Source organism: Catharus ustulatus, chromosome 4 (assembly GCF_009819885.2).
Source record: "Catharus ustulatus isolate bCatUst1 chromosome 4, bCatUst1.pri.v2, whole genome shotgun sequence".
NCBI classification, from domain to species: domain Eukaryota; kingdom Metazoa; phylum Chordata; class Aves; order Passeriformes; family Turdidae; genus Catharus; species Catharus ustulatus.
In genome coordinates this window covers 33323583-33395671 of record NC_046224.1, presented here as the reverse complement: position 1 = coordinate 33395671, position 72089 = coordinate 33323583, and the positions used below count along the sequence as shown (strand labels likewise).

Genomic DNA, 72089 nt, shown 5'->3' with positions numbered 1-72089 from the left:
ACACAAAGCCAACAGTTTTTATTTAATCATATGACTTGAGCACCTGGGAACTTAAGGAAGAGCAACAAGGAAAACAAATGTCACAATGAGGCTGGTAGCAATGTGTCTGACACAAAGACCCTTCTCGTGACTTTGGGATCAGTGTAGCACGGTAATAACCAGATTAGTGATAAAGATCATTGCATTCTGTATTTCCTTTCTCTTGACAGCTTTCGTATCTGATGCACTAAGGTGCTTACTGAGTCCAGGGGTGTTCAGCCACTGTACAACTGGAGTAAAACAGCCATGAATCATGCCCTCAAAGTGCTCTTTACCGCAGCCGCTAACACTTTATAATGTTGTGTAGAAATCCAAAAGAATGATTTAGTCAAACCAAGGCTTCTATTTCATTTTTATTAAACCTGGCTCTCTGCCTAAACTCTTGGCATTTTGAACAGTAAATATATTGCTTTATCCATAACATTTGTAACCTTCATTGATCCGCTCAGGTAAAAGCACCAAGTAAAAGTCCTTTATTATTGATGTGGAAAATATTACTTCTCCATTGCTTTTTGTCCACAAACATCTGTCACTTTCCCTGACAAATCTCCTCAGGTTATCTTTGTTCTGGGCCTAGAAATCCCATCCATGGTTATTTTGTGGGATGCAGTTGTTTTGCCGTATAAATCATAGCACACTTTGGTTTGAAAGGGACTGTTCAAGGTCATCTGGTCTCACCCTGAGCAGGGACATCTCCAGGTTCAATCTGGCCTTTAATGTTTCCCAGGATGGGACACCTATCACCTCTCTGGGCAACCTGTGCCAGTGCTAATTGAACTTCAAATGGTTGAATTAACAGTGGTTCACAGCACTTTATCCACACCTCAGCTTTGAGTGCAACAATTTTGCATAAACACAGCTTACTGTGGTCACTCATCTTCTCAGAACAAAGTGGTCTTTTCCTACAGCTTTGGGGACCCCTTGCCAGGGACTGCTTTGCATTCACTGCAGCAGCACTACCCCAGGGCAAGCATCCTTCTTGAGTGCACAGCAGGTCTGCAGCCTGCTCCTCCCAGTGTGGGCATATTTTCCAGAGGAAAGCAAATTGTCAGCACAGCTTGTTGAACAGGGCTTTGTTTTCTGATTTTATCACCCCTGTTTTTAGTGCCCCCTGCCCCTCCTCTCCTGGTGCCACAGGAGCTGAGCTGCCCCCAGCAGTGGGGAGCCTAACACCCGCACCCGCCCCAGAAGCTGTAGGTGTAATATCATGGCTAATGATTTTTTGATTTTTTCTTTTTCCTGCATAATGTCTCTAGTCCCTGCATCTGACAGTTCCAGCGGTGTAAGCAATAATTTTCCTACCTGTCACAAGCCCCATGACCCAGCTGCAGCTGGGGAAGGTTGCTCTGTCCCTCTGCCCTGCCAGGGCTGCTATTCCAGCACCCTTTTTGCTCTTATGGCTTCTGAGGCAGAATAAGCCTCCCAAGGTTTTCGGTCAGTGCATGGCTGTCATATTTCATTTTGCCTAATACACATCAAAGTGATACATTTGACAAGTGCATTTTCCTATACCATTTGTTGATTCCTCCTCTATAATTCCACTTTCTGGGACCCAAAGTGTCACCGCATCAGTTACCAGGGCACAGAAAATTTCACTGGCTGTCTCTGTGTACAATTGGGGATTTTTTACTGATTAGTATTTAAAATTATTATAACTTATTATTTGTGTCTTTGGTGTGTATGAGTATGCAGTCACCATTTTTATTATTTGTTCATTCTCATCTGGGCCACATGTTAACTTTGTTGGTTTGCATATCGAGGGTGATATAATTCATGCCTGTAGAAGCACGGTGTGTGGGTCTGTGTGCATGCAAGCAGCTTACTGTGTTCATCTCTTCATGTATGTGCAGCATGTTCCTGTCTGTGTTACAAAAAGATGAGCCAAAGCTGTGGTTTGTTCTGCACACAGCACATCTCTGTCTGCATGTTAATATTTCTCTGCACCTTGATGATTTAATCATGTATTAAGTGAGGTAGTCAGCACAGTTTCCCAGTGGAGAATATTTATTTTAGGTTTCCATTTTCAGAAATTATTTCAGAATGATGTTCCACCATTACAAAGGGGAAAAAATTAGTCCACTTGACTAAGTTATTTACTCATTTTGGGAGCAGTATCATGCTCCTACTGTACTAAAGAAAATCTCTGGATCCAGTGGGGGTGGATTCACCTGTTGATGGCCATTGCAAAGTCAGGCTAGTCCAAGCTCATCGTCATGGCTCATTCTGTAGTCAGTGAAAAAACAATGCAAATGTATAGACTCCCTCTGTAGACAATCCATCCTTTGACAGAAGTTTAAAGCAGTGAGAAGACCACTGCCTAGGGACAGGAGCTTGTAGTAGCCTGTCAAAACTTGATGGGGTTTGCATTGCTTATGTAGGAGGAGAGCTTTACTTGCATCTTTGTCTGATGAGGTGAATCCTGGAACTCCAGAAAAGCAAAGCTAGCTGAACTGAATGTGTCGTTTTTTCTCTTTATATGTTTCATGACCACAGTTTTTCTAGCAAGCAGGTTTTTCAAGTCTAGACATGACCACACTTTAAGGCATTAAAGGGAGTGGACTAGAATATGTCACCTATAAACAGCAAAGGCATTTAATAGCATAGATTCTGGAGGGAAGTTTCAGCAGAGGAACTGTGGATCAAGAATAACTCCAAAGCCAATGAAAACCAAAACCCTTGAATTTATGAGCTGGAATATCATTCCACAGGTGAATGATGATTATCTTGCAAATGTAAAAATCATCTGAATTTTAGTGAAGGGCAAGACCAACACCTAATGTTGGTATTACAGTGTAACTGCTGGTCAAATAAGTCATCAGTACTACAGCCTGGCATGAAATGTATAGTAGCTATCCCCAAAGAAGCTTGAAGATGCTGAGTAAAAACAGTACAATCCAGGCAATGATGAATTAATACCCAGTTTTGGATGACTTCTCCCAGAGGACTGGGGAAAGATAAAAAACCCAGGTGAAACCTGCTGCATGTTGCAGCTATTAAAACATAAAAGAGACATAAAAACTATGAGATGTCTGTTATGCAGTGGAGCTGAAACATCAAAAAGGTCTTGGAAGTCTAATAACATACTCAAATTTAAACAAAAGGGGAAGATATGAGCTTTCTCCTTTTTGGTTTGATACTTGAGACAATCAGTAATTTGATGGATCTAGGGAAGCATACATTTATAGAACTGAAAGGGGTTTTATGAGTATCAGGTTGCTGATATACATAAAAATTTACAGAAGTGGGCTTCTATGTTCCAAACCTCTCCTTTTAAGTGGGTTTTAAAAATCTGTAATCAGTTTACAACTTATCTTTGTGCAGGGTCCCAGAATTATACAATTTGAGGAAAAATAACTACCAACACCTAATTTAAAGGGCTGACAATTTATTAATATTTTTCTTTTTTTTTAATGTCACTGGACTTGAGTGGAGCTGAATCCGACTGTTTTAATAAGACTGTATTGGATTTCAGTGGTTTTGCTATCATAAATGTAGAAATGCTTCAGATTATTACTTTTTTCAAGGGCAGAAATGGTTGATTGGTGTTAGGCATGCCTTTTAGCTGCAGCTTTTCATTATGTTCTTTGTTCTTCCCCTCCTCCAACATCCCATGACCCATGATTCCACAGTATCCCTGTCTTCAGAGAGCAACAGCACTGTATTTCTTTCCTACCAAGCAGCATGTTCTTTTTCTCTTAGATTTGAGCCCGAGAGTGTAAAACGAAGTGAAGAAACATAACCTAACAATTCTCTCTCTTCTGTTCTTCGGTGTCAGCAGTACCTCTGCTCTCTCTTCTATATCTTATCTTTAATGCTGTCAGGCCTCACTAAGAGGGCTTGACTCATGGGTTGGACACTACTGCTTTTGGTGATGACTTGTTACTTTTTTTTTTTCTTCTGTTTATCATGTCTGAGTGAACGCGACAGCATTCAGTCACTGCCAGATTGTCAACACTGGACCCAGACATTCTCTGTGTTCAGAATAAATGTGGTCATATCGTTCCAAGTACAGCATCTAAAAGCCTACTTCTCTCTGCTTCTTTCCTCTCCACACCAAATATGCCAGAGGTTTTTCCTGGAGAGATGACATTGGCACTGGGGAGGGGGGATTTGGCTTCTTTACTTGCTGTGCTGCCTTTCAGTTGAGATGCCAGCCGGGGAGTTTGCAGTGATGCTGGTGTTGGGATGTGGCTTACAGCAGAACTGGAATGGCTGTTTCCCATCTGGTTCAGAGCAGCTGTCAGAGACAACGAATGCCAGTATCTGACAGCAGGAGCCTGTTTTTGTTGTGTGTATGTGTTTGTCATGTGCACGTGTAATTTCTGAACTGCTGCTGGGAAGCAGCTCTTCTCTTTGTTAATACATGCTCATGTAAAGGTACATATAACCCTGAGCTGTGATCTGCAAGCCATAGTTTGCATTGCTGTGGCTCACAAGCTAAAAAACCAAGTTAATGTGTAAGTCTCAAAGTAATTTAATAAACTATTAACTGGAAATACACGTTATTTATATTTTGAAAAGGGATCTGGGAGAGAAGGCAACTTGACATCTTAACTAAGAATCAAAAAGGACTGTGATAAGTCCTTGGTTTAACATGTAACATGACCCAATGGCTAAAACATGATGTCAATAGATGGTGTTTACATAGGAAGCATGCAAAGGAAGCAGGCTGCCTGCAGGGTAGTCTTTCTGCAAGGATACCATGTTTTCAAGAGTTGGAGAAATATTCTAAGGCCTGCAGCAAACCCACAAAAATGGAAACAGGTTTAAAGCTTTCCCAAACAGAATACTTTCAAATAAAAAAGTGTATGTATTCTGCCGGCAGCAGTCAGTTTGGATCCCTGCCTAAGGAAAAGTGAGGACTATTTCCAAACTGATTATAGGGGAGCAAAAAACCTAAATAGGTAGGTCATGTTAAAAACTAGCACTGCTTGTTGGGAATTCTGGACAAGTCTTCCGTGAAGTTTTAGTTACTTCAAGTATGGACTGGATAACAGGTCCAGCCTTCCAGCAGTTGCTCTTGCCCATCTGGCTGAGGCACTTTGTGCTTGGCCAGAACCTGAAAGCTTTTAGGACTGCTGGTGTGTGGCATTTGACCAAGGGGAGCAGCTGCTCCTTGTTGGAGAGCCAAGATCTTGCCCAGTCCCCAAGTGAGAGCTTGTCATATAACGTAGCCCCATAATGGAGATAATAATGCTTGCCCTTCTTTAGAAATTACTTTGAGAACTGCCAAAGAAAAAGGCCTATTCAAATGCAAAGCCTGATGCTTTTATTTATTAATAGATAGTGTGCCAGAGTCACCAATCTGCTCCTGGTGCCTAGTGTGGCTTTGAAAGCAGAGGATCTGCTTGCTTGATTGAACCCAGCTGGTGAGTTGAGGCCTACGGCTTTTTGTGATATTGGAAGGAGAATGAAACAGCCAGATGTTAACCAGCAACTACTCAAGTTTAGTGTTTTCCTGCCTGTTATTCCTCTAAAACTAGAGCATAGGAGTGCCTAAACTCACCCACCTGCTTCTGATGCAGAGGACCAGGTTCTCAGAACACTGTTGTTTCCTTAAAGGATCTCACATGCTTGCAAAAAATAGCAGTTACAGGTAAAACCATTATCCCCGCTGGGAAATACATTTTATCTACTGCACAGGATGCCATAAGAATCCTGTGCTGCAGCAGGCTCCTGGCAAGACCTGTGGCCCTGTGGAGAGAGAAGCCCATGCTAGAGAAGGGAAAGAGTGTGAGGAGTCATCTCAGCAGAGGAGGAAGGAGTGGCAGGGACAACCTGACCACAGCTCTCGTTCCCCATTTGCCTGTGCTGCTTGGAATAGGAGTTAGAGAATTCAGGAATTAAGTTGTGCCCAAGAATAGGAAGGGGTGGGAGGAATGTGTTATAAAAATTAGTTTTATTTTTTATGTTCCTGATTTGATTTGACTGGTAAGAAATGCAATTAATTTCTCCAAGCTGACTTTGTTTTGCCCATGACAGTAATGGGTGCTCTCTCCCTGTCTTTATCCTGACCCATGAGCCTTTTGTTGAATTTGTCCCGCACAGGACAAATACAAGTAGAGAGGCTTTGGTGGGTACCTGACATCCAGCCAGGGTTAAACCCCTCTAGACTCAGAAGTGCAGCACAGTATTTATTAAAGGGTTCACTTGATGCATTGTCTTTACTACAGCATTACCTGGCATCCCTCGAGCCTCTAGCTCAGTTCAATTGCAACAAAGGTTTTCAGGAAAGGCAGAAAAATAAAAATCAACTTTCAGTCTTGCTTTATCACTCTGCTGTGAATGATTAAAAGGTGGGAGGCCTGCTTGTCTAAATTTGTGCCTTCCCTATTTTGTTTTTGGCTGCACTTTCCTGGTGTGGAAAGCCTGGTACTGATTTCACTCAAGCCATGGTTCACACCACTCAATTCATTTTTGCTATCCTCGAGGGAGTCTTTCCTATAGAATCACAGAACTGAGTTGGAAGAGATGTTAAAGATAATATAGTTCCAGCTCCCCTGCCATGGGAAGGGGCAACTTGCATTAGACAAGGTTGCTCAAAGGCTTATCCAATGAACACTTCCAGGGATGGGACATCCACAACCTCTCTGGGCAACCGGCCTCAGTGTCTTACCACCCTCACAGTAAAGATTTCTTCCTATTGTCTAATCTAAACCTCCCCTCTTTCACTTGAAAGCCATTCCCTTTGTCCTGTCACTACATGACCTTGTAAAAAGTCCCTCTCCAGCTCCTTTGCAGGTCTCTTTTGTGTATGGGAAGGCTGCCCTAAGGTCTCCATGGAGCCTTCTCTTCTCAGGACAGAACATCTGTGAATCTCTTGGCCTTCATAGGAGAGGGGCTCCAGCCCTCTGATGTCTTCATGGCCCTCCTCAGGATGTGCATCAAAAGGTCCATGTGTTTCTTATGTCGGGGTTTTTTTCAATTACTTTCCCCTCTACACCTGCAGTAACAGATGACTTTTGGAAACAGTCCTGTTAAAATGAAAGCAGAGGGTATGTTTCAACCCACAAAGTGGTTGACAAACTTTATTGTATCAGATGAAATATAAATGGAAGTAACTTCGCTAATGTGCTTTTACCAAGCTGTCTCCTTATGCTGATACATTGCAGTCCGTTTATTTTGATTTCTCATATTCAGAATTGATTTCTCACGTTAGGATTTTTCCTGTAGCCACTGCAGCATTTTTATATCTCCGATGTATTATAAAGCGATGTATAGTTTTAAACACTCCCTTACCCCCTCGTAAGTTGGAGACAGCACAGTAGGGCACTGCCGCTGGATGCTGTACAATGTGTTTAGAAATATAAGATAAATAAGATAAATGCGGTGATTTCTGGCGGCGCTGCGGGCAGGGCCGGGAGGTGGCAGCCTCGGCTCGGCAGAGCCGCCTCGGCCCGGGGGAGTGGACGTGCCCCCTCCTTAGACACAAAAATAAAACACTGCGTTGCCATGGATTTAAAGGCAAACCGAAGGGGCATTGTCAGGGAAAGGGCTCGCCTTGCTGCCCTGGCAGGGCGGTCCCTGTGAAAGCGGGGGGACGGCGAGGGGCCGCGATGGGAAGCGGGGAGCCGGGGCTGGCTTCCCTCGGGGGCACGTCGTGTCATTCACAAATGCAACAAGAGGGGCACTGGAGCGAACCAGGGAGCCAAAGAGCAAGAGTTACCATCAGTCCTGTTTGCTCTCTGATTGCTAGCACCTTTTCATGGTGTTCTCTCTCGCTATGGGGTGGATTTTCATTGGCTTACTTCACTTTCCATTGAAGTAACTCGGAAAATTCCAACGCCTCTGGTGGAAACAAATTCCCATAATCTGGGATTCTCTGAAGCGTCCTTCCTTTCCAAGAAATAAAACCCTTCTGCGATAGAGAGAGCTGTATCATCTGCAGAACCTTAATGCATCACTTTTAATGCTGAAAATGTACTGCATCAGAAATGCCCAGTGCATTATTATATTATATTATACATCGAGCTCCCTACTCAGATTAAATTGCACAACATTTTAAATATCTTGCATCATTATTATTATTTGGTCCCTAATTCCATTTCTTTGCCTGATATTTGAAATGTATTGAACAGTCCAAGTTACACTCAATTTAATTCACTCTCTTCAATGAGTTGACATATATAGTGATTTTGGTTGTCTGTCTTTAAACAGAGATTTCCACTTCTTATTAGCAAATTCCTGGAGCTGTAAATTCTTTTCTTGATTTTCATACCTCCAGAGTGCTGCTGTGAATTGATAGAATCACTCAGAAAGCAAAGCTATTTTCTGGTGTCTCCCTTGTCCACAAGGAAAAATGTTCCCCTTGCAAAAGAAAACTGTTTCTCTTCTGCATGAGTCATGACTCTGCTTGTATGCACAGAGCAAAAGATTTCCAGCTTCTCAGGCCTCACTGGCATTCAGGGTAGGATTCAGCCAGCCAAGATTCACATGTGGAAACTAAATATGGTCATAGGGTTACACTCCCATTTTTTGCCCATTACTCAGGCTTCTGCATGGTGTATTTCAGTGCCTACTCCCTTTCTGCCTCTGTGTACCTCCCTCTGCAGCAATAGTTTACTCTGTGGATACTGCTACTAAAATCTTAGACAGCACCAGGTACAAATAAGTGGTGTATTTCATCTGCTTGGAGTGCTACATAAAGAGAACCCGCAGTAATCCTGAGAGGAAAGCTAAAAGCTCAATACCTTTTTAAAACTTCAGGCTAGAGGGTGTAATCTTAAGTCTTACTTGAGCTTTCAGCTGAAATAATCACCACAGTTTTCATGGTAGAAAATACCAAAAATAGACAAACAAGAGGGAAGGAACATGTTGTTTTCTTGAAAACAAAATAGCCCATGTATTTTCAGCAACAAGAAGTCAGAGAGACATTTTTATAATTATATACAATATCAGAAGGGTTCTGATGTCATGGAAGTCAGGAAAATACATCCTAAATTCTACCACTTTTCACTGTGGAGGTTAATCAGTGTGACAATGCCATTTTTAGGTTCCAGAAAGGTTGCTCAGCCCCTGCATGGGACTGGTCAGCACATGTGGCTGCAGAGGTGCAGTGAGCACAAGTTACTGGGGTCTCTGAGCTGTGCACTGCTCTGACCCAGACACAGCTCTCAGCAAAGCACGGGCTCCCTTCCCATCAGCTCCCCCTGGGCCCTCACACCCACCCCACAGGGGCTTTGTAGATTCGTGTGGGAGGAGCAAGGGGTTTGATCTTAGACTCTGGGCTCAGTTTTGACTTCCTTAAGAGCTCTATGTCCTCTTATCATCTTCTAAGCTGTTCTGTGCTGCCTGGAGACACAAACAGCAATGCATCCACACTGGAGAGCTGGTGTCTGTATAGGTCCCACTTTCCACCTTCACTATCCATTCAGAATTCAGTACAGAATAGTAACAGCACCAGGACCAAAGATTTCTATGAATTAGGCCTGCTTCCAGCAAAGCTTTTACATAGTGTCAAATTTATAAATTTTCCCAGGAAATTACATGAGACCAGGCTTGATTAAAACAGAATTATGGTCAGGCTGGATTACATTTGGTCAGGAGATATTTTGTTACCTGATGAATTACACATACTGTGTATAACCTATACGGGTCTTCGTGGCTTGCTGCAGTATTTCTGCTAGAAACAAAACCCAGTAACGTTTTACAATAGCTGTGGTGACTACATGGACTAGAACCATTGAATTGGGATATCTTACACATTTTTTTCAGCCAAACATTTAAAATTGCACTAATGCTTTTTTGCATTTTGTTTTGTTTAACTATAAAATAGTTACCAGTAGAGGAAATTAAAAATAAATTATTCTAACTTTAATAAGATAGAGCTCATTTCTACAAGAAATACCACACACTAGAGAACCACAAAGGTTAAGTTCATGTCTGACTATGCAAAAAAAATTCCTGCATCTTATTTCTTTACCATGAGAACCAGCCCTTTGAAGAGGCATAGGATAGACAATGCTGCAGGGCAATATGAAAGTGTTTCTACTTCTGTTATGTGTACCAATATTTGTTCTGGAAACAGACAACTTATTTTGTGAGAACTATCCCATTTCATGCCCCTTTCCAAGATTATTGAACTGGCTTTAGAAATATTCAGACATGCCTTATGCCAAGTATTTGCACCTGTTACATTCTTTATGCAAAATTAAGTCACTGACTGTAAGGGTCCTAAGGGACTTATGTTCTGCCTCAGAAAATCATTTGGCATTTATACATATGAAATCTGATAGTGTGTGCAATGAAAATCAATCAGCATGACTGCTCATCTGGGCCTCAACTACCCACCTATCCCTGGCTGGCAGGTGTTTCTATATTCATATAAGAAAACAGTGTTATTTTTGAACAGATTTTCATAAATTGCAGTGTTTGTTAACACAGGACAGCTTAGTTTTGAGAAGCAATTTAAAATTTGCATTGGGTGTGACTCTTGGAGCCATGGCAAGTAGCACAAACTGAATAAACTGGATCTAATACATCCTATCTGCTCACATAGCCATTACCTGATTGGAATTTAGAAAAATAGTCCCAGAAGTCAACAGAGAACAATGGAATGGTTATCTGTTACTTTTTTAGTCACACTTTATCTGGTTTTCTTAAAGAAATAAATATGAAGTATTATTGAACAGGGAGAAGAACAGAGTGCTTTTGCTACCCTGTACTTGGTAGTGAGGTTGCACTTGGAATGCGCCTTCAGCTCTGGGCCCCTCATCACAAGGAGGATACTGAGGTGCTGGAAAAGAAGGGCAATGGAGCTGGTGAAGGGTCTAGAGAGTGAATCATATGTGGAACAGCTGAAGGAGCTGGGGTTCTTTAGCCTGCAGAAGAGAAGGCTCAGGGGAGACCTTACTGCTCCCTACAATCACCTACATAACCGCTGGAAGTTCACGCTGAAAAGGAGGGAGACTAGAACAGAGATTAGAACAGAAATGGAACAACGACATTTCTAAGACTCTTGCAAATTGTAGACCTCCTTCAAGATTGTGGTGAGCAAATATGGAGGAGACTTTGGAGGGAAAGAAATACCTTGGGAAGAAGCTGCTGAACAGAGCAGCATGGCTGTGAATTTTCTGTGTCATGAAACAAGTGGGATAAAGCTGAGAATTCCTATCAGCCAGCAACATGTCTGTGTGAATGAAGGAATTCCCTGATGTTGGGGTGGTGTAACACAGATGGTGAAATAGGAAGGAGGGCTAGCTGGAATGCAGCAGTGACCACAAAATGGAAATAGCTGAAGGAAGTGGTGTGGTTGTGATGGCTGTGAAAGTAAGTAAAATGTTTAGTGCAAAGAAATAAAGATAGAGCCTTAAATTGTTGTTGATACAAATATATGATTAATTAATCTTTGTTAATTCTTCCCAATTTTGTTTTGCTTTTGCTTGTGTTTACACAGGCTGAGTGTTCTAAATGAGAAATTCTGCTTATCAAGAGAGTCAGGATTTAGCATCCCTACAATTCAAGCTGAGGATTCAGACTGAAGGTTTTTGCTATTGCTAAGAGGAGTCCCTCCACATTTTAGCCTAGTTCTTATTGCCATCAGCAACAGGGTTTCTTTGTGTTTCTGTTCTCAATAATCCATAATGCAACAGGTCATTGACAATGAAGTTTGGTGTTTGTTTTTGATTTTTGGGTTTTTTAAAAGTAATTTTGGATGAGTATCCACCAGCATAATTTCAACTGTAATTTTTTTAGTCTCAGCCAGGAAGGAGCAAACTGATACATGGAGAAGTCCAAGTTTTTTTGAGAACTCTGCAACAGAAAGGCTTTCCTCACTATACTGAATAGCTGGGCAGGGCTGGCTTTAACCTGTCTCTGCTGAATCCTGGTATTTGCTAAGACAACTCTGAGGAGCAGTCAACTAGAGGAGTAAATCTGTATTTTCAGTGGCCGCCTTTAAAGTATATTTGTTAGACACATACAAAGGAATTTTTATAACTATAGAGGTGATGCTCTAAAGACACTCAGATTCAGACCAAAATCCTGCTAAAATATGACAAAAACAGTTCCAGTCTTTAATCTCTAAGCATCTTTATTTCTTGGGTTTCTTTGGACCATTTCAGCACAAATGAAATGAAACTGGCAGAATTCTAGCTGCTTCCAAATCTAGATGAATCATTAATCATTGTCTAGCAGAAAGTAAGGGCACCTGCTCTTGTTATGCAGCTGAATTGACAAATGTCTGTACCATTTGAATGGGAGTATACACATCATGAAATAAGGAGATAAAATACTACACAAGCCAGAATATTAGAAGTCAGGAGCTGGCAAAGTATGAACAAATGTTAAAGGCACTTGTCTAAACCTTCAAGAACTCGTATGCTCTATTCAGTTACCAGTTCCTATTATTGGGATATTTATTGTCCTGCAAAGAATCTAGACTACAACAGAAGATTGCTGTTTCAGTGAGTAGTCTGGAAAGACAGCAAATGCTTATCACAGGAAACACACAGTAGGCATTGCCCTCCAACACATTTGGATAGCATGCAGAGGGTTTTCATACATGAGTCTGACTGCTGCTGACAGGGTCCCTAGCTTGCTTCCCTTCTCAAGTGGATCCCTTCTCAAGGATGGGAAGCAGCCACCAAGCCTGTTGTCTGCCCAGCCAGGTTCCTGTTGTGGGAATCTGATCATACATACTGCATGGAAGTTCTGATCTAACTTATCAGTGCACTAACCATAAATCTACCTGGGCACACCTATGGTGATTCCCCCTCAAGGCAACGCACACTTAAGTGGGAGTTTGGGCATCCTAATGCTACATTAATGCCTTGGGTATTGCACCTCTTGGTACCTGCTACTGCACTGTTCATATTTGCTCTTCTCTATGGTTCTATTTTGATTTAGAATTTTTCTGCAAATAGTTAGATGTAGGAACTGAAAAAAGGTATGAAAAGTCATTGCATCCTTTTTTTTCCTTTTAGAAATCTCCATCCATCCCTTTCAGATGGAAGTGTCTGCTGTGCACAGCTTTGTGTCATTCTTTGAATATGAAAGGCAGATCTGAGATCTCTCATCCACTTGTTCTTGGTGTAGAATACACCAGCTCCTTTTGATGAGATTTTTTTTCATTGCACCAACTAGTTTGTTTCCATGTCAGATTTTTCACTTGGGATTTTCTGGCAGTAGGGTTTCTGGCAACATGTACATCTGGGCAAGCTACATCTGGAGCTTTGGTTGCTGGGGCTCAGCCGGCTGAATGTTTTGATGACTAATAATCACAGATGAATGCCTATATTCTGATAGTTGCCAAAAAGTTATACAACTCTGGAGTCCTTTCCTTTAAGGTTACTCTGAGTGAATCCTCTGGTGTGAAGCATTTTCTAGCTTGGAATAAATAGCCAGGAAAAGACTGTCAGAGTCCAGATCCACTGCAGGGGTACTCCACGTCCTGGATAAAGGTTCAGAGGTATGATCAACCAAGAAGGTCACAGTTATGATAGGCTTATATCTGAGTTAGTCTCTGGGCACCAACAGAACTCTGGAGAGCTTCTGTCAGTCTGCAGAATAGCCTTCAGCCTAGATTGCTAGTGTTTCAAGCTGGAAAACAGAATTATCTCTAGAAGTGCTAAAACTGGAGACCATAATGCCTTTGTTCCTCTCTGATAACCACTGATAATCACTTGATAGAAGGGAAAATCTGTAGACTTTAGATCAACAATGGTGTCAGACAGCTCAGGCAGTGTCTCTAAGGCTCCTGTTGGAAGGATGATGCCACATCAGGTGTCTAGTTCCTGCAGAAGGTGTCTAGTTTCTTCAGAGCACACCACTGGTCTTATAAAAATTGGATTCATAATACTCAGCAGGCTGAGTGCCGAGCAGTGGAAGTTTACACCTAGGAGTGCAGTGAGAGGAGTTTAAATCTCCTGTCTCAATGAGTGAGATGTGAGGCTACAGGCCTTACACACCAGGGTCTTCCTAGGGATCCCTGAGAGCATTTATCATCTCCAGCTCCTACAGGAGAAGGTCAGATGGAGTAACACCTCATTAATACCTCCTTGTAGTATGTATGTGTAACCTGAGCACCCTTTCAGTGAATTTTAATGGCAGTAATGGGCCAAGGAAATTCAGGTTCTCAGAGCAAAAGCAAACCACCTACTAGAATTCAGCCTAGGCACTACATATTGTGTCTTGAATCAACACTAAAATGTGTTTTGACTATGAGAGAAGGCACAGGCTTGTAATGAGTCTCATCAGCCTTCCCACTTGTGCCATCCTTAGAATCATTACAGTTGGAAAAGACTTCAAGAATCATTGAGTCCAACCACTGACCAAACTCCACCATATCAACCAAACCATAGCCACGTCGTCATTTCTTGAACACTTCCAAGGATGGTGACTCCACCATCTACTTGGGCAGCCTGTTCCAGTGCTTGACCACTCTTCCAGTGGAGAAATTCTTCCTGATGTCCAATCTGATCCTCCCCTAGTGCACCTTGAGGCCATTTCCTCTCGTCCTGTCTCTGGCTGCCTGGGAGAAGAGGCTGAACCCAGCTGGCTACAGCCTTCTTTCTGATGGCAGCTGCAGAGAGAGGTAAGGTCTCCCCTGAGCCTGCTTTTCTCCAGGATGAACAAACCCAGCTCCCTCAGCTGTTCCTCAGAGGATTCACTCTCTAGGTGCTTCACCAGCTTCATTGCCCTTCTCTGGACATGCTCCAGCCCCTCAAAGTCTTTCATGCAAGGAGGGACCCAGAACTGGGCACAGCACTCGATGCTCCTCTCCAGTGCTGAGTACAGAGGGACAATCACTTCCCTAGTCCTACTGGCCATGCTATTTTTTATATATAGACTGCTTGGTAATAGCAGTTAAAAATGTACTGACAATACTGTGCATTTATATTTTCAGAGTTATCAAATGTACGTTTTACCACTGTGCCTTCAGAAGCCCCTAACAGAGAAAATATCTCGGAGACAGGATGTGATAGCCATACTCTACAACTAAAATTTTAATTAAAAGTTCTACAGAAGAGAGCAAAATAGAAAAAAAACCCAAAAACCCTGTGTCACACAGTGTCCCAGTGTCAGATAACATGAAATGAAAAAGTCAAGGTTTGTAAGACCTTAATAAATGAGGATAACAAAGGTGTTCTATCTTAGCAAATACTTTTATTCTGTGCTTCTTTCCTCCTCCTCAGGACATGAGGAAACAAAAGGAAGCAGCAGACACAAGGCAATGAAAGCAAACATGTGAACATAGAACAGCTCAAGTTAGACCTAAGTGAGCGCTAAAAGTTAGCTTGGGTGCAGATAGGGAAATTCTCCATCATTATTAAAATCCTACCGTTTGTCTTTATATTTTGTTACAACTTCATTTCAGTAAGTATATTTAAAAAAATATTGTGCATTTAGTTCTCAGTAAAACTCAAATGGATCAACCACACAGCCAGACAGTTCACGCGCTCTCGGTACTTGGGTACTCCACCCTGTTTGACGTGCCCAGCTCTCCCATACTTTCTCTCAGGAACACAGTTCAAACTACAGGGCAAAATCTAAGAACTGGTGACTCAGAGGATGAGAAGAGTGACCAGTGACAGCCACAAAAGTTTTCTGATAAGAGGAAAAACTATATTGAGCCCACCTGAATGCACAGGTCTTGAGGCAGTTTATGGCACTGACTTGTATTGAGCAGAGTGAGCCTGTCTACACCACATTTACAGCCAAGTCACGAAATTGCCTGGTGCCACTGTCCAACACCTAATGTCTAATCCTCTACTTGACAAACCTGGATCTTGCTATGGGTTGTATCTTGGCTATGGTCCTAAGTGTTATGGCAGGAGCATGGATACGAGATCCAACCAGAGCACAGCCCCGTGACCACGGCTCAGTGAAGTGCAGGGACAGTGCAATCACAGTGCGAATCTGAACATCTCTCCCATGAAAGGTCTTGGAGTCCTGATACTAGAAATAGTTAAGCCTGAATAGATCAGGCTCTTTGCAAAAGGAAGATGATTTTGGATGCTGAAGGTCTATTTGCTTTTCATGAACATGTATTTTTTTCACGACAACCTCCCTTTTACTTTAAAAATATTACACTTTCTCACATAGTCCAATTCATAATATTATTTGCTACCACTGGCCCATTTAGTGCTGCTAAATGCACCAGTCTGCTATTGCAAAACAAATGATGGACTACATTTATTTGGTATCTGCCATTTGAACATTAAAATCCGGTTCACAGATTTGTAGACCATTCATAACAGCATGTTTTGTTGGGCTTTTGTGTAACAGTGTGACAGGTATTGTGCAACAAAGCCATAGAAATGAACTGTCCTGTCACAAGTTACGTCTATACACAACTGAATAAAGGCTGTCATTCCCCTATTTCCATACATTACATGCTAAGGCTAATGAGCTTTTATTAGGAAAAATCCTGTTTCTACTGGACTGACAAATAAAGCTTTAAACAATTTTTGTCCACATGACTTTCAAGGAAAAAGAAGTCAGACAGGATCTACCATTAAGCATCTTTTTATTATAGTCTTTAATGTACATGCAGAATTTTAAAAAAAGGTGTCAGTTATATCTGTAAGCTTGTAACAATAATGTAAATATTTGGGTCAGCAATGTATTTTGATTAGGGACTAAGAACTCTAAGTGAACAGACATCTTTCAGGATATACAATTTATATGGTAAATCCAAGTTTTCTTCGGAGCAATTTTCCTCATAAAAGATAAAATATTTCTTGTTTACAATCTTGGTTGTTTTTAATACTGAAAAAAATCTATAATAGTACACTCTTCATTATGTACATAGAAAAACATAAAACTATATCCATACCAGTGTCTGTTTTAAATGCAAATAGTAGTTAATAGCTTTGTAAATTTTTGTGCACCCTCTCCCCTTTTCCCTCCCCCACCTCCATTTAAAAATGCAGCATTTCCTAAAGTTTTCAATGCTTTGGCAGAAACAGAATGGAAGGCACTTCCACGTTAGGTAAAGCAATATGTGAAATGTCAGCGCTAAATAAAAAAGCTGTAGGTGTACCAGACAGCTCGATGTTCATCCCAAGGGACAAATTTTGCACTTCTGCAGGTCAAGAATTGGTTTGCTAGAGATTCCAGCTGGAGCAGGCTCAGACCCCAGCTTGGTTTACAATAAAGCAGATTAGCCTCACAACTATTTTTACAAATGCTTCACACAAACCAATGAGGATGCAGAGAGCATCTCTGAACACAGTACTATCATCAGGGCAAAAAGCTCTTGCAGGTCACAGCATCAGAACGTGTCGCAAAGGCCCTTCCACTTTGCAACACGGTAGTTTCACACAACACCCTCTGTTTAAGACTTCCTGATGTGGCAGCTCAGCTAAAAATGAACAAAGCAACACACAAATGTGAAGATTCTAAAGCATCTCTTGTGATGGATAAATTTAGACTCAGCAAAGCATCCTGGAAACAATCTGTGTGGTAGTGGCAGGCTGACCTCTGCTGATAGGGAAATTTTCAAAGCTGTAGAAAAGTTTCTCCTAAATTTGCCCTAAACCAGTACACAGGGGCAGCTCCTCCGTGGCCTCCTGTGGCTTGTTTGACACTCCTTCGTTTTTCTTTTAACTCAAGATAATCTCTGGCATACCTGCAATATGCATTTTTATTAATACTTTGCAAAAATACCCCAGAGATGCCAAAGAGATAAGTGCCTAAATGCTTGCTAAGGGATGTTCATAAGTCACAGTCAGGAAAACATTTCCATAATGACCAGTTTTAGCTCTCAACTGCAGTTTGTTTCTGCAATCCTAGCAAAGGTTGAGAAATTACTGGATGCAAACTTCCAAGACAGAATGAGACAGAAAGGCACCGACCAAAGCTTTTACATGTCAATGTCTCCAGCCTGACAAAATGTTAAATTTTCAGGACAGATGCTAGTTCAGTAATATGTTTACTTAACTAATTTATTCATACTGCACAATATCTGACCATGACTGTAAATAGCTGCAGTCAACTGACAATCCAATTGAAAAAGAACATTCTGCTAAAACCTGCCAGCTGGTCACGTTCATTCTGCTGTGATAGCTCTGCACTCTTTAGCCACAATAAAATGAATGGCTTTATAGTGTTGGAAAGCATTTTTGTCATTCTTCAGTATCACTGTGGATTTATCTCACAAGGAATGAAGGGTAAGATAAAAAGGCATCCAACAACACTTCAATCTCTGAGTTGAACAGCCAGCAAAATAATATGCAGCTGGCATGGAAGAACAGCCCTTTAAGGTTAGTTTAAAATGCAGACCAAAGGTGGAGAAAAAAGGGCAAAAGAAAGAAAAAAAATAAAAAGGTAAGTAGTCCAGTAAGAATGAACAGTAGAAAAAGAAACTGAGCAAGTGATTCTTTGTTTTGGGCCAGTCCACCACCAGTTGCTGTATGTTGCTTTGGGAAACACAAAACTGGCACCAAAACACTCCAAAAAACACAAAACCTTCACCCCCTTCCTAGGCTGATGGCTCTCCTTGAATTGTCCCTCAGATCTCTTTCCGTACTGTGGCTCGGATGCTGCTGAACACTTTGCCTATGGCCTCAAAGAGCGGGTCGCAGAACGTGTGGATGCAGATGGAATAGACACGGCTAATACACTGGATCTCAATCAGGTAGCTCCTTATGCACGGCACCACCGCCCAGATGTGCAGGAATGACAGAATGGCAAAGTAGATGCCCCAGATGAGAGCCATAGGAATACCAAAGATTGCTGACAGTAAACGATAAAACCAGTATTTCGTTACAGTGAAGGTGGTAAAACTGGCCTTCCAAATCCCATCAAAGCTGTGTGTTCCCTCTGGCTCAGCAATCACATCTTCAAAATCGATCTGCAGCAAAGAACACAAAGTCAGGTCAGTCAGACATTCGCATTAAGGGTGTGTTCCAGAAACACCTTTCCTGGAGAGCTGTGGTCCCCTGCAAGGAAACACGAAGCACGTACTTCCTACATCCCCACATGATTCAACCTATTATAAGCCATGATTTAAGCCATGAATCTTCAGGAACCTTTACCCAGTGACTACCAGGGAGCCTCAATGATTAGCTCAAAATTGGACATCTAATTTCTAGATGGAGTTTTCCACAAAACTGAATATATTTTCCTCATCTCCTACAGCCCTAAGGTATGCAGTGCCCTTATGGTCTACTTAAGGTACAAAACAGGTGAATAAAATCATATTTCATAGTTTTGATTATTCATAATAATTCAAAAAGTCACCTAAGGAAGCAGTGCATTCCAACAGGCATATTTTAGCACTCTCTGTTGAAATACTGAGCTGTTCAGGAAGTTTAATTGTCATAATATTTCTATAAGAAAATTAACAGAATTGCAATGAAGCTTCAGCTCCATGTCACACAGACATGTTTGATATAACCCACAATACAGGATATTTAATTTAGTCAGCACAACCAATTGTATAGGCACTGCTAACAACAGGAAAGAGAACATCACAACACTATTCCTCCGCAAGGAAATAAATGGCTGTCCAAGTCAGATGAAAGAAAAAAAAATTGCATTCCTGGGACTGGATCCCAAAGTGAGATAATAATGCTGCCAAAAGTGAAGATTTACAGGAGCATGACAAGGTAAGTATGACATGGGCCAGCAGCCGCAGAAACTCAGGCAATTGTACCTTAGCAGGCTGGAAGAAGGTGAATATATATATACTCAGTGTAAATACTGCTTATACTGTAAGAAAAGGCTCACAATCACTTCTTTTAATCTAAAATATACATAACAATTAAAAACCACTCATTCTTCTCTCCTGCTGAAACTTTTATCACCTCCAGATATAAGTTACTAACAAAGAGAAAAATACTATAAAACCACTGCACTTTCCAGTTTCTCAAACAAAAAAGGTAACTTCAAGCAAAAGAGCACAGTCTAGGTGCAATCTATGTGTATGACTGGAAAGTCCTCAAGAGGAAATTTCTGAATTATTTGTGATATCCAGAACCTTGAATGCCTAACACCAGGCTGGCTTAATTGAACATACTCATATTACACTCTCTGCCAGTGCTTCTCTAGATATCCTGTCATGCAACTTATAAACCTCTTTTTCTGCTACTCTGAACTAGGTTCTAGTGATCTGAAAGTCATTCTTTGGGATGGATATTCATCATCATCATCACCATCACACCTAAAGGTAGCATTTGAGTTGACACTTGTTCTCCACAGAAACCTATGGCAGACTCCGCACTGGCAGAGTAGGTTTTCTTTTTACAATACATAAGCAAGCATACTTACACAATCTATTTCTGCAGCTATTCAAAAGCAAACTTTTAATTGTAGCCATATCTCATGTTAGCTCATTTTCAAAGTGAATGGGTGTTCTTGGCTTCTTACCAATATTTTGCTTGAAATCAGATAATAAAATATCCATATGATGGCAAAATCCACGATGATGACAGCAAAAGAAAACTGCTTCTCAAAAAATATTACTACATAAGGACTACATGGTTCAGCATAGCCCTCTTATTCTAAAACTTTTGTCAATTTATTGCATGCTTCCCACCAGCTGATGCTGTAACCCTTGGCAAAGGTAACACGGCCATCATAGAGGTTCAAAGCATCAAGTGCTAGTCACTGTCATATCTACAGTCTTTTTATTCAGTTCAGTTGGAGTCCATCTTGTATTATTTTCTTGTATTATTTCAACTGGTTGATAAGGGAAATACTAGATCTCATAAGGAAAACAAGTTTGCATTGAGCTCCATCAGTCTTTTCATGGTTGCCTCTTTATTTTAGCCAAATGAGACCTATTTTTACCAGAAATGCAAAATGAAACCATGGTTTAATGTGAATTTGATATTTTAAAATATATAGTAAGATTAGCCCATAATTTGAATACTTTCAAAATAGTTCATTGCAATGAAATGGAAAATGGAAGTCAATAAACTCACTGGTTTTCAAATCAAATAGTAAACTTTCTGTAACTGTGATTCTCAGTAACTCATATTTTTAGCCTCTTGTGTTCAACAAAATGTCCATGGAGAGCTGGGGAGCTGACACAAGAATCATGCCATATAACATTTCCAGATGGACAGCCCTGTCCTCATTCCCGGAGCTGATGCTAATATTAGAACATTTATGATACATCTTTGGTCAGGATTTCCCAGCTCGTCATACACGGTTGCCCTAAAAGTACTCAGGAACAGATCTATCTGTGAGATAATAGCGATGTATTTGTGACACCAGTAATTATCAATAGGTTAGTTTCTTGGAGTAATTTCAACAGCTCTACCAATGCAGAGAAGAGATGGCCCTGTAGGAATGGCAGCTGATGTCTTTGCCCATTTCATTATTCCTCAAATTCTGTTTCACATTACTCCAGTTTGAATAAGGGAACTTGTGAGTGAAAAGACAGAAAAACAGCCTGACAACTTAAAACTCCTAGTTGAATTAAAATGAAGCTTTTATCTTCCTAAAAGCTGCATTATTAAACATAAGAACATTATGTGTATGCCAAGGAAGTCCAGCTACGCTTGGCATTTGAACCTCTGTGGTGCTGTCCAAAACCAAACGCACCTGCAGCAGTGTCTAAGTAAAGACAGGCAAGGAGTTGAGGTAATCTGGGCTCTTCTACTCATGAGCTAACAGACCGCTGTCTGGGAAGCTATTTATTTCACTCTTCAAGCAGTACAGATAAGTCCTTCTGCTGCAGGAACTGAGATATCACTCAGATTCTTCCTGCACTAAACCACTCCCATGAAGGATCCTGATTTTAGCTTGTAGGGATCAGTTCTCCACAGGCCAGAGGAGGAACAGGTGACTGGATGCATTTTGCCTTGCTATGGATTACATTTACGTCACTCAGATTACTCACTCCCTCCTCAGTCCCTCCTACTGCTCTCCTCTGGTTTTTAGTTCAGTAGCACTCACTGATGGTGAGTATCATCAGACTGATAAAGGGTGTCCAACTGAAATAAGTAAAGTAAAAATAGGACTGACAGGGGAAAGAGAAGTGCCCAGAAATATGATCCTACAGAAGAAAGACACTGTCATTTCTGGTCGTCAATCTAACTGTCTTGCAAGTATAAGACAACATTTTTAGGGTCTTGTTCTCAAGGTCACTTTTGTCAAAGCGTCATGTGCATGTGGACCTGTGAACTCTCATTTTATCTATAAAGGCTTTCTTAGGCTATGCACAGGTCTTGTCTAGTAGATTGCATGTTCCTCATGTAGTTTGTTCCTTCAGAGCTGCCAGAATGTGCTGTGAAATCACAGTGAGGCAGTTGCCAAGCCAGTGAAAACATGGGCACGTTCACTTGCGACAGGAGAGAAGTACAGGAAACTTGGTTCGACGCTCTAAAGGATGCTAATAACTCGCTCTAGCCTTCTGCTTCAGATTAAACTATTAAACACTATCAACTGCTGTTCCATGCCTACAATGCACTTCCTGGTTTCAGCTATTTTTTGTTTCCTACTATTCAGTTTGGTAAAGCCAGTTTTTACATTGCTTGAAGCTTTTGTCTGATTCTGCTATGAGAATTAATGAAGCTTCTTTTTCTCTGCACATGTTTATTAAACTTCTATCAGGAAACTGAGGAACCTGCTTTGATTCTAAAATAGATTTATTTACAAGAAAGGGAGATGGTAAGGGATTTATTTACAAGAGAGGAAAAGTGTCTATTTAAAGATCAGAACTATTAATTAAAAAGCTTACCAGTGTGAAGTTATCATCTGACTCAATAATACACACCGCACGTATGAAATTAGTTGACCTGCTCACCTTGTCACTTCAAGTCCCTATGTATCAGAAGCTGGCCAGCTGGAAAGGTATATTAAATGCCAGGCTCAAATCACCTGCTTACCCGCTGTGCTTCTCAAAAGTTTGTTCATTGAGGTTTGCAATATTCATTACATAGAAAAAATTACTGGGCATGGTCTGTCAGAAAAAAATAAATATTAAGACCACCAGCATCAGGCTTTGACCTACATTTCTGTGACTGTAACTATTATGATTCATATCTTTGTGTGTGGTAGCTGCATGCTGCCTCTTATGCTCACAGCACATAGTTCACAGCCAGGCACCACCCCTACTCCACTCCAGAGGAACCCAAAAAAGTGCTGAGAATGCCTACATTTTTGTGTGCTTTCAATGTCTCTTGGAGTCAGTAAAAGGAGGCTTGGATCCTCACTGTATCTCTATAGATTGATCACTAATATGTCCAGTCAGGCAGAACACTTAAATACACACACAGCATGAAAAATGTGAACTGTCCCACTGATGGCAATATGCTTACATGCTCTGCCAGACCAGGGCTAAAGCCTAGGCTGAATGTATACAGGAAAGAGTCATAAGCTAGTTTTCTTTACATTTTTATGCCCAGAGTATGGAAACTGTCTACTGCTTGCCCTGGGCTGTTTTAAAACAGGTTTTCATTGATTTCAAGACTGTAAGTATAATATTGTTTCACTGTATTAAATCCTGTCCTTGCAAGACATGAGGCAGATATGGATTTTTTTTCGGTTGTAATAAATTCAATTTATAAAATTCCCAAATATATTCAATGTCCTTTAAAGAAACATTTAACATAATAAAATGTATAAAATATCACAAAACGACAAGCCTTTCTATGGCATGGGTAACATTTAGGAGGTGATGTTAAGGACACATGCAACACTGCTCTTATGCTGGAGAAAGCTGTAGTATTATTAAAAATAAGAAAATGTGTGAGCATATGAGATTGTTACTATCTTAGCATTTCCACATACTACTTGGAACTTAAAAATTCCCAGTTACAGTGCCTGGAGAGGAAAGGCATCACAGCAATTGAAAATAAAGCGAAGCAATAAAGTCACAATATTTCTGTTAAATCACTGATGCCAGTTAAACAGTTATATATTTCCTTGATCCTTTGGCATACCACATTATCACATATGCTGATGCTTGTCCTCATTGCTGCCACAGTTTAACAGAAAATGATGAAAAAGTTTATACTCTTTCTACTGAATCTGCAGGAAAGAGGATGGAGAGTTGTTCAGACATGCAGGAGGAAAAGTTGTTCTTCTCCCTTCCTTCCCAGACACCCAAAGACTCATTCACCCTTTTAAGAGCAGGGTGTTATCTCCATCTGGCAAATGTTTACCTGTAGTTATGTAGGAAGGCTGGCAATTTATTCCTGAACACACAGAGCTGCATGATGCCTAGATGGTCTACTTCCTCACAAACCAGCTTTCAACAGCAAACATTAGGTTATCTCAGGTGTTTACTAAGCAAAAACTCATTCTGTTCCACAGTATTTATACAAACCTAGAGCTAAAGCAAGGGTGACTTCAAAATGTGAACATCTAGCAGTGTTCTGTTTCCTCACAAGACAAGGAATTACCTTGAATCTTGGTATTGGTGGCAAGTACCTAACAAGGGAACCTCAAGACTCCCTCCAGGTTGGGCTGCAGCATGAATAGGGTTTGCCTGTCAACCCCAAACACTGCTCTTCTGGGGACTGGTCAGATCACAAGACACAAAGCTGGTCCTTTGCAAAAAAAAAAAAGATGCCATGACTGCAGATGGCTAGGATCAGAGCTGTTGCATAAGGCTTGTTGAGTGCAGAAAAATTACAAACAAATATTTCCAAAGTGATCGAAAGCCTAAACAAGCAAGCAGAACTGCTGCACCCCAGTTACTTGCACAAACTGACCAATGAATTTGGTTTACCTTTCCTGTCTCTCTGTGCCTGCTTTCCACAATACAGCAAGAAAAGTGTTCTGCTGGCAGATCTCTTAATGGAAACAGTGAATCCTTCCTGAGTGCTACAGAGTATGCCAGAAAAGCAAACAATGCTTTAACAAACAAGGATATTCATGTTGGAAAGTAGAATGGAAGGACTGCACTCTTGTAGCCAGAGAAGAAAACCAGCCTGGTCCGGAGTAACTCCTACTGCATGCATAACAAATACAAATGCATTATGAAAATATGTACATGGTGCCCTGACTTAGAAAAGGGGGCGATTGCAGATCACCATTTCACAAACTAAAAATCATAGAAAAAAGCAAAAAGAAATTTGCTTCTAACTGCAGAGAACAACCTCCTGCTCCCAACCCGTGCTGGTTAGAAACCAACAAAGCCCTGGTGATGATCTTTGTTTCATCAGATGGGCAGGCTCACCAAAATCTGAGGAAGTACTTGTGAGAAAAATGTGACTGATGCCAATGGGTCAGCACTGCAGCAACCAGCTGTTCTCCAGAGATCCCTTCCTGAAGCACTTGCCTGTCCTGCTCCAATACAGGCTGGCAGAAGGAAAGACGCAACTTCAAGGAAAGACCTGCACTCTGCAACACAGCAAAAACTTCCTGTGCAGGTGGGGATACCATGTCAGCTAGTTCCTTGACAAATGTCTTGATGTTGCTGGAGTAAGCAGTCAGAAAATAAAATTAGTGTTTTCCTCCCTGGAAACTGGGCTACTGGGAGGTTATTGCAGATTTCCCAAAGAGAAACACTTAAGAAGCTTCCTTTATTTTCCACAGCTCCTTGTTTGATACAGCTATTTTAGCAAAGAATCCTAATACATGTATGTATATCCACATATATCTGTCTGTATGTTTAAAGAGGTATATTTATGAACATGAACACCAGTGTGAAGTTTTGACTGCACTGAACATAACAGGATTTTTTTTCTTTTATTTCAGTGGTGCCTGCAGTTTGGCTGAATCCAGAAACCTTAATAAAAGTAAAGACATTATGTAAACTGATTTTATATTTTTAATTACATTTAATATATATGACAGATTTATATTTTACCATTGTATGCTTATATGCTAATAAGGTAATAAAGTGCTATTAGGTTTAACTTTTTAGAACTTGGTCTGGATTTATCACTCCTAAATTCAGGCACTAATGGGAAGTGGAAATGTAGTGACCTCAGACTCTTCAGTAGATGGAGAGACAGGCATGTTTTAGATCTGGAAACAACTTTTTTTTCTCTTTTAGTTTTTAAAGGGAGTCTAAGAAGAGACTCTTGATTATGTATACTATTGATAAACACACTCCTGTTAGCTGCTGCAATTCTTTTTTGCAAATTTGTATTTGCAAAACTTGTTCTCACCTTTTCCCCTCGTTTCTACCTGAACCATGCTTATTGCTGACAGTGAGTGTGCAGTGATGCCCAGCTGTCTCTCTCTTCCTTTAAAAAAAACTTGCCCTGCATTTGTACGGTTAGAAGGTTGTCTTTCTTATGAAAGAGAATAAGATACTGATCCTTAAATATAATGTATTTTTTTAGTATTTCATAAAAATCAAGATATTTTACAGTTCTGCTCTTGTCATAAATTGCATGAGAACAGCAATGGGACTGAGTGCAAGTTTGCTGATGACACCAAGCCCTGTGGTGAGGCTGACACGCTGGAGGAAAGGGGTGCCTTGACAGGCTTGAGAACTGGGCACCTGTAAACCTCATGAAGTTCAACAAGGCCTGGGTAAGGGCAGTCCCAAGCACAAACACAGGCTGGGTGGTAGATGGAGGGCAGCCCTGCAGAGGAAGACTTGGGGATGAGCAGCTCAATACGATCTGGCTTGCAGCCCAGAAAGCTGACAGCACCTTGAGCTGCACCAAAAGAAACAGGTTGAGGAAGGTGATTCTCCCACCCTGCTCTGGTGAGACCACACCTGGAGTACTGTGTCCAGCTCTGGGGCCTCCAAGATAAGAACATGGGCCTGCTGGAGCAACTCCAGAGGAGAGCCAGAAAGGTGATTAGAGGGCTGGAGCACACCCTCTGAAGACAGGCTGCAAGACTTGTGGTTGTTCAGTCTGGAGAGGAGAAGGCTCTTAGAGCAGTAAATAAAGTGGGCTATAGAGGACTTTTTACAAGGGTGTGTAGTGACAGGGCAAGGGGGAATGGATTCAAACTGAAAGAGAGTAGGTTTGGATTAGATATTAGGAAAAGATCCCTGAGAGGCACTGGAACAGGTTTCCAAGCGAAGCTGCAGACACCCCATCCCTGGAAGTGTTCAAGGGAATGCCGAGGGGGCTTTGAGAAACCTGATCTAGAGAGTGGCATCCCAGCCCATGGCAGGGGGCTGGAACTGCATGATCTTCAAGCTCCCTTACAATCCAAACCTTTCAATGATACATTAATTTGGACTTCATAAAACAGTTGATGATTTTATGGCTGAGCTCTACAGGAGATAGATCCCTGATCTTGAGGGAAAACTGATTATTTTTTGTAGCATCTGTTAGAACCAAGAAGGGATTTCAAAGTTGAAAGACGAAATTTTGCAATCTATCTACGAGACTCCCTTAGGCTTTTTTGGAATTCCAAATATAAATTCAGCACAGCAAGAGTTTGGACAGAGAATGTGATGCTTTCACCTTCAGCTGTGAGAATTTCTTCTCACTTCTTATCTATGAAGTTGAATTTATCAGTTCCTATTTTCTTAACTACAAACTCCACCCTTGTACAGCCCCACTAACATCTAGAGCACAGCACCTACATTTGAATAAAATCATATTTTATCAATTCATGAGGTCATTAAAATGGGGACAGAGGCATTGAAATTATTTCTTCTCTTGATTGCTAATCTGATAACAATTTCTGACAAGAATGATGTTGCATTAAACATTTATTTTTTTTAAACCATCAAAAGAAATTTTCCTACAAAATCTGTCAAGAAAAGATAAAGAGACTAATTGGGGTAAAACCTGCCTCTGCAATGAATCAAATGAAATTAAATGGCATAATTCCTCTTTCATGTTCAAGATACCCAACCCTTATAAAGTCTAAGAGGGGTTTTATTACTGTCATTTGTCTAGAAATATATGGTAGTTCTGGATCAAAAAGCTCAGAAAATCAGTTACTGATGTAGAATTCATCCTACTGTCTATGAGAAGGGTATTTGAGAGCTGTGGGAAATACAAACTTATCTTACTTTACAACTATAGCTGTCTTCAGTTTTCCAGAGATCACAAGTGTTACAGAATCACTCAAGTTCATTCATATTTTCTTCTTTCTGTTGCCTAAACCACAACCAAGATCAAGTTTCCTCACTGAGGACCTCATTTGCAGACCATTCTACTGTACACAATTATCCCTTTTTCCCCTGGAGAGTTTTACATTTCAATTTTGTTTGTTTGTTTGTTTTAGATATTCATACTCTATGCAACAGAAGACAGTGTTTCTATCCACATAGTGGGCTAAAAATTCTACAATCAATTCAAATTACTCTTAATATTTTCTAACATAGGATCTAAATTCTGTTGAAGTGATCAGAATTGAAAAGTATTTGCCTCTTTTCAATCTGAGACAGTGTCCAATAAATTCTAACAAAAGGAACAGCCATGCTGAATCATTTTCTCTGTCCACATGGCCATCAAATGAACACTTTTCTATGGAGTTATGAGTCATGTTCATTATGCCAAACAAGAAGGCTGTGCATAAGGCTTTAATAATACCATGAGTTTAAATGCAAACACATTTTCTTGAGAAAGAAGCTTTCCTTAGAACAGATGCCATTATTAGCTGTAATCTCACAGACATTGAGAAATCGCATGTCTGAGAACTCCTAATTAAGAAAGAAAGAAAAGCAAGAAAACTATTTTTCAGGACTCTTAAAACCTTGCTAGACCTCGTATAACTGGCATTCACAACGAATCAAGTTTTTAATCTCATAGTCATAGACTAGCCTTGGAAGAAATATTTGAAAAATAATTGGATCATGTGGGTAGCCAAAGTCAAACACTTGAACTTTCTTGCATTTTAAATCTAAACCCTAGCTTGTTAACAGGACACAGCACTACAGAACCATTTCATTTAATTAGTTGTTACGCACAAGTAAGGTGTCATGTCTAAGCTACAAGTATCAGCAATTGAGACAAACATGATCTCTGAGAGCACTGCTTCTCCTGTCCTGTGGTTAAACACTGATGTGAGTCTTCCTCCAGAGGCATTCCACTTTGGTCACTGCCAATAGCAAGAGCCCAGGTGACAAGCTTGGATTAGAACACATACACACACATATATTCCTGTATCTATATATTTATAGGGATGTTTTAAAACTTGAATATTTATCTGTGTTCTCACGACTTTTAATAGTTTTTAAAAACAAAGAAAAAGGGTCTGCATTAAATTTTACTTGATTCCTTATTTCAGAAATAGCAACTGATTGAGCTCTGCTTTTCTCTCATTTTACTTTGCTGAAGAGCAGAACTGCATTCCTCTCGGGTTGGCACTTGTCACATCTGAGTGACAGCCCACCTTAGGTCACCCATTCCAAAAGAGCACGGGGTGACACCTGCTTTTCTTCCAGGAGGCTCTTGGGTGTGGGGATGGGAAGTTCTCTGCCCAGTCATCTCTTTGTGCATCTTACACTGTGCACAGTACAACAGGGAGGGACCTCAATGATGAAAGATTACATAAAATGTGAACTGCTTTTGAAAAACCCTCTCTTTTTATTACGAGGCAGAATTTGTAAATAGCTTTAAAAACATGCCTGAGTAATACTTTCCTCCCTAATGAGTACATAATTGCTGTATTTGTCAACATCTGACTAAAAATTCCAGACCTTTCCATGCAGTAAGCTGGATTGCCCTCAACTGCATTAGTTTTAAGTAGAAGGCAAGAATACACAACTTTTTGAAACTTGGTACAAAAGCTCTGCATCTGTAGACAAGTATTAGAATTTTTTTTTTTCCAGAACAAAACGGGCTCCTATACAACAAACAGCAGATAGACATCACTTGCTTAAAACAAAATAATAATTACATTCTGGATGGTAGACCAGGCACAGGCCTTTCTTCCTGGCACATCACTGTAGGAAAAAAATGTAAGCTGGCTGCAGATGTGATTGCACAGTTGGTCCTCACTAGTCTCTAAGGATTAGACTTTGTAGGGTTGGCTGCAAGGTCCGTCCCCATTCTCAGCAAGGAGCAAGGAAGTTAGTGAGAAGAGCAATCTGTAGGAGAACTGGCTCTCTCCTCTGTGTTTTCCAAATTCAGTAAACTCTGTGCAGACTTGACCACAGATATGTTGAGAAAGTCTGAACTCTAGAACTTGAAGGCTGCAATTTAGCTGTACTCTGAAAAACAAAAATATTGTGTTGGGAAAAAAGAAGAGCAAAGCCTGAACTTCAGATACCTTCATGTGAGTCCTGGGTCATTGGGGAATGAATGAGAGAAAGAAGCAATAAGCTTTCCCTCCTGTTTGTTGTGCCTCATCACATATATCACAAATAAAACCTGCAGGACACAAGTCCAAGAGCATAACTGTCTGGTGAAGGACATATGAAACAGATAAAACTGTATAATTACCAGCATGACTCCTGGAGAGCTCCCACATGCACAGAGGCTGTTTCTCCCTTACCAGATTCCCTCCTCACCTCCTGCCTAACTAGCCACCTTCACAAGCCAGACCTGAAAGAATGGAACCACTAGTGCACATTCTCCTGCTGTCTAGGTGATGTATGAGGATGGTTGTGTGAGGAAGAAAATCCTTCCTTTTTGGTCTCCACCGAAAAAATTGGGAAAAAACATAGAAATTCTGGTGATTTTTACCGGATTGCGCTTCCTCCGGTTCAGAGCTGTCACGTCCACTGCCTGCATACCTCAGTTTCCGTAAGGCCTTGTTCACATCCCTCCCTGAACAGAAATCCAGTCATTTGCCCCATTTTTCTGGAATCCTTCCAGCACTAAGCTTCCACTTGGTAGTTAATGCAAAGACAAACCATAAGCAGTCACCAACAGCTTTGATGCAAAGCTGCTCTATAAAAGGATCTTGAGTGAGTTTCTGCCCCTTGCCTCAATCCCAACCCTAATGCTGCCTGCACCTCACATCTGCTGCAGGGGAAGCTGGGCAGATGCTCTGTGCTGCAAATCAAGGGAACATGTCTCCTGCTTCTCACAAGAGAAGGTTATTTTTAAAATGTGCTATGGGAAGTATTTGAATACAGACAACACTGAGGCCTTTTAGAGAGCTGCTTACAGAGCAGATTCCTCATTCTCTGTCTAATCATTTCTATTTCATGGCTGACTGATCTGTCCCCAGTTTCCATGCTGCTGTGCCTCATAGTCAAGTGGCAAGAAATGCATAAAATAGCAGGTAAAAAGCAGAAAGTTCTAAATCTAGAAAAATGCAATGGCTCTAAACAAAACTGAGCTCAGCCTGAGCCATACTTCTGGCATTACAGGACTCCTACACATTTTTCTTCTCCGACTTTCAGTACCTAAGACTGGAGTCCGCCCCTCCATTTAGTTCCATGCTCTGCCTGGATGTTTTATAGCCAAAGTAGGAATGGCAGATGGATATCAGAAGGGGACTACAGACTGATGGCTAAGGCAGGAACTGAATCTGTGTATTTTCACCCCAATACAAGCCTGTCCCTTTAGGTAGTGGGTATGAATTTTATTGCTACATCTCACAGATTGAATCTGAACTCAGGGTCCATATACATGCAAATTGTGGCAAAATTCCTCTCTCTACTCTTTAGGTTGGACTATCTATTGAAACATAAAAATAAAAGTTATTTATCCTTGTAACAAAACAGAAAAATGCTAATTTAAAATGCCATTTTGTACAAATACTTTTGTTTTTATGATGTAAAATGGATCCTGTCTGGTTAAGATCAAATTCATTTTGGTATATTCCTATGTGACTATGTTCACTACCAGGAGCTCACTTGCTGACATAGAGGCAGTACTGGTATTCTGGCTGTTTGCTGTTTTTCAGTGGATATGTTGGCCCACAATTATTTCAAAAGGACAAACTAAAAAGCTTGTTTTTTCCATTCCTACACTTATTACTTTCCAAGTTTATTTCAGAAGATCGAATGTAACAAACTTCCTTAATCCTTGCCTCTGTGGGAGGCAGAGAGGGCAGCATAGGCTTTGTAGGTCTCAGCTTCTTTTAAGTCCATTGCAGTTTTTCTCTGTCAGCAGTCTCATTCTTTTCCTATCAGGGTGTTTCTTTCATTGGGTTAAGTTTGTGGACACCAGGATTCTGACTTGCTTAGGGGCTATGATTCATCCTCAGAAGGTTTGGTTGCTTTGGGGACTTCTCCTGTTGACATACGCAATAAACGATGATGCAGTACTGTCCATGAGATCCAGCATTCCCTATCTACTCAGCTGCTTCTCCATGGGTAGAAGGAAAAAAAATTGCTCTCTCCTTTTTAAAATCATCCATTTTAAAGGCAGTTTTGTACCATTAGGGACACAAATTACTTTTGCTAAACAAATAACAATGTTACGCCTTTTCATTTTTACATGGCTCCTTAAAGATACAGGCTGATGTGAGGGATAATTCTTAGAATGAATCCAACAATATGACCATAGCTTGTCTTATTCAGCACCTTCAAACTGTGTTGAAGTCTGGAATTTGAATTTACTCATGACCTTGTTAAATTACCTGCACATAGCATGACTTATTTTACAGATACACATTCAGGAACCAGAGTTCACCATCTTGATTCTCTGGAAACAATACAGTATTTTTGTTTTTCAACAATGGGTCTTCGTTACAACAAACATGGTGAATCTCACACACTCTAACTCTGCTGGCCACTAAGCAAGCCAGTTATCGGCTTAGTCACCCATTACAACTGGGCAGCTCCCATTTTTCCTAGGGTCTGACAAACCCAGATGACAGCATCCTCAATTTTCATATTGCGGTGGTGTATTCCTCTCCCCTTTCCAGGCTGCAGTGTGATCTGAGAAATTCTTGCTAGGCCTTGGCTTTGAAAACACCACCTGGGCTCATCTCTTTTACAGCTGATCAGAAATACCATCTGCTCCCAGGAATTGCTAACACGCTGCCGTTTTCCTTATGACCAGCCTCGGAAAATATTGCTCCTGCCTGAATGGCATAGCATTCCTGTTCTCACTCTTTCAGAGAAAATGCCGACCCAGACTGTGACCAGGATAAAACACTGTTATGACTAAAGCCTGGTCTCTCACAACCCTATCAACAGCAGTCCAAAATGGGGCCTTTTGAACTCTCCTGGACCGCAGCAAGCTAAACCCAGCAACCTCCCTTTGAGTGGGATGCCTCTCAGAGCCTCATGTATGGAGGGTCACCGATACAAGTCGTATCCTGGAACAATACCCAGGCTCCTCAAAGCCCAATCCTTTGCCCACTGGGAGATGCAAGTGAATATTTCACTGGCCTCTGGGGAGAATTTTTCACAGGTACCTTGCTTGCACTGACAGTTCCTATCTGTGTGCATGCCCCTGTGCATATGCTAGAGCAAATCTGAAATACTGCTTTCTTAGATGTTTAAGTACCTTGGATACCTAAGTAAGTGAGGCTTGTGAGTAAGGTTAAGTTATAGTTATAAATTTATTTAAATGCTGCTAAGTATTGTTCTTTTTCTAAGTTGTTAAGCTAAGTGTTGCTAAGTGTTGTTCTTCTGCTGAGTTGCTACTTATAAATTCCAAGTTATAAGTTAGGTTAAGTGCTCTTTAGTGTTACTGTCTGTAAATTGTTAAGGTTAAGGTATAAATTAAGTTAAATCTATGAGTCTGGTATAAGTTAAGTGCTATTCCTATGTTTAATTCTTAGGCTTAAGGTATAAGTTAAGTACTGTTCAGTTGGAGTGTTGTTAAGCTTTTAGGCCCTGTTCCTTTTTTTAACCTTGCCTGCACTGTCTTTTGTCACACACACACACCTAAGCACACACACCCACCCCTAGATAGTTCTCAGTTCATTTCTGTTTTGATTGCCTGGATTTTGTTTGGTTTTGTTGTTGCTTGCTTTCCCTTGTTGTGCCTTGGCAGTCCTGGAAGTAGTAGAGTGAATCTTGCCAATGAACTTGTCATGCTTTGCCGCTTAATATTAAATCTGACTTTTGCTCATACCCTTGCTGATGATTTTTCAAGCGATCCCAAGCACTGTCGTTCATAGCACACACAGACTGTATAAATTTGTCTGTATGTATTTTCTTCTATGAGAAAAATCTGCCTCTGTATTATTTCTGACCAAAGTGATTTCAAGCAAAAATCTCTATCGACCCTGACTTGTCAAAACAGTTAAACTAAAAAATCTAGGCAAGGGCACAGTTAGATTTTGCTTAGCTTGCTTATCATCTCTTGAAGGAAGGAAAAACACTAAAGAGAACAAAACAGAACAAGGACACCAATCCAACCACCATCAGAATCTCTGATTTTGCACCCGCCAGGCTTAGGGAGGGAGATCTGGTTTGTGACATCTCCCCGCCCTGCCTCTGTGCGTGCCTCGGGGAAGGAAAATCCTTCCGACGGTGTTACACAAGGTCACGCAACTCATCGCCCCGCTCCCCCGGCGGGATGTCCCGGCTGCAGAGCTGGCTGCCGGCAAACACGGCGGCGGGACCCCCGCGGCCCCCGCCCGCTGCGGCGAGCCCAGCGCGGTGCGCCCCGCGGGACAGCGCGGCCAGCCCGGCACAGAGCCAGAGCCAGAGCCAGCCCCGCTCCGCACCGCACCCGGGAGCTCCGCAGGGCTGCCCTGGCCGCTGCCCGCCTCTCTCCTGCCCACTCTGCCTTTTCTTTCAGAAAAAACCAACAAACAGTCAGCCCCTGTCCCGTTCCCTCCTGCAGCAGGTGGAGGGATGAGGTTCGCGGTTACAGCCGCCCCGACAGTGCCCGCGTACCCTGCCCCGGCAGGACCTGGCATCGCCCCCCTCGACGCCCGCCTCGCCCCCTCACCTTAACCACGTCGTCGTTGAGGTGCTTGGGGTCTCGGTTGACCAGGTCGATCTCTTTGGTGTGCACGTCGCGCACCGCCTTTTCGCTCAGCTCATCTGCCATCATCTTGTTGTTGGGTTTGTAGATGTTGCCCTGCTCCCGGACGGGCGCCGTGTACAGAAAGCCCTGCGGGGAGCAGAGGGAGAGCGGCGGGAGGGGAGAGCCCAGCAGAGGCGGGGAGGGGAGGGCAGGGCAGGGCAGGGCTGGTCGGCGCAGGGGGGCGGGCTGGGGAGGCGGCCCCGGGTCCCGCGGGCAGCGGGATGCAGGCTGCGGGCGGTCCTCGCCCGGCTTTTTAACCGCGGGCGCTCACCACACCCCCGCCGTGCCAGGCGCCGGCTCCCGCTCCCGCCGCCAGGCGGCCCCGGCCCCGCCGCCTTGCCCCAGGGCGAGGCGAGCGGCCCCTCGGCGGGGTGGGCGCTGGCGTGATCCGTGGGCACGGCAGGGAGCGGCCGGGGCTCCCCGCGCAGCGCCCTCCCCGTGCCGCACGCTGCCCTCGCCCTACCGCCCCCGCTGCGCTGACCCGAGCACGGCGCTCTCACCGCACTGTCCTCACCATACTGCCCCCTATACTGCCCCCCTATACTGCCCCACCGTGCCCTCTCCATCCCGGTGCCCCCGCTGTAGAGCCCACCATATACCGCTCATCCCGCACGGCCCCCTCCCCGCGCCCGCCGGGGACGTGTTCCCGACCCGCTGTCCCTGCTGCCCGCAGGTGCCCGGTTGTCCCCGTCCTGCCGCCGAGCCGCGCCCGCTCCGCTCCTCCGGCGGCTCAGGGAGCTCGGGGGCCCGAGCCGCTGCAGGTACTCGGCGGCGGGGCAGCATCCCGGCCCCACGCCCCGGTGGTCCTACCTCCGAGTCTACGTATTTGGTGCCGGACATGCTGCCGCGGGCTGCTGACGGCTCTGCCGCGAGTTACTGTGCCCTGCGCCTTGCACCGGCGGAGGCAGGAAGATTCCGCTCTGCGGAGCGGCCGGCCGGGGGAGGTAGCTGCGAGGAGAGGGCTGGCCGCTGGCCAGGGCGGCTCCCTGCCTCCGGCTGGGGTGGATGACAGCGGCGGTACGGCCCCGCACATGGCAGGGCGGCCGGGGGTGGGAGGGGAAAACAGCCCTGCCCCGGCAACCTGGCATCTAGCGGACCCGGCCCCGGATGATTGGGCTGTGCCGTGCGGAGACAGGCTCGGCAGGGAGAGGGACAGGGTCCGCTCCGCGTCGTCCGCCCTGCCCCGGCTGCCCACGACCCCCGACAGTAGGTCCCCGCCGCCGGGTACCGGGGCGACAGCGGCTGCGTGCGGCACAGCCACCTGGGCACGATGGGGGCGCGGGGTGGGGCAAGGAAGCAGTGAGGAGATGGAAAACTTTAATTGCGTTTAGCGTCCAGAGCGAGAGAGGCGTCTGCCGGGCCCCCTCCTCCCGACATTGACAATAGTTTAGACAGAAGCATCGCTGCTCCAGGAACAATTGTGGAAACTTGGATATCCTTGGGATGAAGAAAAAGAGATTTTTTTTCTCAACTGGTTCATTTCAAAACTATGCAAATATTTAACAGTTCTGCACTTTAATACTGCTATATTTTTCCTGAGAGCAGATCCATGCATGTCTGCTATGCATATTAACCACTGGGATTAAGTTTTAAAGGGGAATTGTGTGACACCGTCTTGCCATGCTCTATTGTTAAGGCTTTTTGTAAGCTCAGGGGCATATGTAGGTGTAAATGCTATACATACAAACATTCATCACCATATTCAGGATGGCTCAGGTTAGGGTTGCAGCATCAGTACACATCTTAAAAATGAATTATATTTCATTTTTGTGTATGTGTGTATTTGCAGTCATTAGTCATTAGGAAATCAGACTATGATGAAAGATATGTAACATTCACAGAAAAATTGTAACCTTAGTGTTATGCCATTTAGCACAGAATTGCAGCAACAGAAATAGAAAATTCCTAACTACAGGATATTTGGCTTTGGCACTTCAATAGAGAAATGACCTTGAAGAAGCCCCTGGCTAAGATAGATGTAAGCACCACAGATGTAAATAACTGCATCTGTTGAAAATGCAGTTCACATGGACATGTGTTGCTGATACATTGGTTAGCAGTCAACTTCCTTTAGTTTATATTGGTCATAAACTTCAGAACAAATACCTTGGATGGAAGTTTATGGAAGTTTTTCAACTTTCCAAGTTATTTGTAATTTTTAAAAGTAAAAAAGATGCAATAATTCACTTAAGCTATCATTAGAATATTTCTGTCTGTCCAAGCTTTTGAGTGAATATGGAGTCAAATGAGTGTATTGAAGGACATAGACTCTGCAATGTCTATGAAAAAACTTGCAAGACAATTCTTTGTTTTCATAGCCAGGAAAATTTTTCAATTAGTCACTGTCCTGCTCATGAATCAGAACATTTTCATCTGACATTGAGTATGACTGTGTATCTCAAGGATGACTGAAGAAAAAAGAGAAAAAAAGAGAGATACTTGTTAATTTGAAATGCTTGAATTTATCCTGGAATAGTTTTTCAGAACCCCAGCTCCCTTTAAAAATTATTTCTGAATCACACAACACTCTTGCATCTAGAAAAATATGATAAACAAGTGGAAGTTTATGAGATGAATTCCAGGATAGGCTACATACAAAATTAAATGAACCATTACATTACTGGTGCTTTCTTGAGCAGGAATACCAAGAGGACAGCCTACTCAGAAAAAAGGCATGGGTACCACCAAGCAGTAAGAGTGAGCAAGTTACTTCTGCAGAGATGGAGAGGGATGGGAGCCATGGCCATTGCCTCTAGTACTGCTGTGTGGGAAATGCACACAAACTCGACAGCCAGAGACCTGGCATGGATGCACATGGGAGTTCTGCAAGGACCTCCTGTTACACTCAGGGGAAGAGTAATAGCTCAGTGGGAAAGTGCCTGATAAAGGCCTGCAGAAATCTTCTGAAAGTGCAAAGGCTCCATTCCCCTTCTCAGTTGCTAAGAATGGATTATCCAGGGGTGCCCAGAAATTACCAGAAATTGTAGACACTCAAGCTGGCTTTGGAAATGCCACCCAGTCTTCTCATGGAACTTTGCTGTGTCTTTAGTAGTCCAGCTCAGTTGCTAAACAGGACTAGATGCCACCTTGGTTGGTCACCTCACTACCTTTCTTCATCACACCAGCCTTAGGCATTTCATACCTTATTTAAGAAAGTTTTTATTGCTCCAAAATCTTGCTTTAATTGAATTTTCAAATCTCAAGATTACCTTAGTTGAAAACCTGCTCTAAACCTGGAGCAAAGCATGTGCAATTTATGATTTATTATTTCCATTTTGAGAGGAGGAAAAGTTTTGTTATGCATGGGTAGGCTTCCCAGAAATCAGTGGGGGGGCAGGGGGGCGGAATGGAAAAGGATTGGCCAAAATCCCTCATAAACTGTCAGAAAATGAGTCATAAAACTGAACTGAATATGGATGTCTGCTCACTGAGTGTCTTTGTCTGGTATCAAACACTCCTTCCTCCACCCCTCACCCCCTTTTTGTTTTAAGCTTGTGTAGTTATTCCAGTTATGGTATTAGCAATACTCCTGATATATTCCAATGTCAGCAAGATCAAAATCAGCCCTGGGAAACTGTTTTCTTTATAGTTTCAACAGCAACAAGGCTGTCAGGTAACAGAGGCTGTCCATGAGCAGCCTGCCCTATGCAGGGCACTTAAAAACCTGATGCTTAGGAGTGAAAGATCATAGGTTTTTTTGTGTGTCTTCTGCTCAACTGCTTAACCACATCATTTTATGTGCAGTTTTGTATGTTTTGCTGGATGAAAGCCTTAGCTGACAGAACTGTTGGTATTGAACTTTCAGCAGTCATGCTACTGTTCTCACCCTGTTGCATGATTACAAGCACTAGGATTGGTTTAACATGCAGACCAATGTTTTTCTCATTCCATTATTCAAAGACTTGTAGTCTGGAGGATGGATTCACGGTGGTCATCCTGTCCCTACTTTCTGGAGGGTTTCTGTTTTTTAAAATGTAAGTCACTGGATCAGAACTATTCCATAGGGATAGGTTCCCCTCGCTGCCAGTGTACAAGGCTGCAGCTTCATGTACACATTTGGTATTTGCTCTGTTTGCTCCTTGTATCCAAGGATTATTACACCAGGAGAGATGGGTAGCTCTTCTCACATTCCTTCCTTCTCACAACCTCTAGACAGGAGTGATTTCAGTTTATGTGAAAGTGATGCTGCCATAAAACATTTCACAATAGCCTAAGGGCTGGAAGACTCAAACCAGCATCTGAGAAACCCGAAATCAATTTTTGCCTGAGGTGTGCCACTGCATTTGGACTCACTCCTGGGAAAGTCTATTTTAGCAAGTGCCTTATTCTGCTGATGTGCAGTTAAATAGATTTTAAGGCATCTAAGGCCTCCCTTCCTGTGGGGTTCTGACTGGGCTTAGATGTGAGTAAGATGCCAAGTTGCTGAACTAAGGACAGTTCTGGGCATGACAAAAGTAAAACTATAGTTACTGTGAGGGGTTATGGGAAAGGGAGGTGCCTTCTGAGTTCAGACATGTTCCTGTCTGGGTGGCAGCTAGGCAGGGATTACAGTTTTGGATCAAAATGCATGCCTTTTTCTTATCTCAGTTCTGTAGTAGGTGTGTACCTCTTTTATTAGAGCTAACCCCAGCAGGTCTTTAGCAAGATAGCTTGTAACTGCCTTGACTGGAGGGCAAATAGATTGAAAGCTTTAATTCTGCAAGACCTTGTGCAAACCAAGTCCCTCTTTTCTCAACCCTTTGTGGTATCAAATACCTTGAAAACTACTGAGCTGGACCATGAACATGTCAATACTGTTCTGTACTATTTTTCCAGTTCTACCATATTATTAAATGTTCCTGTGCTTTATAGAAAATGTCAGACTATGAGAACTAGTCTCATTAATGGGACTTAATTACCCACTCCTTAAGGCTTATGTAGGATGGGCTTTTTGTCACTCTGCTTCTCTACCTAAGCATTTCCTGGTAAACCCTAGCTGATAGTTGTATCATTGTGTAAAATAATAGTGTAAATATAAATAGTGTATAATAGTGTCAAATAAAAGAGAAAGATCAGGTACATGTGGTGAAAAGGCAGCTCTTACTGAGCTGAGGCAGTTATAAAAATAAACAAGCTTTCCTCAAGGCTTGAAATAAAAGTGAATCTCTGTATTTTATGCCATCTGAGTGTCTTTAAGTAGGATCTGATTCAGTGCTGTGTGAAGGGGTCCTTCTTTCTCCCGCTTGCAGTTGGAAGGGGAAGCTATACAGCAGCCAAAACTGAATTGTCTGACACTCATCCCTGGCATGAATTTGTGAGGGAAGGGTATAGAGAACAACCTGCCTCACTATTTTTATGAAACTCTAATTGCTTCCATCAACCTTCCCATTTTCTACAGCAAATACAACTTTTTATGTTGCAGAGCAAAGAAGCCAAGCCCAGCCCAGCCCAATATTTTGCATTAATCAGTACAGACTCTTCTCTGGAAGATGATTCAAAGCAGGAACCTATCTTAGCTTCTCTGAATTGCCTCTCAGAAAACATTTTCCCTTTGTTGCAGTAAGCTTAGGAAGATCAGCTGCAATTGGCTTTCATTAATTAGCCTAATTTGTAAATCCCTGCATGAAGAAAGAACCTCCAATTTTAATGCCTAACTGCTGGTATTTGCTGGTTCAGTACCTCTGGGGGCCTTCTACTCTAATTTTTGTGAGCATAGACAACAGACAACACTGGTAAAGTGTCTGGTGTTTGACCTTGTTCCATTTGCATTTTTATTTAAAAATACCCAAACAGATGTATTTTTCCATGTTTTTTTTAAAAAGAGTTAATAACAGCAATAGTTTGATCTCTGCAGGTGGGGGAATGATCACACCCTGTAAAAATAAAGGACTTACCATTCTTTGGCTTCCACTTAATACAAGTGTGTGGTCTGAGGTCCCAGAGCTGCAGGGATGTTCTGAACTTTTTAGTCAGTGAATGCCTAAGTGAACTTTTTGGATAGGTGGGAACAGTCTCTTAATTTACTATTACATCAAAGTTTCTGTTAAGAATTTATTTCAATTTATATGGTATATTTCAATTTACAAGGGTGGTGAAAGATAAGATACAAATATATAAAAGTTCCAGAATCAGATTAGGAGCATTTAGGAGAGGAAACAGCTCTCATAAGGAGGCAAGTTAAACTTCTCTGTGAATTAAAGCTAAGAGGTCCATAAACACAAACCTAGGGTTAGTTCTGTATGTTAGTTGTGATCTTCATGAAAAACAAAATGCTGAAATACTTTGCAAGTCAGAACTGAGTTCCCACTTCATGGCTGTAGACCTAAGGACTGCAGTAACAAGAGACAGGTTGGAATTGGAACATCCCACACTTACTATTTGTGACAGCTCTACCGTGATGACGGAAATTCTACTCTTGTTATGAGCAATAACATTTTCCCCATTCCACAGACACGAAGACGCATCAAAGTAGTCTGAATCGGGTGTAAATTTTTCTACTTTTGTTGCAGACAATGGGACTCAGTTTCTGGACTCCTTTGCCTAAATTCTCGTTTGTAAGTTGTTTTTAAGAGATCATCTGGGACAGTTTGTCCAAATTTCAAACAAATTGGAGACAGACAGGCTCCTACATTGAAGAGCACAGATCAGTGCCAGTTCTCATTCAGTCCCTGTTGTCCAACAATGCTGTGAGGCATTTATAGTATATGCTGTGCCAGACCTTCAGGATATATATCAGAACCCTAAAATCCTGAGAATACTTGCCAGTCAGAGTTGCCTGGGGCAGATTCACACCTGAGTATTGGAGAATCTGTAAATATTTCTACTTCCTTCCACCCCTTTTATGGACAAAGTAAAAGTATTTGCCAAGCATCTAATATTTTACCCAAAGTCTAAGAGTGCACTTCATATTTTCTTAAAGGCACACCTGTTCCAGAGAAAGATATTGTTATAAATATCTAAGAAACTAAGAGCTTTAATTACAAGTTTGCTCGAGTCTTGTAGCAGCTAGAGAAATGGTGAGAAGAACTAATCAATGACAAGCCTAAATCAAAATAAGAACCAAACAAACCATTCTAATTAATTGTCTGTGGTAGGTAGAGCCAGTTGACTTCAGTAAGCTATTTAAGAATGCATATATCCAGGAATGCAAACGATAAAATGGTACATTTTTCTCTGGGAATGGTCTCATTCTCAAAACATAAAATCCAGACTTAGGTTTCGTCAAAGCTTAGGCTTTTATAGAGCTCCTTTTAGACCCAAGAATTAGTTCTGATTGATTTATTTTCTTTTTCTATTTTAAATGAATTCATCAAGGGGATATTTTTCAGTGGAAAATATCTTTGTAAAAGTCCTTGGAAGCTGTAAAAGAAAATAACTCTCAAAAGAGTTCAAGCCTAGCCTAGCCAATTTTTATTTTCAAAAGAGTTATTTCCATTTTTAACACAAGAAAGGTATTTTGAAGAACACATCTGAAAAACAAGCTAACTTCTTGCAGAATAAAAATGAACAAGAGAAGTTTCCATGGGCACTAATCATTAACATCCAGTTTTGTAAAGCCATATGAATCCCTCTCTAAATGGCACAACTGCTAAAAATACTTTTAATATACAAAGATGTTCTTAATATACAAAGAATATAGTACCAGGTAGCTTTAATAGGCCAACAGACAAGAAAAGGAAAATTCTGCAGCTCATCTGTAAAAAAAGCATGCGCCTGTAAAAACAATTTCTTTATCATTTCTTTATTTTTATTATTTTTATTTTGAATGTTGCCAAAATTCTGCAGAGACCTACTTCAGAGAAAGCAATCATTCTGTATGGGCTTAATTGCACACAGAGATATGTAATTTTCTACTACAAATATGTTAAATGCAGTTGATAATAGAACTATATTGATACTCATCCATTTCTTTACCTCTCACATATTTTGCAAGAACTGCATAGTATTCTATGCTGTTTGGCATTTTAAGAGTTTGTTGAAAAGCTGACAAATCTGAAAAGAAATTGAGTTGAAAATGGGAAACAGCTGACATGTTATTATTTTATTAAATACCTCTTGTTTGATAAGAAATTTGAATCATCACTTTAGAAAATGACATTCTAAATGATACAAACATTTTACATTTGCAACTCACCATCTGCATTTAAATAAAACAGCAGCATAAGCCCACTAGAAAGCTAATGTAATTTTAATGTACCTCTGCACACATTCTGTTGTTCTGGTTTAAAAATTCATAATAAGTGCAGAAGAAAGAAGAGTCTTTTTCAGGGTTTAGGCTTTGAAATAGTAAATATGAACAGAGAGAGTCAAGTCAATAGGTTAGGAGAATTAGACAAGGATACTGAATACACTCGCCTTCTGTAAGAGCTTGCTACCTAGTTAAAGTGCTAGCATAGTGCCTATCATTTTAAATATCACAATGTTCACACCAATAATATACAGAAATAGGCAGGGTAGCATTTATTACACCCAATTTTTAATAAAAATCACTTCTCATAAACAGATATTTCCAAGTCTTTTGCATAATCGTGTATGAAAACACTTATAATCTTTGCTTTTACACACAATCATATATAATTAATATATTAGATTTGCACAGCAACACTCAAAATCTACTTAATTTAGAAAAGGAAATTTTAGTTACTTAAAGTAATTTTTGCAGTCTCACTCTTGCTGCTTATTAAATTGGTTAGAATTCAAATACTAGAGAAACTATGCTTCATAAAAACCTGATCAACTGCCATTTACAAAGGTACAAAATATACAGCAAAGTTAACTTCTCATTAAATAAAATATACAGATTAGCTAATGTTATAGATCATTAGCTAACACCTTATTTTAAGGGATAAACTTCTAGGGAGCTCCCCCACCCCCCAGTATAGGAGAATTGCACAACAGTTCCTTTCCTTGTATGTTTATAATGAGTCACGTTCACTTTAACTGCTGATAACAGAGGACTGGGTTTATCATTCTGCATAGTGAGACCAAAAATGATCCCTGGTGGAACTGCAGTAAAGTCGATGTGAAACCCTAGAGATCAGTTTTGTCTAAGGTATCACAGCCTATTCATTAATTTATTTATAGTAACAACACCAATCATTATCACTGTGATGGCTTTTAATCCTCTATGAGAATTCTCCTGTATTTTCCTGAATTCAACCTACCATTAAAATAAAGTGTTGCCAATATACTGTAGGATCACTCTGTTGTTAAAATAGTGAGCTTTGAAAATTGCCTACTAATTCTTAAAAGGATGTCCCTGATAATAAATGAGTTTTAATAAAAACAGCATGTTCCCACTTAAACCAGCCATCGTAATTTAACAGTTTGGAATGAATGGTAAGTGCTTGTATGTTAGGTTAGCAAAGAAGTTTAACACCAGCTACACCTACAGCAGTGTCACATCTCTGATGTTTACTCTTGGTCCAGGCGGATATTAACCATGGCAAAGCACCGGCCTAAGCTCTGAAAGAATGGCACAACGAAAACATCTGTCAGGCTCTTCCATACAGTTTGCACTGAAGGCAGGACCATGAGACAGGTTTTCACAAAAGGCACCACAACCCTGTAAAAGAGAAAATGAAAGATTTGAAGATTGGTGCTGCTACAGAATGGGGAAATCAGGATAATGAAAGACTTTAACTTTTAAAAGTTTATAATATAAATATAAATATTTAAGTAAGTTGACTCTGCTCTCTTGTAGTCATTCTCCACCAGTTTAGTTTGCTCAAGGCCTCTCACCTACATATGCCTGTGGTCCCCTGGCCAGAATAATTTGCATGCAACACGAGAGTGTAGACACCATCTTTCTTTCCATTGTGTCTCTGTTTACTAACTGGCAATTTCTTTAGAATGCCATTTAGAATGATGAACTTTTGCTGTCTCTCCCTGCTTCTGGCAGAGCTGGGGTACATGATCTGCTGTAGCCTTGCTGCAACCTCCCAAGGACTCACTTGTGCTGTGGCGGCATCTGAATGTGGGGGATCTTTAGGGGTTGACAGAAACACCACGTTTCCCAGTTTGATTTACTACAAAGAACACCCTTTACAATCTGTTTTTGCTCTGCTGCCTCTTCTGTCTCGCAGGCACACACAAGTGCACAGGCACTCATGCACATCACACCACTGATGTCTCATTCCTACCCATCCCTGTTACAAGATGCTACAGTAAAACAGAAACAGGAAAGCAAGTCCAGTTACGTCACACTATTACAATAAAGGCACATGCCTCATCTTAGAAAAATGGGCAGATCCTGTAAAGTTCTTCATTTGTGAGAAATTAACATTAGAATATGGCTAGAACTCGTCAGGAGAAAAGATCTTTTTATTCACTCAGGGTGCGTACTAGAAAGTATTGCGAGTTCATCTCCTGAGCATTGGCAAGCATCTGGGGATTGCTCTCCACCTGTACTAATTCCAAAGCAAAGTCACTACTGGTGGCTTGAGCCAAGCATGCTAACTGTGGAGAAGAGCTAGAAGTGCTCATATGGGCAGCTGAGGAGGCCCAGTGGATACACGATAACTGACCACACTATTTTAAGTTATTCTCCTTCTTTAATCATTTACTGGCCTAAACCTGTGGTCATTTCACTGGGTGCAGACAAACTAAATGTACACATAAATAATACTGAAGTTCTTCTACTAGTGCAAGGTTTTATTAAAACCACTCTGCCATACTGAACATGTTTGCTTCCTAAATTAGGTAAAAGAAGCTAAAGATCCTTTTGATAAAGATAGTAAACTCTGTTCTACTTTACTGTTGCATTCAAAATTTAAGTTTTGGATCTTGCATTTGCATAATTCCACTGCAGAACTTTCATTGACTTTGACTGGAATGACAGAAAATAGATAATTTAATATTTCATCATAAGTCTGAAAAAAAGGTGCTATATATTTACAATCCGTAATTCTCAGATTAACAAAGTAGAAAAAACTCACCACTTTTTAAAAAAGTTGAAGGTTAGAAATGTACAGAATCAAAATTAATTACTTTCAGTGTTTATCTAACCACTTTTGTCATACAGTGCAAGCCATATACTAGTACATCAATGCTCTACTCAAAGCTAGCCCAGATGGATTTAAACAAGAATAGTTTTTCTAAAACCTTCTCTTTTGTCTCTGCTGAAACACCCCATATAGGACTGTGAGCATTACTGGAATAATGTGCCTCTAGTTTTAAATGGAACCCGTTAACTATATGTTTATAACTATCTATAATATCACTGCATATAGAATAGGTGATTCATAGAGTAAAAAATTAGGCCTTAACCTGCTTGAATACAGCTGATAAACATCAATAATGCAAAGGAAAGAAAACCTGCTATTTTTCCATGCAACACAGGGAAAGCACCAGAAATGGCAATTCTGTTTGTGCTGACTTCGCCTCTTTTCCATTTCAGATAGTTTATAAAGACTGTGTAATTGCTCCTTTGCTACCATCTATAATTAATTTGGCTTGATTTTTTAAAAAATCTAACTGAACTGGAGAGAAGCAGAAAAGACAACATTTCTTTTGGATCCTCTGTTTACAGGATCACATAATACAAAATACAAACTAAACAAATACTACAGTATGTAGAAGATTCACAGAAAGATATAGAAAGCTGGAGAAGCAGTGATCATAGCACTTGAAATTGCTGTAGAGGTCATTCACACAGTACTGGAACTCAACCTATTTTGATAATCTTAAGCAAAATTAGCATTAAAATGTTTTGGTAGTGCTTTATAATATTTAAATACTTGTTATTTAATTTTTTTATTTATGGTAAATGCATGCAAAACCCAAAGTAGGCTAAATCCATAAAAGGACACATGAGACATGATAGCAACCAAAGCTAATGAATGTAAATAAATTTCAATTTTAAAATAAAAGTCCATCTACTTATAGAAAAATTACTCAAACATCTTCCCTCTGAGAAGAAAATCCTTCACACCAAGGAGAGTCATAAAAGACGTTTTCTAAGTTTTAAATTATGTGAGTGTGTGTATATACATGTGTACTTACATGTGTACAAGTCTGCATCCCGTTCTGCACAGGATATCTTATCTGACAGTGCAGTATTTCCAAGTTACCAAAGAGTGTAATGTGCTTTCCATGGAGTGACCAGTCACACTTAAAAATGAATAATCAAATGCCTTTAGATGCCAGGTATTTGTTTTTGTGACCTGACAAATATAATGTACCTATCCTTTGCTGTGGATTTATCTTGGTCTGCGCTTTTGCTCACAGACATGGTAACCACTTTGAGTAGTAGCTTGAGTAATGTCTAACAGTAGCATAAATTAAAGTAAACAGTAAAGTAAACAGTAGCAAAATTAAAGTAACATATCCCAAAGATATCAACACAAATGCCATATTGGTACAACCAGTGTTAATGTAGTACAGCATGTTGAATTTCTAATCTAAGCTGAAGACAGCTACCTATATAACCCCTCATTGAATCTTCTATGTATATGTATTATAAAAACCTTTTCCTTTGACCAAGTGGGATGAATCGTGTCTTTGGGGAACTAAAAAGCGCAAATTACCCCATTTTTTTCCTCCTATCCCATTTTCTCTTTATTCTGTTCAAGGTGTGACATCTACAAAATTAGATCCCTCAATATTTCTCACTTTTGCTCATTTTACTTTTTCTTCTTGATAAACTCTGAATGAACACTGTGAAGAACCAAGCACCTCTTGGAAATGGCAGAGCACAGTTTAATTCCCATTGATAATGAGAATCAACTTTTCACAGACTTGAGCAACAATGCTGGAGTAATCATGCACCATTAATTCAGATTCTGGCTTCAAAGTGAAGAATGTGAATATTCACACCTTCTCCTGTCATGTTATTCAATATGTAATCTCAGACATATCTTAATATATTTTTCAAATGCTTTAGGTTTCTGCACTTAAATTACCTAATTCCATGTACTACATCATGATTGTGAATTAAAAGTCTTATATAGCTCTACAATACGAGCAAGCATTGTGAAAAGATGGCTAAAAATTACCTAGCAGTTGCACAGCTTCTTGTTGTATGCCATTAACCATGGGACAAATGAGGCAAAGAATAACCACTTTCATGACTCATACACAGTATTTGAAGTGCATTAAAACAAATATTATGTATTCCAGGACCTGGGTAGACTGGAAAAGATAAAACTACTACAAAAGAATCAAGACAACATCCATGTACTTCCTTTTCCTAAATCAAGGGATACGTACTGGACATCAAAGAGGCATCAAGGCAGCACCACCAGATTATAAGGTAGGCCTTCCTAGCTGTAGTGTAATTTATTTCCACTTCAAGCAGTCCTTAAGGACATGGTTTTAAGGTTGAGTATGATAGCAGCAGCTACGCAAATGAAGTTGTGGAATACAAAAAGGTAAGAAATGATGCATGCCCATATCTGCTTTTCATGTAAGTCCCTGGTTCTAACTTAGCACTGTAAATGGAAGCTCAAGCAGAGAAGTGCTGTGAGTACCAACTGCTTTAGCCAATGATGACTACAGAGCTGACTGAGCCCATCTCAGATCTAAGACCCAAGTTATGGGTCACTGATTCTTAGCGTAAATGTGGAATGTACCAGAACGTTATTCTGATAAGACCAGAAAAAAGCATATATGAAATTCAAGTGTTAGTTTCCAAGAGGTGGCAAACATGTGACTTGGAGCGAGAATCAGTCGCTGATCTACAAGAAATATAAGGATTTTGCATGAGCCACCTGAAAAACCAGAAGAGTTCTGTTCATGTTCAAAAACCAATAACCTTAAGAGCTACAATCCAAGGACATTTAAAAGTTTGTTAATTCCACAACTCACAGTTACAACTCAGTGTGTCCTGTAAACTCTGTGGTGAGAATGACAGTCATCAGTAAAGCAAAACTGTGAAGTTGACTTCCTTGAACGGGCTTTCATGTAGACCACCAGCCTGCTAGCTGGCCCAGTTTCAGCCCATCCGTATCTTTTTTAGGTAGTGTGAAACCAGATTCTGGCTCAATCAGCCAGTTTGGGAACACAATATGTGCCATCTTTATGGTTAAAAATGAAAATTAAGTGTATCACTATATATTTCTTACTTAGCTTTCTTTTTGCAGGTGAAAGACAACATTTGATATCAGGTGTGAAGGGGAAAATTCACAGGGCACCCTTGAGCATGAGAAATGCTGAGTTAGACTTATGGGGATTTCTAACATGCTAACAAAACTGCAACAACATTTGTGACATCAACAGAGCTTTCTGCTTGAGCACCTCCAGTTGTTGTTGAAACACTTATGAATTTAGCCCCAGAAAAGGCTCCCTAATGGCATATCAACATCATCATCTCACTGGTTTGCATAATAAAAGTGAAGCACAGAGACTATGAATGGCAGAATTCTGGGGGGGTTTCCCCGGGGTCTTCCCATGACACTTACAGCTGAAGACAGAGTTATAATGGAATTCCCTTTCTTTCATGTACAAAACAAGGAGTTGTTTAGTTGTTTTGGTTTTTTTTCAGCCCCAATGGGCCTAAAAGGGAACTAGTACCCTATGTTTAGGGCTGCTAAATGTGCACTGCTTTTGCACTACCCTCTCAAATACAGAAACGTTGAACTCCTCACTCGCGTGACATCTGGAACACAAAGAGGTGCAGAGATGCCAACTTAGTCTCAGCGTGTTCCACCTTTGTGTTGGAACAAATCCAGCTGAAGTTTGTGGGAATATGAGAGAGTATTGCCTTTGGATGGTAGCACTGGATGGAGTCCAAGGGGATGCAGATAGTACTACTGAGTTACATGATTCTTTCACATCTATCCCAGGTGCAAGGAAGATCAAAACAAAAGATCAATTCTATGTTGACAATGAACCCGGGCAAAGAAAATGGTTTGTTGGGGAAACAAATGTGTCCACAAAAAGTCAAGAGAAACTTTTCAAATGAAGTGCTACATTCAGACAGTCCTATTTCACATGTACTGAGAACCCACAGTTCCTGAGATAGTCACCAGGGACTATGTGCATAAATAGTAACTGACCTCTGAGTCCTTGATCAGTGAAACTCTGTATTCAGTCTGTGAAATCCAGATACAAGATCCTTCTGAGGCACAAAAAAGTACTGCAGTTTTAATAAATTTAGCATTGATGAGTTTTCCCACAGATATTTCATGACTGGAAACCTATATATACTCACCATACCCTTTTGCAGTCACACTGCACACTATGGCACAGTGACAGCTGACAGATCTGAAAATCTGGGAAACACTATGCCTATGCACTGTTCCCTTGTAACAATTTGGGAACAAGAGATGCAGCAAGTGGGAATCTCTAAACTGCACTGCAACTCCTTTGGATATTATGCAAACACTATGCTCCAAAATTCAGGTTAATCAGTTTATAAAGTGGCTTGACAATGTCATGAACACAAGCTTGCATTGCACTTTCAAATACTGAAATCTGCAACCATGAGATTGCCACCACAGATTCAGATAATTAATGTATTCCTAGGGTTTTGAGTTCATTTCCAGTTTCTATATTCTGTTTTCCTTGATAAAAGGAAAAGATTCCAGTGTTACCCAAGTCAAATTAGATTTTGCCCAAAACTCATGTATACGGAAAATCCCGGTTTGCAGAAATAATGTCAATAATCTGCATTCATCCCTTCCTCTACAGCCATTTGGATTGTCAGTTCTTTCCTCAACCTCAATATTCTCCCTGCCTTTCTTCTTTCTCTACCATCAGATGATGGTCTCAAAGTACTATTCCTGATATTTGGAGAGTATATGAAGTACACGGCTTTGGTGACTTTGGTGACTTGGATGGCCAGTGTATTTGCCTGTGAACTTGTGCCATGGCCAGAAGCAGCTTTCCTGAGCTCAGCAGGGTTTTTGCTTAGGTAGAAGGGCTTTGGAGCATTGATCTACAGAGAGCTATGTACCAGATGCAAGGCACTGGCACTACATTTTAAGGCAGTAACATAGAGCCAGCTGGGCCATCAAAAGCTTTCTTCAGTCTGTGAGGAAAAAAATGAAAGAGCTAATGGTAATAAGAAGTTAGGAATAACTCCAGGTGTTAGAAATACTTCAGGCTAGATAATTAATCTAAAATACACGTTTGAACAAATTCTGCACTTCAGTTTAAAAAAAATTCAGTCACTATTATCACTCCAGAAGCTAGCCAAGATTGGAATGCATTGCTGTAGGTGGCATCCAAGCAGGAATACAGGCACGCTGGAGCTTATACAGTCATGACAGACCGCTGGTAAAACCAAGGCAGGGAACTGAATCACAGAGAAAACAGTTTCCTTTTCTGTCCCTCTAGAAATAAAGCAGTTCATATTAGCTGATCTGACTACCAGAGTAAACTCGGCGATCGGTGGCTGGGCAGTGATGAATGCTAGAGGAGTTGTGCGGAGCTGTCGGCACAGCCCGGGCACCGACGGACAAAGCACCGCTTACCAGATGTGCAGGCAGCTGAGCGTCGCGAAGACGATCCCCACAACCAGGGCCAGCGGTATGGCGAGGACCAGAGTCAGGACCTTGTAGATCACGTACTTGCTGAGCTCAAACAGAGCGTGGCTGCAGATCCAGACCTTATCGAAGGAGTGGGTGAGCTCGGGCTCCGCGATCACATCCTCGAACCCCAGCTGCAACAAGAGGAGGCTCTACCGTCACGGGGGGCTGGGGCGGGGGAGCCCGCCGGGGACCCCCCTCGCCGAGCACCCGAGCCCCGGCCCCGCCCGCCCCCGGCCCGGCCCGGCCCGGCCCGGCCCGGCCCGCACCTGCAGGTGGGAGTTCAGCCCGTGCGGGTCGCGGTCCAGCTCGTCCTCCGCGCACTTCTCCGCCTCCGACAGCGCGGGGCCGCCGCTCCGCGGGAAGTTGTCGTCGTCGTCCATGAAGATGCGGGTGTCCACCTTCTCCGTCTCCAGCCCCATGGCGCTGCCGCCGCTGCGCGGCTCCGGCCCGGCCCTGCCCCGCTCGCCGCCGCTGCCCCGCCGGGCCGGGCCGGGGCGGAGCGGGGCTGCCCGGACACGCCCCGCGGGCCGGAGCGGGGCCTGCCGAGCCCCGGGAGCCGGCTCAGGGCTCGGGCCGGGCTGTGCCTGTCCCGGTGGGCGCTCGGCCCTCCCGGGGGCTGCCCCGCCGCTCCCGCTTCCCCGTCCGTCTGCGCTGCCCGCTGTCACCGCGGCCTCTGCCAGCATTGTGGCATCGCAGCTACAGGCAGCAGAAACAAAAGGCGGAGGGGCTGTGCTCTGGGCCCTGTTGGGCCGTGTCTGTGGCCCCTTTGCTATAGGGGAACAGGGAAAGAAGTGGGGAGGAGAGGTGAGTCGCCACTGCCCACCGAGGTTCCCGTGCCCGGCTCCACTGGCCCGTCGCTCTCCAGCGGGATTTACTTGACTCGTGCTGCTTAGACTGCCTGACTTTGCTGCAATAAAATACTGCACCTGCCATTACAGTTATTTTCATGCCTTCTTTGTGTTTTAGCTTCAGTCCATACTATTTCCTCTGTTTTATTTGAGAACATGTTTTAAACCTAAGAGTGATCTGTATAAAGTTACTAAATCATTATAATGACTGCTAAAAGTACCTGATAATATTGGTATGCAGAAGTTGCTAATTTTAACTTCCTTTAATTTTCACTTCTACATTAAGGTAAAGAAAGCTGAAAGCTTTAAAAAGTTCACAAGAAACGGATAGAGTCACTTATATCACCTTAAGATATAAAAACAACTATGCAAAATTTGGGTAGGAAATCACCCATTACAAATCTCTGGTTCATACTCATACATTGTTCTTGTCAGAAACTTCTGCACAAAAGCTTTGCATCGATGTGTAACTCATATTGATGGGTTTTCTTCTCCCATACTAGTGAACTTAGTAATACTGATGTCATGTAAATGTTTTGGACTAGGTCTAAAAAGCCTGCAAATGCAAGTTTACAATAGGTTCAAAGGCAAACAAAGAAACAGCGTGATGACTCAAGACATACTTATGAGCTACACTTCTACCCTGCTTCCTGTCACCCCTCCTGCCTTCCTCCATTACTCTTTGCTCCATGAGTGAGAAGAATAAAAAAATAAATAGTTGAGGTTCAGCCCTACCCTCCAGGTGTTTCTGTCCGGCAACTGTTACGGTTTTTTTTTTGGCCTATTGATACAGGGACATGAGTGCAGCCCAAAGGCATCAATATCAGGTTTCTGGTAGCTGCTTGGGTCAGCCACAGAAATTTGGATTTGGTGCTGCTGAAAGGCAAGGTAGGACCCACCAACACAGGCTCCCAAACTGGCGCCTTAGTTACAGAAGTCAGACCGTTCTGGTTTGTACCAACAACTTCCTATTTCTCCCCTCATTAGAGGCATGCATCAGGTGCATGCCTGACAACCTGGGACCTGTTTGGAACAGCTCTGCCTATTTCCCAACCAGTCCTGCATCTCACTCAACCCAACCAGCTGGAGCAGCGAACCTGTAGCTTTATTGCTCAGTTCCAGCTTTGCTAAAAGCTAGGGAGTGGTTCTTATTGAAAGATCTCCCAAATCAGTCTGCTACTGGAGAGTGGGCTTGTAGTATCAGCCCCATTTATAAAAAGCAAATGGCACTTTCTAGTTCATGTATACTTTTTGAAATCTGTTACTGTGTTAATTGATAAACATTGAGAAAGCACCATGGAAAAACCAGGAGTTTACCTTTGTAATCTCAGAGGATTTGAATTATAGTGGAAATGCAATTGCTCATGAAAGAATAATATTTTTCATGGAAAACCTGTTTAAAAGCAATAAAATTTCAAGTCTGCATATGGCTGAGGTTGTTGGTTATTAAAAACCCCTTAAAACATGCTGTTTTCAATAAATTTGGTTATTATTTTGGAAATTATTTGTATATGACTTATCAAGTGAAGTTAAGAGTAAAGCCAGAGCAGCATCAAGTTATAATCCCTGGCAAATGCACAGAGTAAAAGGAGGTATATACAATATTCAGTAAGGGGATTTTTCCAGTGTCCATGTTCAGGGACACCAGGCTCAGCTTTCTGCCAGACTGACTAGACAGACAACTTTGAAGTACAAAAGTAAGAGTAGAGAAAGATCACCATAAACAGGGTGCAAAATTTCTCCAATCTTACATCATATTCTCTAATAACCTTTGGACATTTTTCTTTTTTAATCTCTGTGTTGGTAACAGCCAAGGAATTCTATCACATGACGTGAAATGCATATGTATGCGTTTCTGCACTTTGGCCCAGGAGTAGTTCATTCTGTGCTAAACTTCTTGAAGGTAACATCGGCTGTTGAAGAACTATATCTCCATTTTCTAACCTTTTGCTGCCATGTTTTTAACAAGTGTAAGGGTGAAATTGTTAATTATTATGAATTCTTTGTATGTATTAGTGGAGTCTCTCAGAATGTATTGTGGTACAGAGTACACAGAACAGATAGTCTCCCCAAAGCTTGTAATCAAAAGTAGAGGCCCAGGGATGAACAATGGATGGAGACATATAGATGGGGCATCCAAAAAAGCAAGCAAGGCTGTGGTAGGCTCATTAGTTTTATTACTGTTTTCATACACATTATTGGAAAAAGACTTTTAGGAAGTGCTTTGGAGAAGGATTATGAAAATACATCTTGCATGTTCGCTGCAATTCCTCTGAGGTGTGAAGTGCAGTACAAGGGGAAACATCTCAGTTCACAAACAGATTTTTGGAGAGCAAAGATCTTGGCAAAAAAGTGTTCCTATCTGTCCTTGGAAAAAAATGTTACATTTAGACTCTAACTAATGTGTAATTTTATTGAAAAATGTGTTGTCCATGTAATTCTGTATTTGTATTGTAAGGATGTCCCTGTTTAAGCTTTAGGTATTACTTTGATTGCTTTGATTGTTGCAGTATTTCATATACAGATACAAACTGTCTTTCTATACCAAGGCAGACACGTCAGTTATGTATCTTTTGGCAAAAGCTTTCACAATTTAACTTAGCATTTGAGAAAGTGCCTCTGCCTTTGCAACAAAACCATAGACAATGGACAGTTGGGCCTCATCAATTCTATTTTGCCTGTCAGGATGAGTTCAGTTCTCAGGGCATCCTTTACCTGTTTTCTCTCTTTTCCCTTTAAAAAATATTTGTAGTTTAATCTAAAAGTACCATATAATGATTATAATACAAAAAATGATTCACATTTTCAAAGAGATAAATGACAAGGAGTCCTATTAATTTCTCTTTTAATTTTATTGGGATTTTAGCAGATGTGTACTTCAAATATGTTATTTTTTTTTCAAGTTCAGTATTAAAAATCTTAATGATTTCAGAGGAGCTGTGGAAAGGACCTTTTATTTTACCCTCATATTTCTATGACATACCTGAGGAATTTTTGTTACTACCATTTCAAAGATAGGTGGTATACTGGGACACAAAAGTTCAGATGGGCTCTCAGTATTTGTTTCCATTAGAAGTGAGGTGAAAAAACAGTGGCTGCAGCTGTCCTCTGGCCATGCAGGATGGGTGGAAGGGAGAGGCAGCTGCACAGCTGAGATTTCCAGAAGTGAACCAGGCAGTGTTAGTGGACAAGTTACAACTTCTTTTCTCAATTTTCCTTCTGATAAATTTATGCCTGGATGTGAATCCATTTGAAGGAAGCAGTTGTAGAGAACTGAGAAATGTGTGTGGCATTCAGGAATATGTGAGATGTGTTAAACGAAACCAACCCTGAAGGGCCTTGCAGGTTAAAGATGTTGGTTAGAAGCTACATTTTTTTATTTACACAGTGGGCAGTTTAAATATTCAGATTTGACACACAGAGAGGTTTAAATTGCAAACGCTAACACGTTGCTTTGATATAGCCATGTCTGTATAAGCTTTAAAAAAAATAAATCCAGTAAATTGCATTTTTGAGGAGTTTGCATAGGAAAACCTGATGGAAGACTTTTGGAAAAAGTGTGTTCATCTTATGTATCCTACTTTGTTACCGCTGAAACAGTGACCATTGACTTGTTCCATTAAAAAGGGTAATGTGATCCTGTCTCTGTGTATGGAAACTCCTGTGCTCTGTCACCTTGTCATTTTTTGTCATGTGGAGTGTAAAATTCACTGTTTTCAGTGGCCAACCAATGCAAATAAATGTCATGACTAAACATTTATATTTAATTTGCTGAATTATATCCATTGCTGCTAAATTTTGCCAAATGCTTCTGTGAAGATTGGTTTTGTATGTGTTGAGGAGGTGAAAGCTGCTTTGAGCGTCAGATTGGAGGTGACATGATAACTATGTTCAGGCCAAAAACTGGTTGTGGAAATGATTTTAGGACTTTATGGATCTCTTTTGGCCAAGCTAAGTTAGTGGTAATAGAGATGTTTATAGTAGCTTTCAGCATAGCCTCTGATTTCTAATATGAGAAAGGAAAAAAACAAGTACTCCCATGAGGTCTCCTGAGTTGCTGTTTTGATGACTTAATAGTGCTCAAATAGTGTCCACTGAGGGATGAGAGAGTTTGTTGTTTAATACTAACAGTGGGAATATGGTTGCTTGTGAGAATATAGAGAGCATGGGGAAGAGCAAAGGGGCTGGGCTCAGACATTTTTAGATACTTCTTTTTTCTTTTCTCCCACCAATAGAAGTTTGGAAATGTTTTTAGTGCGTTTTCATAATTCATTCTTGTGAGCTTCCAACTTTTTAAAAAATTTGCTTCCACTAGCAGTTTTTAGGATGTATCATCAGAGCTGTTATTAATATGTCAGTATATGCTATATGGTGAAACTTGCAATGAGTCACTGAGACTCGGATTTGAATGCTGAAATAAGTAGCAATCTAGTGAAAAGTTCCCCAGTTGGGATTCCAAGACTGTCTGTATGTATGATATGTATTAAATCATAGAATCATAGAATTGTTAAGGTTGGAAAAGACCTCCAAGTTTGAGTCCATCCTGTGACCAAACACCACCACGTTAAAGCACTTAGTGCCACATCCAGTCATTTCTTGAGCACTTCCAGGGATGGTAATTCCACCACCTCTTGGGTAGCCTGCTCCAAAGCTGGACCACATTTTCAGGGAAGAAATTCTTCCTGATGTCCAGTGTGAACCTCCCTTGTTGCAGCTTGAGGCCCTTTCCTCTTGTCCTTTCTCTGGTTGCCTGGGAGAAGAGGCTGACTCCCACCTGGCCACAGCCTCCTTTCTGATTGTTGAGTGAGTGGTGAGGCTAAACCACCCAAATCCTTCAGCTGCTCCTCATAGGACTTACTCTCAAGACCTCTCACCAGCTTTGTTTTTCTTCTTTGGACATCTTCCAGTCCCTCAATGTTCTTCTTGTAATGAAGCGCCCAGAACTGGAGGTGTGGCCACACCAGTGCTGAGTACAGGACAATCACTTCCCCAGTCCTGCTGGCTACTTCAGTGTTTACAGCAGTACAGGGACTGATAAAATTAATGTTTCCTGTGTGTTTAAGCATGTTAAAGATTACAAGACACGCTAATGGGGTTCCTGCTCAGTGGGCCCGCTGCACATTGTAAAAGGTTGAGGAAGGGATGTAGGGTATGGAAAGCTACTCAGCACGGAATGGCAACTCCTGAGGCTGTTCATGCTGCAGCTCTGTCAGAGCTGGGGAGCAGAACTATCTGCTTTAGCCTTGCAGCAGAGTGGTCCAACAGCTGCTACTGTTCAGCTGGCTGGTGGTAGCTTGTTAAAATGTGTTACCCCAGTGCTTATGGCTGTTTACTTATTTATAGGAAAGAAAGGCATTAAACCAGCGTGGCATGAAAGCAGAACCTGAAAGTTCATTAGAGCTTGGTCTCTTTGCCCACTGAAATGAAAAAGGAATAGAGATATTGTGGAGGAAATATGGAAACAGCTTGGGTGCTTGTGGGATTTGAAGGAAGGACCAGGTGATTTCTCTGTGAATGATCAAGTTAAACCAGATTCTGGTGAAAAATCATTATAAAAGCCATAACTTTTGTTGGATGGTTTTTGTTGCAAGCATTCTGTCATTAGTTGTCAGTGATAGAGCATCCTTTACCTTGGACCACACCATATTTTTTGGAGATTGCTGAATGTTCTGTTTTAATTATGACTCTGCTAATGGTTGTTTTATTTTTTCTTCTATTGATGAAGTGTTGCTTTGCTGGAAGCTCTGTCTGGTGGGAAGCAGGTGATGACTGGGGGTGTGAAGCAGTGTGCTGTCATGGATTGGTGGCTTTTATAAAGACAAAAATCAAACTATTGAACTCTTCAATAGTTACCACAAGCTTAGGTACTTTGGATGTTAAAGAAAACCCAAAACCCGGTAATTTTTTTTTTCTTTTTACAAAGATGCAGATTTCTATCTGTTCAGCAGCTGGATCAAATACTTCTCAGGTCTGTTTTTAAAAGCCATCCATCTGAAAAATGTGACAGTCACTAGATTGAGACTATAATTGTTTAGTTTGCATTTCTGAACTACACTTCAGGGTTTTGCTGCCACTAAGTTTTCCAGATGTTTTCTGCAACTTGCTATTTAATAACTCTCTGTGAAAATCTATGATCCTTTCACCTGTTTCTGCTCTTTTCATGCTTTGTGTACGGAAGAGGAATACCCAACATGTTATGCTTGAATTATGTCATTCTTTTCTGTAGCTGCTTTACAAAAATACTCAGGGTCTGATAAACTACTTTTGTTAAGAATGCATTTTTGGTATGTTTGCAGTATGTTAATGACCCAGAAAATACAGAAGTGTTTAGTACATTCTCGTCCATAAAGTAAATCCACCTTGGACAACAAAACTTTTTATTTTTTATTCCTAAAATATAGAAAAAATATTTTCCATTCTTTTCATCATATCATTTTCAAATGACTTATTGGAAAGCCAGAAATATGTATAAGTCAGCTGAACACAGAATGATGAGTTTTTCAAGAAAAAGAAATTCCTACACTTGGGGCCTGTAAGGGTCTGACTTTTACTTGACCAAGGAGTGCTTCACATTTGCTATCCTTTAGACTTTTTTCTCTTAACTTTATTATCTTTTCATAGTCTGATAGCTTGGATAATCTTTACTTTTTCAGCTAAGTAAATTTCTGAGGTTAAACCCTTCCTTTATGGAAAAGGATGCTCCTTTGAAAAAATAGAATTTGTAGAATACTTTTTCAAAGGGAATAAAATTTTAAGAATTCCTACTTTGAAAACTCCACGTAGAAGAGATGACAACAGAACACAAATGCCCTTGTGCGCAACTGATATTTTTTCAAATTATTTTGAGTCAAAGAAGTGTAGTTGAAGAATGTACCATTCTTGGAAGTGCACTTGGATTACATTTTTTCTCTCTCTAAGACTTCTCTAGTATGACTTGGCCTGCCCCAGTGGTGTCAGTGCAACTGGTCCATGTATTACAGCACATGTATATATAATATATATGCACGTTATATGTATGAAGGTACATCTATTACAGTGTTTGCCCTGTCCAGGTTATCCACAGAAAGGAGATTGGAGCAGATAGAATGCTGAGTTACTTACTAGAGAGGAGGTACATTATCAGAAGTCAAAGTCTAGCAAATTGTGATTAACCTTCAATTGGCTACTTCTGGGTTTTTTCCCTCCAGGCCACTCCCTCCCAAGGCTATGTGCTCTTCTTCTTTCTGTCATTTTGCTAAATCCAGGGGGAATAGGGAAACTCTTGTCTAAAGAGTTAGCAGCATCCAGTGAGCTTGACATGTGCTGAAAGCAAGTATGTGTACGCTATGCTTGTATCTTAGAATTTCCTTCAGTGTTTGTGCTTGTGGTACCTGTAGTAGGAGACATAGCTGAGAACAGGGACTAGGTTAAGGATTGGTTTGTTCTCAAAATCTTTTAACCAGATGATAGTCTAGATGATTCTTGAATAAAATACTAGCTACTACTCTGCTTTTGTATTAAACAACACTGAACTATGCAGATGAATTAATAAGAAAAAATATTTAAGAGGCAGGTCTGGCAGAGGAGAACACTGTTACTTGTAGACTAGCAGACCTTTTACATATTCCATGCTTGGAAGACTAATTCAGTCTACTTTGGAAATCCAGAATGCATTTTTTTTTCTTATTCAGTTTCCCTTTCTATTTTCCCATAAACTTCCCTCTCTTTTTGTATTCATGCCTTTTCAGACCATAGATTGCTGTATCTCTTTAATTGTCATACAGCCAATGTCTTAAAAATTCAGTTCTATTTTAGTCACTGACTAGTCTCTGCAGCTCTCTGATCATTTTTGCTGTTTTCTGGAATCTCTGGACTCCTTGCATTTTCTCACTCAGTCTTTTTGATAGTTAGACAGCTCTAACTGCATGTAGAATTCCTGGCAGGCACAGAGGGAATAAAGTAATCTCTGAATAGATTTTAACCTTCCTTTTTTTGTCTTCTTGTGTTTGTGGAAACAGCTCAAAACTGTTTAATTTGTACTGCAAGCAACATATTTATTTTATTAGCTTGTGCTCTCTCATTCATTATAGCTTTAATATTAATCAGTGCTTCTGTTTATACCAGCTGAAGATTTGCCTCTTTTATTTGCTATAGTCTGCTTCAATTTATAGATGTTTTTGTTATCTTGTGTTTGTGCCTGTGTGTTCATGTTTGTTCATTGATTGTATTTATAATTTTTCTATGACTCTTTCTGTGATTCTCTTCTTTTTCTCTTTGAGAAAGAATTCCATGTAAAAACCTCTGTCCTTCAGATGGAAACCTGTAGATAATGCAGCTGAAATAAGACAGAGCTCCACCTTTTCCAGTGGAGACTTTGGGAACAAGGACAAAATCAGAAACTTGAATGTCAAAGTATTTAAAGACTGTGTCCTGGCTATATATGGTAAAACAACCCAGGCAATATTCTGAATTCTAGGCCACTCCTGAGACTTAGCCCACTCCTGCCCTTTGAGGTAGTGTTCCCTCGACATGAGCTGTGGTTCCTAGAAAATCCTGCTTATACTGGGTCAAGAAATGCTCTGAGAATGTTCCTGGGGCCCTTCTAAGGAAGCACCCAGGAAGCATGAACAATTATCCCAGCAAAGCAAAAGCACAGCAAAGGTGCATGTATAGCTACACTTTGTTTTCATGTTGGTAACTAAAACATGTGCTGGGCACTGTGAGTGTTTGAATATCAGGTTTATTAGATAATATTGGCATATACTGAGAGAATGGCAAGCCCAAGGCATTTCTTCAATTGTGAGTCATTCTGTTTTCCATTTCAGCAGCTCCAGGTTTATTTTGGTGCCTTAACCAAAGATTTTAGATTCATTTAACTCTTTTAATGATAAACTTTCTAGTTTACTTCAAATTTTTTACTAAAAGAGAAGTAAAAGACTAGAGAACACGTCTCTTGAGGACCTTCTGACATAAATATGAAATATATAATATCACTATGGTTGTTCTGAACAGAAACCTGGTGAACCAGGGTTGTTTTTCTCTCTATATAACTTCTGGCAAGACAACTGGGCTTTTTGTGCTATAGTGTCCAACTCATTACCATATTTTTTTGTGTGGGAATGAAATGCACTGTTGTCAAGCTCATGTTTATTAATCCTGTGAAGCATATCAGGGAACTCATTTGCCTTTATAAGTGCCCAGTGTACCACTGAAAATCTGGTTAGCATGTGCTGCACAATATTGTATATATCACTTCCAGCTGTATCATGAAAATTCAAAACTTTGAATAGACTCTCCTTTTCTCTCAAATTAATTTTATAGTCCACATTCTGATGACATTGTATGAGCATCCAAATTCTCAAGTACAGTAAATTAAGTCCTTTTAGCCACTTAGTTTGCATTGGTATACCCTTCACTTCTTGAACTGATGTGTAATAAAGAAAAGCAGTATTAAGAATACTTGGTAGGAAAAGCTATGAGAAGTGTGAAAGCTTTTTAAATAGAATTTACCTGTTGCATGTAAATGGATGCAACCTGCATTTTCACAGTGAGTTTGAAAATACAGTACAGACTCAGCTTTGGGATCACCATAAAGTCTCATGAAAAAGCAGTATACCAGGATGTTTACTGCTTCTTCTCTTGCTCCAGCAGAGATATATTTTGTCCTTGACTTGCAAGCTGATCAGGTCAATGGTATGGGTAGAGGCCAAAAACCCATCACTCTTTTCCTAGCTTGCTGCCTGCCCTGCCCATTGATAGGAAGCAGAGGACTGAGTGCTGAGTTGTTTCCTATGATGATTGTTAATGCTGAAGGGAAAACTGTTGTGTAAAGGGACATGGAAGAGTCCATCACTACTCACAGGATAAAGCACAAGCCTGCTGAGAACTGTTACAAGTAGAAATAGCAGGGCAACAGGTAGGACCAAGAATTCTGCAGATTGGCTGGGATGTATTTCATTGAAAAAGCTTAGTCTGCATCAGAAGACTTCTTGTGATTGGCTGACAAGGAGGGATCTTTAAAAAATAAATGGACTGTGCAGTCTAACTGTCCCTCTAATAGGTATCAGAAGGAAAAAGTAGTTCACTTTTGCCTGTTGTACAGAGGATTATTCTGATATTTTTAAAAATACCATTTTGAGACAAGCCTGTGAGAAAATGTCTTTCCATTTTGTTCCATTCAGAGACATTATTTCCAGATCACTGTGACATGAAAGGGAATGTGTTTTCATAGTAGTACAGAGTGCCTCTGACAGAACATAGCTGAGGGCAATGTAATATGGAGAAAGATGCCTCATAAATTCCATCCCATTTCATGACCCATCCAGAAAAGGTGGTTTTGTTCAGACACTGATCAAAAACCAGCTGTCATCATGTAGGCAAGAATGATTAACAATAGACAATGAGAGCATTTACCCAAAGCTCACCAAGGAGTGGGCGGTGGGCAAAAAACGAAAGAAAATTCAGGAACAGAGCTGGAGCCTGACATGATTAATAGAAGCATGTTTTTGCAACAAGTATGACCTTAATAGTCAAAATAATTTTCTGCTTAGTAAGTGCTCTGTACAAACCAGTTGGGCGATGGGTAACAGTGCCCAAAAATTCCTGGTTCGCGGAGAGGTGTCACATGCCTTCTCTGTGTGCAATGTTTGAAGATGTTGGAAAGTTATTGTCCCTGTAACATCTGCAAACTATGACTAATAAATAAAGAGTCAGAAGAGTACAGTGCTGGCTATGCCATTCTTCCCACTAACAAACTCACTCTTATCAGCCCTGGCAGCATCTGTGCTCTGGGCATCCAAGTCCTGATGGCTGCAAGAAAGCTGACAGTATAGCAAAAGAAGGTAAGCAGCACAACTCAAGCTGCAGTGGTAGAGAATGGGTAAGAATGAAGGACAGGAAAGGAAAACCACCTTGTATCAAAGCAGTGGTTCTTTTCCTTTTGAATATTATACAAATCTCCACTAAAACCCCTTACAGCAGGAATTTATTGAACACAATCTCAATGGAGAGGAGTTTTGCAACTTGTGTACTCTGTCTCCAGTGACTTTTATAAACAATGTCCAAAAGAAGTTGAGCAGTGCCAAAGTTTTATGTTTCCCAGGTACAGAAGTTACAGGAACTATGAATCTTATCTGTGTTTTTATCTCAGCATGCTTGGAAGAGAGAAGGGGGCTTGGCCTTTGGAGTCTGCACATAGCTAAGCCAAATACTCCATGTCAATTCAAGTTCAGAGAAAGAAAAGAGAGACATTCAGCACAAAGAAATTGTTTGAATTCTGGGGCTGACCTTTTGCAGGTGGAAATCAGGGTTGTTCATTCTTTTGAAAATGTGAGGAATGGAGAGGTTGAAAGGCTGATAGCATCTATCCCTATTCTTTGCTATGTGAGAGACTTCTGATTTCTCTGTGAGGAGGATTTTAAAGAAACTGAAGTAGACATCCATATGGTAAAGAATTTTTGTGAAAGAATTTGTTAGTGGTTTATTAGTTGTGTAATGCAATAATGGAAGTTAATTACTGAAACAACTTTTGTTCTACTATTAATGGGCAAAGAGTTTGGTAGTGAAAATAAGCTGTTAAAATAATTTTTTAAAGTTCCTTATATTTACACTGACTTTCAAAGCAGGATGTCAGTTCTGCCAGCACATCAATTATACAACCACTAATGCCTGTTCCTGCACAGCACCTCTTTACAATTTGAATGGTGAACCACCAGGGAGACATGTGGTAACTAAAGCAGAAACTCGAGCCCAGGTGGTTGCTGGGCACAGGGCAGCAGAGAAGTCAGGCATTACAAAAGAAACACCTATCATTGAATTCTGGTTATGGACTGTAGGAGAAAGGAAAAAAGCATTAAGCACTTTTTCCATCATAATGTGCCTAAGTGTGCCCATCTAGGTTAATAGCCTCAGAGATGGACTTTGGAATTAGTGATCTGCCAAAGTCCAGTTCATTCTCATTGTTGAGAGATACTGGTGGTTTTTAAAAAGCTCTGGATGTAGAGCTCAAGTTAGATAACAATTATGCCAACATCTGTCAGGGTGGTTGGTTAAGCATTTCAATTCCATTCACACATCAGAATTCAAGATTGAGAACTCAGTCCATTCATTCAGGAAAGGCTGTCTCTCTCTGTCCATGGACCCTGTCTACCAACTCAACTTTGCAACTATAATAGAAGCCCTTTTATGACCCTAGCAATGCACTGCACACTTTTGTGACAGGCAGGCAATTGCTTTGATTATGCCAAAATAAATAAAATAAAATGTAGCAATTTATGACCAGATAAGAGAGATGTAAATATTGTTTGATGGGAGCTGGCCGAGTGCTGACCTGCAGTATGGTTATTAATTAAGATTAATTCCAAGGACTTAACAGGAAATTAGAGTGGCAGATTCAGGGGTGGCTGTTGTAGTTTCTGGTCCTCTACACTCATTTAAGGGATCCCTTGTTTTTAGTGGTGGAGTTAAAGTGTCATTTTGCAGAATGTAAAAATGTTTGTTATTTTTTTTCATGTGGTTATGTGACACCATTCACACCTATAGTTTGTTTTATATGGGGTTTGATAGGTTTCTGTGCTCACAGGCTTCTTGGATATTGGTTTCTTGTTAACTCCAGTTGCTTTTATTTGGCTGAGCCATTTTGGTTGAAATAAAACTAGGTATTTTCAAAATTTTCAGCGAGGTGGTAACAAGAAAATTATTTGTCTTGTGTGCCAGTAAAAACCACAGTATCCTGCTTCTTCCCCTGTGTTGGCTGGTTAGTGTATTTCCCTGTGATTTTCAGGCTTTAATTTCCAGCCTGAGGCTGAAAAAGCTGAGAACACAGAACCTACAGCTTATTTATAGAGTGGTTCTGCTAACCACAGTGGCATTGTACAAAGGTATGCAGCACTGCAGACTGTTCTAGTCTCAGAACTATTAATGTATACTGACTGCGAGGATATCTGCTTTGCAAATTGTGGATACTTTAGCTGAATATATACCAGCTCAGCTAAACCAGATAACAGTATTTTTGGGTGAGAGAAAATGAATAGCAGAAGCTAGACATCAAAAGTATTCTAATAATATAGTGCATTAACTTACAGAGACAGATTACTGTACTTTTTTATTTAAAAATTTAGCAGGAAGATTTGATTAGACTGGGAATTCATCTTCCTGCTAAAAAACAAGGGCGACAAACTATGCTCAGCTCCTATTTGAAACATCTTCAGAAACAACTGTAATTAAAAATGCTGCCTTTCACAGTATCAGCAGAGTTGTCAGTACTATGACTTTTACACCTGGGTGCCAGGATTTCCTCTTGGCCAGTTTCTCAGTATCTTGTTCACCAGCCTTTTGTCACCACGCAAGGAAAAAGAGAAAGTTTATTGTTTCTAATTCCTTGTTAGAAGGAAGAAAATGTCATTGTCTTTAAAGGGCTTTCCCTCTGTTTCATTGCAGAACATCAATCTAGCACTTTGTTGTCTCACAGCAAAAAGTATATTATATGCATTTCATTTTGTTTTCCAGTTTTATAAACTGGAGATACATGAAATGTGTTTTAGGACAGCTTTTAAAAAGTGGCCTATTTTTTTTTCAGTAGTCAAGCCAGCAAATCATAACTGGAAATGGAAATGGATTTCTATAGGTATGAAGCATGCCAAATAATAGTGCCTAGTCTGATTTTGTATTTCTGTTTACTTTACCACTGGCATGCCACTGTTTTTTTTAAAATTACCTTGTGTCCTGCAGGATAAGATAGTAACATACTTCCCTTTGGCTTTCATGCAGTAATTAAATTTGTCTTAGTTTACCATTTTAATGAAGAGAACTCCCTACACAATTCTCTGTATCATGAATAAACACTGATTCCTGTTTATTCATACAGAGAGATCTGTTAGTATTTTATTATACTAACATCTGTATCTTGAAACAAAGCACCCCCCTTTTAAAAAATCTGTGAATGAATAGATGTGTAGTTTGGTTTATGGAATATTAAGCCAATGAAAACCTCAAGGGTAAACAATCAGTGAAAGCCACCTGAGCTTATCTAATTAACACTCCGAAAAATGTGAACATATCAGAAGAAGTATTCATGTATGTTTTGACACATTTCTTTGTTCTTCTACCCATCAAGATACAATCCCTACACAATAGAAGCCTGGGTGTTGTTTAATGTCTGGGTAACTGAGAATAGAATAAGTGCTATACTGCCCTTGTATTTTGTTTATATGTTTTCTATCTTGGTTCTCTCAGGAATGTGCTCCTGTCTAGCCAGCTTAGGTGGGCTGTCTTCCCATGGGAGCAGCATTGTGATGGGAGGGACAGGGCAGCCTCCTGAGTGGGGGTTGGGTGTGTGGATCCTGCAGCTTAGATGCTCTTCTTGCTCCCATGGATGAAATGTAACCCTTGTGAACTGGACACAACAGCACTCTGTGTGGGAGGCAGTGCTGGTGCAGACAGTGAAGATGTTTCCATCCTGTATAGGGGGCAGCAAGAGGAATGGTTTGAATTACAGTTCTTGCATTGAAATGAAGCCAGGGACTATTCCCTGTAATTTAATGTAACATGCTTGTGTTAAAATTCAGAAGAAAAAGTGCATGGCTTCATGAAATGTAATGGAACCAACTGGATTTACCATAAAAGCCATGGCTGTGCTTAAGTGCTGCTATCTATTCTAAAGAACCTGCTTTTACCTGGCAAAGCTTTTATTTAGAGACACCTGAATAATAGGAAAACATTTTCAAGTGGTGGTATACATGATATTCCACAAGAATGCATGTAGTCACATCCAAGGATATTTTTATTGAGATGTCAACATTAAAGTAAAATGTTGAACTGGTTAATCCTAGAGTATGAACAGTGGCTTAGAATTCTTCTAGTGGGAAATGAACGATAAATTCCATTCACAGGAAAAAAGAGAAAGCTTTATCCAATGCCTCTATTGTAGAAGGTGTATTTGTTTCCATGAGATGACTTTTGGAGCAACTGGAGAACTGTGACATGGATACCTCTCCAGACCAAGTATTCCCTATAAGGATATGTTTAATTTAACATTTTGCCTAGAGCATGTTCACTGATTGAACACTGGTTACGCTATAGAATCTATAATGTTAATTTTTATCTATGGAATGTTTTAAATTGCTCGCTAGGAAACAGCCTTGGGGTTGTACAATGTCAGATGCCTGTGCAATTTTCCTAGGGTCCTGTAAAAATAGAAAATTCATATTTTTCATGAAATGTGGGTGTCTCTTGAGCAGGCATGGCCTTGTTTCACAGTAAATCAGTTCCAGTACCTTTGGCACACAAGAATTTACCAAGACCATGTCTCAGAAACCTCAGCAAATTTCTCAGTTAAAATCTCTTTCCAAGTTTTCGATTGCACAAGCTTCAGTCTTGAGAAAGGTTCCCTTGAGTGAGTCCCCTTTTTCTAATAATATTGTGTGGATTTCACAGTGAAGTTTCAGTGTGTTTCTTCTTGAAACATGTTGCTAAGGCACACTATCCTGTTTTGCGTTGACGACTTTGGACAACACTACACACAAGGAAAATTACTTTGAGGAACATGAGCTGCTGATTGATTCAGCCCCAATGAGCTGCTTTCCATGAGCACCTATAGCACAAATGTCTCCACCAAGAAGATGGGTGGCAACACCACTTTATTTAGATTTTGTTAAATGATTGAGACAAATATTACATTTCTATCAATGTCTTGCATTGCAGCGAAGAAATCCTGGGTCCCACTTCAGTCAGTAGAAAACACATCTGGCAGTTCAGTGCTGACGCTGTAATCATTATTTCCCAATGGCCTGTTGCAGTATTTTCCACCCTCTCATTGTTCATGACTTAATCACTTCCCATCTTAACTATTTCTGCTGCCACTTTTGTGCTCTTAATTCTCAGTGTCCAAAGTTCAGGGGCTAAATCATGAATTCACTCAAGGAAATGGTTCCGCCCTTCTCATTCACTGGTACTCCACACAACTTTAAGGACAATTCAGACTTTGCCCTTTGTCTTTCAAACCTTTCCTCTATAAGCTGAAATACTTTGATATCTGTGTCTACTCTGATGGTGACTCTTAATGTATGATGAACAAAGGGGCTCTATGCTACCAGATTTCATATGTTAATTGTAAATAAAAAGTTCCCATGAACTACAAATCTTGCATTAGGCAGCACTGTGAGAAGGAGTTCCCAAGAGGTCTGTGAACATTGTCTTCTTCACATGTTTTTCAGGATGGCAATGAACTCCACATATCATCTGGGAATCCCTGAAGAATTTAGTTTTCAGTGGTATTGTGAAACCCTCAGATTCTTTTGGTGGCAGCAGCAACATGTTTAAATATACACAGCCACTGCAAACAAAAAGATTGGGTAAAATTGTGGCCATTTCCAATTAAATAATAAAACATAGTAATTCAATATTTATTTCTTCCAGATTTGCTATTGTAAAAGTGGAATTTCTATAATCTAGACATTTAACCTAAATTACTTACTTCTACAGTTAGCAGAGAGGCTCCTCAGAAGGAGATTTGGCTAGTTATTTTGGATGTGTGTTTTAGAGTTAGGCTATAATACCCTTAGGAGCCAATTTATCTCTCTTTACTGTAGACAGTGTAAGGGGCAGACTCAGAATAAAACCCAGCTGTTGTATAGCTGGTTTCACTTCTGCATTGTCTTTCATGGTTTTGTGTGCATAGCCTTAGGAGTGTGACCCAGGGACACCTTGATTTCACTGGAAGATAGGGGTTGGGTCACAATCAACTAAATTATCTTTTTTTTTTTTTCCTATATTTTGCTTACGGCAAGTATAAAGGAATTTTAATACTATTTTATTAGGATATGCAGGAACATTCTGGTTCATGGGAGATAACAGGAAATTTTAAAGTTCTGTGTTTACACTTTTAAACATATTTCACATGATTTTCCACCAAATGATAAACCTCATTTCTGTAAAGCCCCTCTGGAGGTGCTAACCTCCTTAAATGTTTGCTTTACCGTGAAAATCATTAACAAGTAAATACTACACAGAAATTGATACAGGTTACTTTAGTGAAGCTGTAGTTGCTTTGCAGTACTCTTCCAATATTTTTAAAACTTAGAGTATATCAGAAAAAAGATGTAACCCATTTGAATTATAGCACCTTCTGCCAATGTATTGTGTTGCGTTTCCATTGGCTTTCGCTTTTCAACCTGTGTTTCTCGGTGTTTCTCCCTTACCTCAACATTTGTTTCTTATTTAGGCCATGATTTTGTGAACAAATTATGACAAGCTAGATGTCAATTGACACTCAGGAGTTATTTTTTGGTGGATGCCTGTGTGCAAATACCAACCACAAGTAAATGAGCTGTGTTTTATGAAATTTCTAACAATGACTAATAAATTAATTACGTAGTTGTAGAAAATTTTAGAAATTATCAGTGAAAATGGAAAAAGAAAATTTATCTGTGACAGATTCAGGAGCTATTGGATCATTAGGCTTTACAAAATTGTTAAAAAGTGGCAGATTGTAGCATAATGTAGAGGTTTCCACTTGTTTCTATCATTTTGTGTTCATAAAGTTAGTCATCACTTGCTTCCCCTACTTTTGCCTTACACAATAGATATAGAGGAATCCGCTGGGATAACCGTGGAGTTCCAAACCATTGAACTATATTTATTTAGATTACAAAAACAAAAGCAGCAAACCTGACTGATGAACATCACAGACTGAAGGAACAATGCCTTTAGAAACATGCAAATAGATTTCCTTTAATTCTGGAAGGAGGTCTTTGAAATAAACAGGGTGGTAAATTATTTAGACTCTATTTTTTTGGAGATTGAGCTTCCTAATGTTCCAGATGTGAAAGAACAGGAAGTTCTATAATTTCCTCGGAATATGTGTTGTGTAGACTATTATTATAACACTACAGGTTGATAAAATAAGAAGGAAAAAAAATTCATTCTCTTATAGGAATGTGTTATGGTATTAGTATTATTCATGACACTATCTTTTTAAATTTTTAAAATTTTTTTTACTTAGTAATGTAATTTTTTTCTCATTTTAAGAATCAATACAGAAGTAGACACCCATTTTTACTGCAAATGGGATGAGAAACCATTAGGATAGTATTTTCAGAACATAATTAAACTGACAGCACCAATGACAGTAATAATAACAATAGACAGTATTATTTTAAAAATTGAAATCTGTGTTGAGTATTATGATGGTTATTAGTACATATATGCAAATATATTTCCCACTATACTTACCATAAAATCTTTTGTGGTGTCACTGATTAAACAGAGTTCTTAATCAGTTTGTGTGATTAGAAAAGATGTGCTTAGAAAACAGACAAGAATATATTTCAAATTTATATAGGTAATTGTAGAATTGTTTCCAGTCTGATATCAGCTAAAGCAGAGCAGCTCTTTGATCAGTAATCTCCTCATAAATTCATTTTAATTATGATTTTTCTTGTCTGATACACTGTGCTCTTCAGCATTGTGCACTTTTCTTAAATATAGACATTGCTACAGTGAACAGTGAACTCTTTTCCTACCAATATATATTTCTATGTTTTATGCATGTAAACTTTTTGTATATTTCTCGAGAAAAGCAGTTAACATGAGAAATTCTGAATGTCATGTTTTTATTGTCCCATTCTGCACTCTGGTTCTGGATCTGTCAATAGAAAGACAGCCTTTGTTCCTCGGGGCTGTGTGTGCTAAGCTTGTGCAGGTTAGTAGAGAAAGCAGGACAAGTGAACCTCTGCAGGGACAGCACTGTCTCCAGATGTCCATGGGATACTGAGTATTGACAGACTGAAGCAACTCAGTATGAAAAATAGTTGAAAACACTGACATTTGTCGAGTTTTTGCTCTGCAGTTTTCTCAATCTGGTAATTTTACCAATTCCTTAAATGCTAAAAAGTCCTTCAGGAAAGGTAAAACTTGAATTATGAATAAATCTACACATCCTGAAGAGTAGAAGAGGCAAGCCAAGGTCTTTCAAGAACATCTTTAATTGGACTGTATTTTCAAAAATACTACATCCAATTATCAGTCCCTGTTTGATCTTAAAACACATTCCAAATAACAGTTGACCTAGTGAATAAGCACATTTCTGTGAATGCTTTCTAGATAAAGACATGATAGTGTCTCAAATACAGGAATTAAACTAATTCACCAGTAAATCTTACAGAGCAGAGATTCCCCTGGGTCTACTGAAATTTAAACCTGATCATTATTCAAGATAATTTATGTAATTTAATCTACTGGACAATGCTTAGATTTTGTTTACTGTAAGTGTCATTATTAATCATTAGAGATGCTACAATTGAAGTTTGGGAAGTACTGAAGTCAAAAGAATTCAAAAACTAATTCAGGTACAAGTTACACAAAGAAAGATGGGCTATAGTCCAGCTTTAGTGCTGAGCCTGCAAGAATGTCATGCTGCAAGTGTGACAGCAGCTATGTGATACCACAAATAAAGCAACTGGGTGGAAAAACATCAAGAATAGGCTTACTAACTCCCATCTGGAGCTATACTCAGCCCTAAATTGCATAGTACCTGAAAAGAATCTGAAGTCTGTAGTTCGATAAATGCATGGGCTGTTTTAGTACAGAAACAAAATTTTACTTTTCTCTACCAGTAGAAACCTCAGCCCAGGGCACTTCTATAATGTAGAGTAACAAAATGCTCGTGTAAACAGCTTGAAAAGGGATGTAATAAACCTGTGTTACATTTGAATAGATCAGAATATGAAATGCGAGGATAAGTATCATCTTTCAAGCTGTATACTCTCCTGCAGGAAAAAAGAATTGCTTAAAATACTGCAATAAGGCAGGACATTCAAATTTGTCTTGAGTTCATTTCACAGGGACCTGTGCATTGCAAGTTTTCAGACATCCTTCAATTTACTGAGTATTTTGAGAAAGCTGCTTCATATAAGCACCTAAAAGACTATCAATAAATTAAGGAGCTATCAATGAAAAGTATATAATAAATTTCTTGGCTTCCAAGAGCTTGACATAAGTCTACTGAAAATTGTGCTGCAGTAAGGCACCTGTCAAAAAATGCTAAAATGCTGCTTTGGTGGCATGGCAGAGAGCAATACAAGAGATGAAGACACGTTTGGGCACCTGTCTCAAGTGCCACC

At 40.6% G+C, this 72089-nt stretch overlaps 2 protein-coding genes across 2 annotated transcripts; both read right to left on the bottom strand.

The window, feature by feature from the left end:
* Window positions 1–16870: 16870 nt before the first annotated feature.
* On the bottom strand, window positions 16871–35803 carry CAV1 (caveolin 1). Its single transcript, XM_033059118.2, has 3 exons — window positions 35505–35803; window positions 34617–34781; window positions 16871–18835 (listed from the first exon to the last, which is right to left on the bottom strand). The coding sequence occupies exons 1-3, from the start codon at window positions 35532–35534 to the stop codon at window positions 18494–18496; spliced, it is 537 nt and encodes a 178-aa protein (XP_032915009.1). The 5' UTR covers window positions 35535–35803; the 3' UTR covers window positions 16871–18493.
* A 6254-nt stretch (window positions 35804–42057) lies between these two features.
* CAV2 (caveolin 2) lies at window positions 42058–51610 on the bottom strand. Its single transcript, XM_033059020.1, has 3 exons — window positions 51412–51610; window positions 51089–51276; window positions 42058–44238 (listed from the first exon to the last, which is right to left on the bottom strand). The coding sequence occupies exons 1-3, from the start codon at window positions 51562–51564 to the stop codon at window positions 44088–44090; spliced, it is 492 nt and encodes a 163-aa protein (XP_032914911.1). The 5' UTR covers window positions 51565–51610; the 3' UTR covers window positions 42058–44087.
* Window positions 51611–72089: the final 20479 nt, after the last annotated feature.

What these genes read in the sequence shown, in the direction of transcription:
- CAV1 (XM_033059118.2), bottom strand. Translation starts at nt 35,534, where the DNA reads ATGTCCGGCACCAAATACGTAGACTCGGAG. An exon ending in CCAAATACGTAGACTCGGAG is followed by an intron (nt 34,782 to 35,504) that starts GTAGGACCACCG and finishes TGCTCCCCGCAG; the next exon opens with GGCTTTCTGTACACGGCGCC. An exon ending in TCAACGACGACGTGGTTAAG is followed by an intron (nt 18,836 to 34,616) that starts GTGAGGGGGCGA and finishes TCTTTGCTGCAG; the next exon opens with ATCGATTTTGAAGATGTGAT.
- CAV2 (XM_033059020.1), bottom strand. Translation starts at nt 51,564, where the DNA reads ATGGGGCTGGAGACGGAGAAGGTGGACACCCGCATCTTCATGGACGAC. An exon ending in GGCTGAACTCCCACCTGCAG is followed by an intron (nt 51,277 to 51,411) that starts GTGCGGGCCGGG and finishes CTCTTGTTGCAG; the next exon opens with CTGGGGTTCGAGGATGTGAT. An exon ending in CTCAGCTGCCTGCACATCTG is followed by an intron (nt 44,239 to 51,088) that starts GTAAGCGGTGCT and finishes TCTCTTTTACAG; the next exon opens with GGTTGTGGTGCCTTTTGTGA.